Source organism: Oenanthe melanoleuca, chromosome 1 (assembly GCF_029582105.1).
Source record: "Oenanthe melanoleuca isolate GR-GAL-2019-014 chromosome 1, OMel1.0, whole genome shotgun sequence".
NCBI lineage: Eukaryota > Metazoa > Chordata > Aves > Passeriformes > Muscicapidae > Oenanthe > Oenanthe melanoleuca.
The window spans coordinates 39,346,203-39,418,291 of NC_079333.1; the positions used below are offsets into that span (position 1 = coordinate 39,346,203).

At 37.1% G+C, this 72,089-nt stretch overlaps 2 protein-coding genes across 2 annotated transcripts in view; one reads left to right on the forward strand and one right to left on the reverse strand.

Moving 5' to 3' along the window:
• ANGPTL5 (angiopoietin like 5) overlaps positions 1-10,101 on the reverse strand; it is a 12,283-nt gene extending 2,182 nt beyond the window's left edge. Inside the window, exons 1-7 of the mRNA XM_056482234.1 lie at positions 9,967-10,101; positions 8,120-8,267; positions 7,004-7,107; positions 6,550-6,643; positions 5,681-5,781; positions 1,347-1,467; positions 143-328 (exon numbers count right to left, since the gene is read on the reverse strand). Coding sequence (XP_056338209.1) covers positions 143-328; positions 1,347-1,467; positions 5,681-5,781; positions 6,550-6,643; positions 7,004-7,107; positions 8,120-8,267; positions 9,967-10,068 — 856 coding nt within the window. The 5' untranslated portion in view covers positions 10,069-10,101. The remainder of the gene's footprint in view (positions 1-142; positions 329-1,346; positions 1,468-5,680; positions 5,782-6,549; positions 6,644-7,003; positions 7,108-8,119; positions 8,268-9,966) is intronic.
• A 3,120-nt stretch (positions 10,102-13,221) lies between these two features.
• Positions 13,222-46,962, forward strand: CEP126 (centrosomal protein 126). The gene is given in 10 exon segments (XM_056491622.1): positions 13,222-13,540; positions 14,272-14,397; positions 23,128-23,273; positions 24,621-24,726; positions 27,944-28,142; positions 38,097-40,203; positions 43,287-43,411; positions 43,710-43,797; positions 44,323-44,532; positions 46,883-46,962. Coding segments are annotated over 10 exon segments (3,282 nt in total). The 5' UTR covers positions 13,222-13,445.
• The last annotated feature ends 25,127 nt before the right edge of the window (positions 46,963-72,089 follow it).

The window sequence follows — 72,089 nt, forward strand, 5'->3', positions numbered from 1 at the left end:
TGCAGAAGTGTTAATTATATACCAGAGAGAAACACATAAGAAACAAAATTTTTGAAGTTAATTATTATTGTTTTGAATGCATTTTTTTGTATTAAGAAAGGGAACAACTACTTTTAAATACTTCAAAGAAGGAAGTTCTTACCAGCATTTCCTGAATAATGCCCCAAATGGATTTTAAAAGAACAAGTTTCATCCTCAATCCAAAATCCATCATATGATGCATAGGCATGCTTATCATTTTCTGACTCCAAATCCACATAAAGATTGAAATGAGTGGCTTTTTGATTTACTATGTAAAAAATCTTCCTCAGTCCAAGCCAAAATTCTCCTTAAAGAGAAATACAATATATAGACAAGAAATGGAAACTGTAAACGAAAAAGTGATTGCTCTGGATTTTTACTTTCCTTCCTGAACTAAATGCAATAGAAGTTGCATGACAGGCTTATATTACTTTGAAAAACTAATGAAGGAACAGAGTAATCTTCCTACTTCCTTAGGAAATCCCTAAGAATTCCCATGTGTGCATCATCTTTTTTCTTTCTGTGATATTTTTTAGAAAACCGTCCAGATGATGGATTTCAAATATTTGTCTGCAATATACCTTAGAAGACCACAAAAACTGGATGTGCTAAAGATCCACTTGCATGAACAGAACTCAGTAGCACTCCTAAGGGCAATACTGAGAAATGATAAATGTTAGCATTCTATGAAATGAAAAAAAAAATGCAAACCCTATCCTCAAAATTTAAACCTTGTTCTTGAGATTTGCTGCCTCCATAAATCACATTTGTAACTTCATATGAGCTGCACTTCTTTGTACAGAAAAGCTCTGTGCTTCCATTGCAATTCCAGATAAACTTCTGAAAAAGCAAATGGGTTTAGGCTTGAAGGATTAAAGGTGGCAATAAAAAATTAATATCACAGTTGTATAAACTACTGAAATATTTCCATTGTTTATAATTTTGCAAGCCCTATGGTGAAATATTATTGATTTTTCTCTCTGCTCTAAGGAAATATTTTGCAGAAGTGACTCAAACCAACAAAGGCACTTTTTTTTAATCTGAAAAGAGAGGAAATACAATCTGTAAATTATTTCAAGCAGAAAATATATATTTAAACAGTCTTGTGAGACTGCAATAGGAAAAGACTCAAGTAGAGTAATGGTCATTTTTGGGAAGATCACACAACAGATTCAATGAAAAGAAATCCTTAAGTAAAAATAAGACTTTTAAGAAACAAGGACTTCATACTACAAAAACTACCATGCAATTTAGTGGAATGTAGCTCACATAAAAGCAGGAGAAATGTGGGATCCAAAGCACTTTAGAGTATTTAAAATTAATACCATTAAGGTCACCAAATCCATCCAGATATTCAGACCATGTTCTCTGGAACTGAACGATTCCATCAGTTCTTTTCTGAACCACAGTCCATCCACCTCCTCGAAAATCCATGTCACACAAAACCTAAAATAGGCATAGACATGACTAAGCATTCTCAAAGCACATTTTTAAAAAACACATTTTAATTAAATAAAGGTCGACTATTCAAAGTTTTGCTAAGTAACTTTTCAAACATCTTTAAGAAAAGTTCTATGAAAATAAGAAAAAGAAGCTGCATTATTTTCTTATAGGTTCTTGTTGAACTGTTTCATTTGGATATAATAAATAAGCTTTGATAAATGTCACTGTAACATTTATAGCATGAAAGGGAAGCAACTTGCAATGTCATGTATTAATCAGGTAAAGTATGATTGATACAGGTAGCAACACTGAATAAACTTTTATTTCAGCAAAGCAAAACAGACACAATTTCTTATATGTTCTCCATCACCATCATGCCTTCTTCCATAGAATACTGTGTTTGTGGGGCCTGGAAATTTAGAGCCTTTAATAAGGGTGAGGAAATGGAAAACAGTGATAGTAATAACCCAGCATATAACAATAATTTGCAGCAGCAAAAACCTCTGAACAAGAAATGGCCCCGATCCAGGGAAGTCCCAATGTGAACATATAACTGCCTGCAACTGAGTGGTACCACTGAATACATAAGATCAGCTCTCAAATTTATGAGTCTTTATGAGTCTTTGCTAAAATTTGTGCCCAGCAGTATGTCAAATGGCAGTGGTCCAGCTGCCATCTGCTCTGCTTTAGAATATCACATTATGGGGCACGTTTTCTCCTCAGCCCAACAAACTTAAGATATGTAATTGAGTTTCCCAAGAATATCCACAGTGCCAAATGTTGATCAGTCTAACTGGGATTATAAAGTCTGGGATTTTAATGTAGAAAGGTCATATTGCACATTTATACATTGCAGTACCTAAGATATTCAAAGTAGTTCTAAGGGATAGTGTCCATAATTAGTGTTTAAAAACAGGGGCTCATTTTTGTCTCCAAATGTGACTAATATCAGGAGACTTCGCCTGGAAAATGCTTATATGTAGCGAGCCAGTAAGCTTCTTGAGTTAACAAAAGTAAGTTCAGAACCTAATGTTAGCTATGATAACATTAAGCCGATGAACAAATGATGGAGTAAAGTAAAAAAATTCTTTGACACTACAGGAAATGTGCAAAATGAAATATGTTTCAGAAAAGAGAGATTTGCAGTCTTAGCCAGCTGATAAAAGTGGAAACTCGGTGTAAGTCAGTTTAACCCTCAAAAAAGTTTGTGGCAGACTGAGCATTATATGTTGCACCTTCATTGCTGGTAGTAGCCAGATATTTTTCAGGAAACAAGACTTGCTTCTTAGCAGGAAAACATCAGCATCATAGTCAGAGCCCTTGTGATTTAACAATTAATTTTCTTCTCAATTAATAACAAGAAATCAACATGACAGAGCTGCAAGTTGATCTAATAAAACCTAAGGGATCTTGGATCTTCAAGTAAGATACTTTGGGCAATTCTTGAAAAACAAATACTAAATGAATCATAGTAAAGTTTATGTGCATGAAAAAAAATTGTGACCTTTATTCCCTGGAGAATCACATGCTTATTTCAGTCACCCAAGGAGGATAGAACTGGAATAAAAAGAAATATAGAAGATTCCAAAACTAATATTTGGATGCAAATGCCTAAACCTCATTCAAAATTACCCCATTGCCTCATCCACTGTCTTGAGAAGATTATTGCATGCTTGGCTACTCCTCTTACTGTGACTCAGAAATACTATGAGGAGCCCTCTTGGTCCAACACAAATCAGTGGGAGTGTTGATAATTCACAGAAGGAGCAGATATGGTTCTACATCAGAGGTCATCAGCCAGTTAGATACAGCACCAATACATACACCAGCTAAATAAAAATATTAGATAGATACTGACAAATACAGCTACAACTGTAATCCCTTATGGAAATTTTGCAATTGTAAAGCCTTATAATAGCTAATCTATTATAGCACTAGCAATCTTTACAGGTTGCTCTATGTCTCATATCATGAAAGGTATGAAAGGCATGATTGTGCCAGGTACAACCCAAATTAAATGAGGACACTTCTACTAAATATTTCTTCCCTTTCCAGCCGCAGCATGTATAAGAGGTATATTCTAAAGAAATGTTTAGTTTGCCTGATCCAGCTGAGAATATCATTGATTTAAACTTACTGATTGAAAAATGTATCAGAAATTGATCATGGTTCATTTTTCCAAAAGTGAAACTGGTTTTAATCACCTCATGACTAAATGCTCAGGCAAAAGCCTATTTGAGAGTAACCTCCCAAGGTGACAGAAACCTGCACTACCACTCAAGCTAGATATTCTTATTGCTCCTGGAATTTGGAGTTCAATTAGCCCAAGTTAAGCATCAAAATCTATACTCACTTTTGGATACATGAGGTATTAAACATGTAAAACAAGAATGTGATCACGTTGTCTAAATAGTTTTCATTTAACTGATATTTTTATGCATATAATTCTAAACCCACTTCCATTTAGGTTACATTGCATAAAAAGGTATCTTATTCCTGCAAAAGTCCTCATTGATATAAATTGTTTCCTGTTGGGTTTGTTTCCTGTTTTTTAGTTTCTTACTATGTTTTTTCTGCCTCTGTATTTTTTCTTATTTTGCTGGTCTGCAGAACATTTAGAACTCTTAGCTATTAGCCTCTAAAGGTGCTTTATAATTTCTTGTTAATATTTTAATGTCTTGATATTTTGTCTGTCTATCATTTCTCTTGTACTCCTTTTATGCTTCAACATATGAAAGAATTCACATTAAATAGTTTTCCTTAAAATAACATTCTTTATGGAACACATATTTTAGATATTTTTCTCTGAGAGCTTTTTGGCTGTCTTTTAAGTTTTGTGCAATATTTACCAGACAAGAAGTGAGACACTCATGACTGCAAACATCCTTCTCATTATTTTTTGTTACCTTGTTCTTTTAATCAAATTGCTGTGATTTTTCTTTTGTATTTCTGGAATCACCTTAGAAATTCTGAAACAGATGCATTTTTTGCCATGGTAGCATTTTGTTCATACTACAAATATGGTTGTTCTGTGAACACTGCAACGTCTTTGCCTTTCTTTTACATGGAAGGGACTCATTGATGAGTAACAGATCTTTTTCCTGAGCTCACTGCATTGTATGGAGAGAATTTTTATATCAAAGGTTGCAGAATCAAGTTCATTTTTCCTTTTGAGATGCCAACATAATTCTGAAAACTTTTCTTAACCAGTTTAAGCTCCTTTTTGTAGCATTTTGAAAGGCTCCACTTGGCTAGAGAAAAAGGGATTCATCCTGCCTTTGTTACATATAAAGAAACACTATAAATTTAGATATTAAATTTAGCTAGTTATTAGTTGGCTTAAATTCCTCAGTTTTTCTTCAAAAAATAATAACCTCAACCTCTATGGCAAAGTTGAAGGTTTGAAAGTGCCATATTTGCCTTTCCACTATGCATAAGGCCTTCTCTAAATAGAACTGCCTGAAATGGAAATAAACACATAAAACAAAATATTCCTTGTGTTTGCAAGGATCTTAATATTCTGAGCCTGAGGAAATTAACCCAAAATTCCCTTCTTCTGGATGAGAACTATTAATCTGAGCAATTACATAAAGTGCAGGCAGTGATAAGAAGCATGATTGCTGCAGTTTGTTTTAGGGATATATATCCTTGTTTTAGGAATATAAATCCTGCAAACTGGATAGGAAAGCCACAATTTCAGATTCCTCTGTGCCTCAAGACTGGATTATAATGATACTCAGAGTTAAGCACCTGTTCCTCAAACCAAGGCACATCTGCACCCACACTTGGATGACTGCATCAGCAGAGCCCCATCACAGAAGGCAATGTTATACAGCAGAATCACTCAAAATCTAAAAGTCCCACCTTAAAACCAAATGGATCACTCAATTGCTCTTCAGTTTTCCATCTCTAAAACAGAAAAGAACAGGTCTTCTCCATATCCAAAAGAGGTGCTGGAAAACACCTTGGGTTTTCCTCTTTGGTATTTTTCACTGCATATGGAAACTGACAATGGGCTCTTATGACAGAGATTAAATTTCTTTGTAGAAAATATGAAACTTGTCAAAAGTATCGTAATAGCAGACATGTGCAGATGATTTAATACATTTTTCATTAATCTGTTGAGAAATTGTCATGGAAAACACTTTAAGTCTATTAAAAGTATTCTAAATGCATATTCTCAAGCAAATTGTGACTATAATAATAAATATATTACCTCAAAAGGATAATTTGATCCTTCTGGATGGATAATGTACAGACCACTTGGAGTTTTTGAAACTGAACCAACAGTATCTTTAATATGAGTGCAGTCCAAACCTAGAGACAAAAGGTATTCAAGAAAGTTGAATATGTTCATGTTTTTAAATAAATGTTTTTAAAAATACAGATTAATACCACAATATTACTTATCTTGGTGGTATGAATTATTTAAAATATAATTTTCTTTTCATACAAAATTTAAAATCATGCTTTGTCATGAAAATATCTTGTGAATTAAAATTGTCTAAACACCATTCAGCTTCTAACTAAGTACAAATGACACTGTATAGACAAAGTTCTTTCTAATCTTAATAGATATGATACATACTTATATGAAATTAAAGATTATGTATCTGGGTCAATTTACAGATTATTGTTTTCATTTTATTTATAACACCTATACTGAGAAATTAAGTCTTTTTCCTACAGATTTTTGTATTTATACTTGTAAAAGCCTTTTTGTCATAAAGTATATATGAAAAACATTCCATTTGAATAAGGATACTGCAGATCACACTTTATTTCATTGCAAAAGAACATGCCATTCAGCAGCCTCAGATCACTTAGTAGCTGATAATCATACTTGGTATTTTACCTAAAAATCAGTGTGCTAATAGGATGCCCAGAGCTGTTAATTTGCAAAGGACTTAAAACAGTATTTATGATAACACTTTTAAGCAGTTCATTAAGTTTACAGAGTTTATATGATAATAACACAGGATAATTGTCAATGTTACAATTGTTTACCTTTATTTTAATTAGCTCCTATTCAAGATACAAAGATAAAAGAAGAAGGTGTCAAGACTACATCTGAAAAATACTTACCATGAGATTGAACTGCTTTATAAGGAAGTGGATCCAGTTGTTTTCTCAAAATTACTGTGTTCAAAAGAACAAGTTTGTTCATGAGTTCATTTACCTGCAAATTCAAATGAAAGATCTTTAATTAAGTTGCAATGAAAAATATTACTTTCTAAAGATTTTTTCTGACTCCTAGTCAGCATAATCTGAAGCTAATTTTTGTGATGTGTAGTAATGTGTACCAATGTGAAGGAATGGTCCTCCACTTTCCCTACTGCAATGTATGACACTAAGTTGTGAAACTCCTCATAGAAATGGAACTCACACCCTACCAGAGGTACAAGGACTGGTGATAACACACTCTAATCCTATTGGCTTAATGACAATTTAATGGTTTAATGCCCTTTTTTTCCTCAGAAAGACAATATCTGCTGTGAGAAATAACAAATGCAAATATTTATAATAAAAATGAAATTACCTGATTAGAAAGGTAGTCCAGTGAAGACTGTTGATCATCCATCATGTCTCTTACCAGTTTTTTTGTACTTCTGGCATATTCAGCAAGAGAGTTCTGCAAATTTCCTTCAAAAGAAATATGTCCATCCACTTTGTTTTCAGAACTCTATAAATATTCTTGACTAAATGACAACATACCTATTTATGACATCTAAGTGAATACTGAAGGTGTTTTACCTTACAGCACCTAAAAGTGAAATGAAAGTAATAGAGACACCACAAAATAAAGCCAAAGGTGCTAAAAACTTCAGACTTTTTGATTGCAGTAAAGACATCTTAAGAAGTGATGGCTCTTCTCATGTTTTGAAGAAGAAATTAATCTTATCCTTGGGTAAACTGGACAACCAGTTAATGGATCACAGAAATATAAATGCATTTGATAAAAGACAGATACATATTAAGGTTTCTTGTCACCTTACATTTGCTTATTAATTGTACTACTCCTGATTGTTGCCCTGATGCTAAAAATCACGATCATCATCATCACCATGGCATATAATTAGTAATATATATTTTAAAATCATATGTGAAAACCAATAATTTACACAATTATTTTTGGAGGCTGATTGTATAATTTGCTGTGTAGTTTTTAGATTTTAGATTAGTTTTTATTCAAGGTAGTGAATAGAGAATATCCTGTCTAAGCCTCTATAAAAGGTGAGGTGAAGTACACATTTATGCCCGTGTAACTGATTAACTAACTAACTAATTAACTACCTCCCACTTACACCCCCACATTCAGCTATGACATTTCAATGAGGAACAGATCTCCTCCTCTTCCTCTCTAATTGAGAGAGATCCTAACATTCAGAGGGTAACAGATCTAGGTGGGTTGTGCAGCTGCTTGGATTTGCCTTTCTTCATCAATGATTATACTTTCACACCAGCTGCACCCCAAAAACAGGGTACCCCAGATTTTCTGGGCAATACACAGTTTGGGCAGCAGGGTCACAGGGCTGTCACGTGTGCTCAAGAAGATTAAAAAATAAATTTGCAAAGCATAGCATAGCAGAGGAGAGGATTGCATAGCATGGCACTGCACAGCTCATCATTAAAAGTATTCTTCATGAATACATACTGCACATGTAATGTTTGTCCTCTCGTAAAATTTTAGCTTGAGCATCACATGGTACAAGGCATTGTTCTTTTTGATTTGAAATATCTGCAGATTTATTTTTCTCTTCTGCCTGGAGTGGTTCCTCCACAGCTCCAACATTCCTTGTGTCCTGTTGTACCAAACAATGGAGGGGGAAATAAATTGAACATAAAGCACACATAAAATAGCTCAGCCTGTCAAAATGAAATAGATTGCTTCACGGGACTTCTTTCAACACCTGTTTTTTAAATGCTTTATCAAGTGATAATTGACAGAGCTGAGACCAAAATTGATTAGATGTTCTCTGCTTAGCCATATCTCACAAGAAAAAAGCAGTGTCAGAGGTAAAGAATAGGCTCTGTAAATTAAAAAAATACCACCACCATTTCTGGTGAGGTATTCTACTTGGCAGCACTCTAAGTGGGAGGTAACAACTTGCAAATCCTGCATTTTAGGAATCACCATACCCAATAGACATCTCAAATGCTAGGCAACTTATTTTCACTGGAAAGGAGCAGGCTTTTGGATTTACCAGATATTAGCAAAATACTTTTACTCTTGAAAATTCAGTATTTAAATGCTGATCAGGGAAGTACTTGCATAAGTTTTTAGCTTATGCACACAAGCAGTCATGAGAAGATTTGCAGACCAATTCAGCATTAAAAAAAAATTTAAATGTTCTTATAGGGGAAAGAGTAAAGGTACAGTATTCATGGGCACACAATTGTCTGAAATAGTAACAATAATAGCATTAGTAAAAGTAGTTACACCTATTACTGTTATTTTAAAATTATATTTTCATATTTCATAGTTTTTCTTCCATGGTGCGATATGACATAAAATAAGGGAATGCCTCTGAATCATCATTAAAAGAAATTGCTAAAAGTAATTCCCAAAATATGTGTCATTGTCAAAAGACTAAGCAACATATTTTCATATGAGTCTTTGTTTGATGATTTCATAATCTCAGCAAATCATTTCTAGTATGTTCACATACTGTGTTTTCAAATGTAAATAGGATCCTCAGAAATGTCAGCATTTTAATGAAAAACAAAACTTATTTAGACTTGAATACATCTTCAACATAGCTGTTCTTTCCTGTTCCAGTTTTCTTTTTCTGGAATTAGTACTACACTAGCAAGCAATGAACAGGGTTTTTTCCCTGATGTTTTGCTCTTATAAAGTGAAAGTAAAAACTGTTAACAAAGGAATTTAACAAAAAAGAGGTTTCTGAATTACTAGCATAATTGCATTTTGTACCTGGAGTATGGTAGAGAAGTAAAAGAATATGTTTCTTTAATTTTGAAATAAACACAAAATAAAGAAAGAAAAATTATGTAAGAGTTATAAACAGATCTCTAGAAACTTATAAATAGAACACTTGAAAGCATGGCTTGTTCCAGGGCTATCACAGCTATTCACCAGATGTTCAATTAAACACTGTTAAGCAAATATTTTTAATCAATATTTATCTTTAGCAAAAGCCAACATGAAACAAGCAATTAAGTCTGATCTCAGCAATTCAAGCAAAAAAAGACTCTGCCAAAAACAATAGTTACTCTGCATTTAAAGTCATGCAGATGAGATTAAAAATATGACATAACAACTGAGCTGTGATACAGGGCATTAACACAAAAATGTTCTAATATAATGAGTTCCTAGAATTTCAATGTAGTTTCTTTTATCTATCTGAAAATACATGATTCTTTTGTATTTTTATATCTATCTTGAACAAGGCAATCCTTATTTTTAAAACATCTGTCACTTTTCTGCAAAATCACTCAGTTACATTCATTATCTTATCCAAACAAAGAAATAGAAAATCTTACCTTAGGCAAACAAGATTCGCCGTTATTTATGGCAGTCTCTCCTAAACCAAACAAAAAAATATTAAGACAAATAAATGAAGTTAACCTAAAGTACTGGTTCATCTTTTACTTGGAGAAATGCAAATGTTTTGATGAGTTTCAAATTTCTGTGGAAAGAACTGTACACTATGAAGGCCTGATCTAACTATTTGGGAATGTCTACAGCACAAAGGGCAGCCAACACATCACTCCTTTACTGCCTGGATTTAATAAACTAAATTTCAATTGCACAGTAGATTTCATATATTACTATTTGCACCCTGAGGAAAATTACTACTTATCACCTCTACATGACACATCAAACATATATATTTTCATTGTGATAAACTGACAGATTTTATTATATGCTGTTTTGAGCATTTGTTTATATTTGACATGAGTGTTCTGTTCTACTTGAAAGAAAAACTAGTATTACTTGATGCTTTCAAATTTTTACCAAGTTTTTTATCATTAAAATTAAGGAGTCTGTATTGTTGTGGTGCTAGTGCACTAGAACAGGCTGTGGAGGCAATTTTGAAATAGGTCATCAAAGTAAAATAGAAAACTGAAAAAACATTATTTTAAATTAGTACTTTGTATTGCATAGAAAATCTTTTACCAGGAGAATAATAGCAGTATTTTGGTCTCAATGGTAGCCCACATTGTCACACTGAGACTATCATTCAATACAACGATTTTTATCCCTGAAAAAAGTCAAAGAGAATGGCATGAATAAGAAGAAAATTAAATGTAGTCCATAGAAGTTTAATTAAACTATGAGGCACTTACAGATTTCACTCAATTCCGCTACTTTGCATCTTAAAACTGGATCTGATAGTCAAACCCAAAAAAAAGGTCCAACATACTTAGAGAATTTAGACACATTAGAGAATTTAAATTGCTTGTGATCTGGCTGAATAAATGAAATCTCAGCTTCCAATGTACCACTGGGAAATACATTGTCTAAAGCCTCTTCAGAATACACTGTGCATTTGAACTTTACACTGGTACAGCAAGACAATGTTCCAAATTTGTCTTCATAATGTGGCTCATCTCCACCTCTATCTAAAGCTGGAATACGCTGGAAATAGCTTTTGCTTCTGAGATTTGTTGGGAGCAACCAATATTTTTTGGGAGTGTGGACTAATACACTTTTTAATCCAATGTTTTCTTTAAAAATGAATACCTAACGGTACTAAGAACCTGTAATTGAGAGTATATTCAACTGCCTGTGAAATCCTGAACAACTTGGCTCTTCCATATCTCTCAGAATCAAATTTTTAATTTTTTCTGAAGTACCACATGGCACATAATAGTTTTTCAGTATGAAACTTACTAGGGTTTAATTAGTGCATCAGTTGATGCTTTCTTAAGAAGATGCAGGTTGCATTAGTTCAGTCTCAGGAAGAAGGTGAAAAGATTTCCATGGCTCTCTGTATATCACATTAAGGGCAAACAAATAAATAGGCAGAGTGACAAATTTCAGATAGGAATGGTTAAAATAGTCAGAACATTAACTTCTCCCATGCAGTTGCCTACACAGCTTGGAGAAAAAAGACAGGACATCAGCAGAATAATCCTTTACTGGAACAAGAAGCAAAGAAAAGTGTGTTTCTACAGCAGCACAGCAATGCTTCAGCCTTCAAATAAGACGTAATAAATTAAGAATCCATCTCACAAAATTTTAAGAGATGATCCTTATCCTTCACTCGAATATCACTGTCCAACTTGAAGTAAAATTTATGAAACTTCTTTCAAACCAGCTGCCAGAGCAGGACCTTCTATTTTGTAACTATTTAAGATCAGGTTTCTTGCTGCCCCAGAATAGTCATACACTTTTAAATTACACGACCCTCAGCTTGTCACCTTCTTGTCCCATAGTCTGAAAGATGTGAGGTTACCCATGAGGAGAAATTATCCAATAACCATAAAAGGGGACTATGAAGACTTAATAAAAAAGTAAACAAGAGAAAGAGAGAAATATATATAAACACCATATTTAGTTCTGAATCCCAGAAGGTACCTTAAAGTGAAGCTGCAAGTTGTGCTGTGTTAGATCAAAATTTTCAGTCCATCTAAGGAAGCTCAAATTCTGTCAGTGGCATGCATTGACCACAACCTTCAATCTTCCTACGTGTGACATGGGCCCAAATTCTGCTGTTTCCCAGCTCTGCCTCAGTCCTGTGACTCAGTTCTCCATCCTCACAAAGCCTTCTAGTGCATCCTAAATGAAACAGCACATTTTATCAGGCAAACTGGGATTTTAGATGTGTGTGTGTGGCTTGAAAAGCACACAGTGGTAAATTGACAACAACTTTTCCCTCTTCTGCAACACAACAGAGCAGATGGGGCAATGAAGTGGTGAATTTGGGGTTGGTTTTCTGAACTAGAGGTGAAAGACTTCCATTTTAGGGTCATTTTTTCAACTGCAGTAACTGGGATACTATAAATATTAAACACATTTGGCAACCTGACCACCACTGATCTTGACTGTAAAATGTTAACAGCAACACCCACTTCCTAAACTGCACTACAAATGTGGGGAAGGGGGTCTGTGGAGAGAAGCATTTTACAAATTCAGTGTACTATTTTTACTTTCCTAGTCAAAGACATAGAACAGCTGCACACTGAGGGAAAAAAAAAAAAAAAAAAAAAAAAGGAAGAATTGGTTTAAGCTCAAATACACCAGCCAAGAAATGTCTCGCCAGGAAATCACCAAGGCATTTAGCCTGTTGCTGACAGCTCATCCAAAGCAGGGCAATATCCCAAGACAACACACCCTGCTTTGCTTAAATAAAATGTAAAAAAAAAAAAAAAAAAAAAAAAAAAAAAAAAAAAAAAAAAGTTTTGCAGTCTTAAGAACACACTGGGGGGGTTTTTTTTGTTTCTTTTGTTTTCTCTTTGTGCTACTATACTTAGGAACTTTTTAATATGTTTCTATAATATCCATCATTTTGTGCATCAAAAAATGCACAAAAAAATCCTTCGGGGGTTGTTGTTATTGTAATTTCCGCACCCCGCAGAGCTCCGCAAACCCGCAGGCGGGGCCGGGGCGGTGTTTGCCCACGAGACCGCGTTCGCTCGGCCCCGTGTGTGTGTGGAGCTTTTAAAGGTCATTCCCCGATAAAGCACAGCGCTGCAGAGGATGGAAAGCCCTGTCACGGTGTCCGGCCCCGCCGTCCCGGACGGGACGGGACGCGGGGAGGGCGCGGATTCCCAAGCGTGGCTCCCGCCCCGGCACGGGCAGGGACACGGCCCTGCCGGGCGAGGCGGGTCCCGGCCCGCCTGTCCCCGGGCCCGCCTGGAACCCAGCAAATTCCATCCAGCCAAGCCCTCTCTCCCCGCACGCCGCCCGGCGCCGCGCCCCCGCCCCGTTGCGAAGGAAGCGGCGTCGTTGGTTGCTACGAGGCCGGGCCGAGGCGCAGAGCGGCGCGGCGGGCCCGGCGCTGACCCGGCGCTGGATGGAGCTCGGCGGGAAGGCCGGCGAGGCGGCGAGGGGACAGCTCCTGGCCGGGGCCCCGCAGGAGCGTGCGGGAGGGCGGCCGAGCGTCCCTGGGTATCCTTGCCGGGCCGGCGGCTCTCGGGGCCGGGCTGCGTGGGGGCGGCGGGGCCGCCATGGCCCAGCCCAGCCCTGCCCCGCGGCCAGGACCGCCTCACGGCTCTGTTCGCATTAAACTTGTGCACTGAGGGTTTTAACTGCCGGGGGAAAGCTGACTTCTCAAACAAGTTCGGCGTTTTCTTTTTTCCCCTATCCTAGGAGATGATGCCAGTAGGAATAGTGTTTTCCATCCTAACTTGTAGGTTCTTGAGTTTTGAATTTTAGTGGTAAGAGCTACTGACACAAACTCTTAAGGTCGGCCTGCACAGTGCTACTTAAATAACTACTGGTGCAGGACTGATCTGGCTCTGTGGGAAGCTTTCATTTAGTGATGTTAATCAATTTTAGTGTAATCCTTTAGGGGTGGGGGGGGTTTACTATTTAGCATTTTACCTGTCATACCAGCATCCTTATATTACAGGTTTAGATAACTACACAAAAAATCCCTTCAAATGAACATAATAAAGGTGGGGTTTTTCAGCTGGTGGTATGAAAGATGAGTGCAAAGCCTCTCCTAAAATCCCTTTAAAAAGTAATATGCAATTACGTTTTTTGTCTGGATGAGCATAATTAGTTATGACTGTAACATATAATTATGGGACCTGCTCTATACAAGATCAATCACACGGGCTATTCTGTCTTTAATGAGCTGTTCTATCCAGTTTCTATTGTCCTTAACACACTCTTAGGGATAGGGATTTAATATTTCATTTTGAACAGGATTTACAAGAGGAACGTCGAGTATTGAAAGAGGATCAAAAAATACATCGGAGCAAGGCAATGAAATATTTGATGGAGACAAACAGAAGAAGAAGGTAAGTAACTAGGGTTCCTTTAATAAATGGAGAATTGTAAAAGAAAAGAGAAAAGCAAAGCAAAAAGAGTGAAAACCTTGAGACAGATCTATATATCTCTACTATTTTCATGTTTACTTTGATAAATAGCTCACTGCTTTGGCCTAGACAAATGTAAGCTGAAAAGTTTCACCAACCCAGTTTCTTGCTGTAGGACAAATAAAGTCTAAAAAGAGCAATATTCTATTTACTCCCTAATTTTTGGAAACTCACCGTAGTCACATCTCATATAAACTAAAGGTAAGTAGCACTTTTGTCTTGTGGCTCTGATCTGCATTTCTAGTGTTTTATTAGCTTTGATGGATGTATGAAAAATGCACTCAGCTGTACAGCGTGGGCCAGCAGAAGGCAGTTGTTGCCTTCTGAAGTGTGTGCTTTTCTGTCTGCATGGCATAACAGCTGCACAGCCTCCCCTTGGTGGCGAGGCTTTGTGCTCCCACTTCCCAATAAACACAAAGCAACATTTTTCTTGTACAAGATTATACTTATAATAAAGTTATTTTGCACTGACATTTTAAACAGAGCTTTGCATAGTTTGTCATCTGCGTACATGAGAATGCAAAGCCATGACATATTCTGTGACAAACGGATTAAGTAAATTATGCACTGAAATGTCTCAGTGAAGTGCTGTAAGTAGTTTAATGGGCATAGAGGTCTTTTCCCTCGTACTGAGGTGGTGCTCACACATACAGGGGGCTCAGCTGAGTGTACTGGAGAGGCAGATGGGTTCCTCCTTGCAAGCCCCCAGCCTCAGACCAGGTTCCTCTGCCTCTTTTTGACTCATTAATGCTTCTGCCCCACAGTTCCCCTATCAGATGACTTCTGTTGTATGATGTTTACTTATTGGCATATGTTCATAACTCATAGGAGAGGTGGTATATGTTGTTTATATTACCATTTTAGCCTAACAGCATGTGCTATCAACATACTTTTTGAAATGTAAAGAAAAATGGAAGAGGAGATACAATCACCTGTGAGCAATTAAAGACAGAGTGCAACCCACAACCTTTGCAGATAATAAACTGAGTCTCAGTTGAACAATTAAATACCTAATTTCATTTTCTGGAACAGAACCACTGTAATGCTACACATCTCAGATGAACACTGTTTATTGTATTACTGGTCTTGAAATATTATACTCTAAAGTAAAAGCAAATACCAGACAGCCTGCATATTTTTGACAGACTGGTGTAGTTAAAGTAATACTCATGGATACATAAATACATTTCCATATGTATTTCATTGCATCCTTAAGAAACACAGTATAAATCCAAGTTCCTCAGGTGAGCCTCTTAAAAATTTAGGTACGGTATTCATAAAATGAAGTCGTTTCAATTTGTGATAATTGAGAATGGCATCATTATTAGCACAATAAGCAGTTCAAATGGAAATCTGTGGTAACAAGTTTTCTCCTAATAACTGAAAAGGAGTGAGTTGTTTAATGTTAGAAAGGTAGAAATGTTAGAAAGGTAGAAATGTTAGCAAAGTACATACAATGTTATAAGCTGTGACATATATCATTAAAAATTAAGGGTCACTGCATATGTGCAAGAAAGTAATTTGAAAATAAAGTTTCTTGAATGTAAATATTTTTTTTCCTGGCAGTTATGCAGGTAGGAATTGATTGATCAACCCTCAGGTCATGTCTCAAGTCTATATGAACCAAGTTCCATTAGCATTCTTACACATGTAAAGGTGTTAGATACAATGATGGTTCTCAAGGGTAGCATGACCTTCTTAAGCTCCACCTGAAATTGTCCCTGCCAGGGCTTACAGGCGTGTACCAGGAGTTATTCTTGGCACTAGTGTATGATTTCAAAAGAGAATTTGTATCTTTTGCATTTTTTATATGGAGAGTGTGAAGTGTGACAGTCATATTCTACTTGTAACCTTTGCATAGAATGGTTGAGGTTGAAAGTGACCTCTTGAAGTTACCTGGTTGAACACCTCCAGTCAGAAAGGGCAACCTAGAGCTGGTTGGACAGGAATAGCTTTTGAGCTTCTCCAAAAATGGAGCCACAACCTCTCAGGGCAATATGTCAGTGCTGTCATCCTTACCAAAAAAAAAAAGTGTTTCCTGATATTCCAAAGGAAACATCTGTGTCTCAGTTTGGTCCTGTCAGCAGGCATCACTGAAGACACCCTGGCTTTCTACTCTTTGCACCTTCCTTTCAGGTGTTTAAAGACATTAATAAGATTCCTTTGAGCCTTCTCCAGGCTGAACAGTCCCAGATCTTTCAGCCTTTCCTCCTAGAGAGATTCCCCCGTCCCTTCATCACCTCTGTGGCCCTTTATTGGACTGTCTCCAGTGTGTCCATTTCTCTTGTACTGAGGAGCCCAGAGCTGGACACAGTCCCTCTGCTGTGGCCTGGCTAGAGCTCAGCTTTGCCTAGTGCAGTTCAGGAGACCACTGACCTTTGCAGTAAGGTTGGTCCCTTCTCTCAAATTACAAGTGCTACAGCATGAGAGGAAATGGCCTCACATTGTACCAGGGGAGGTTTAGTTTGGATACTAGGAAAATTTTCTTCATGAAAAGGGTTGACAAGCATTGGAAAAGGCTACCCATTGGAGTGGTTGCATGTGGTATACTTCAAGACATGGTTTAGTGGTGGACTTGGCTGAGTTTGTTGTTGGGGTTGATGATCCTAGAGGTCTTTTCTAACCCAAATTATTCTATTTTTCTGTGTTTAATGAAGATGTTAGAGGGTTTGGCCCAGTACTGACTTCTAGGGTTCACCACTCTGCACCAGCCTCAGGACTTTGTGTCAGTAATCACCACCCTCTGGGCCTGACCGTTCAGACCATTCACATTCCACCTCACTCTACTAATTCAGCCTGTACAGCAGCATCTCATTTATGAGGATTGTAGGGGAGACAGTACCAGCAGCCTTAGTAATGTCCAAATAGACAATACTTACTGCTCTCCTCTCATCTACAGGACTGTCATTTCTTTGTAGAGTTTTATGAAGTTGATCAAGCTTAACCAAATTTAGTGTCAACCTTAAGTTTATAAACTTTCTACTAAGAAAGTAAAAACACTGAATTCCCTTTAGGAAGAAGCACTAGTAAAGATATAGGAGAGTTTCTGCTCTCTCCTTGATCTTGTGTCATTTGGGTTCATTTTCTTCATATTACTTTATGGAGGAAAACTTTTTTGTGGGTTTTTCTTTGTGGTTTTTTTTTCAGGACCCACCACCAGACCTCCTCTAAACAAGGTTGTACCAATGCACTTTTTGAGCTAATCAGTCCTGCATATGTATGTGCAAGATTCTTGCAGGTTGAGGTCTGTTTTGAACCTTTTCTATATGTACTTGTAATGAAATTTTCCCTGACAGTCTACTTTTGATTTGTTGTAAATACTTCTAAAATACATTGAAAATACTCATCTTCTAGAAGCTGTTAATTGGTTTAGTAGTAAAAGACAAAAACATTACTTGCTCACAAAGAGCAAGAATAGCTTTGGAAGTAAAAGTCTCAGTCAGTTAAATCACAGATGTTTTTTCAACCCCCCTGATGTCATCTGTGTTTTGGCATCTCTTGTACTGACCAAGCTCCTTAGTTTTGTGTTAACAGCAATAATTCAACACAGCAAAAAGATCCTAGCCTACAGTTTATAGAGGTTGCCTGAGTATCAAGAAAGTAATTTCTTTATTGTCTCACTGATACATGAAGTTGCAATTTCAAGATCAGATTAAGAATCAGATATTCTCTGGGGCAGTAGCTGGCAGATATTTTGTTTAAATAACAGTATTCTGGAAATAAGAGCAACTGACTAAGTACATACTTGTTGTAAATGAACAGGATATCATATTTTATGTTTCTATAACACACTGCTGTCAGTTTTGTTGGGGACTGTAGACTTCATGCTGTTACTGCTCAGTGCAAAATGTGCATCCCATTTTACTCTGATGTTGCTGTATACCAGTAGCTGGTTCATTCTGGAAATGCAATTGTCTGTGTGCATTTTAAAATAAACCTTACAGTTATCTTGGTTCAGCATTTTGAATTACCTTGAAATAGCTAATCCATCTGTTGAAATTGGGGAAGGAAATCCATATCGGTTTCCAATTTAATCCCAATCTATTGTTCTTTCTGTAATACTTTATTTTCAACATATGCACAAGCTCTGTGCTCCACCTACTGGCTGATTAACATTGATTATTTAATAAAAGCTCTTTAAATCATTCATCAGTTTTGTTGTTAGAGAATGAAAAGCAACCTATAGCTAGAAATACAAGAACAATGTCAGCACTTGGTAAACAGAGAGAGCAGAGGGTTAAGAATTTTGTATTCCTTTCTACATTAGAATGGAACTGTGAAAAGTGGGTGATCACTGTAACCATGTGGACTTGAAATGCAGTATTGCCATTTCTGATAATGGGCTACAGGATTGTGCTGAATTTGCAAGGCCTTGGAAAAGATGCTTGCCAAGCTTGCTCTCTTTGAACTTTTCTTGACCTGACAGCAGCTTTGTTTTTCTTGGTTTAGCTGTAACAGCAATTTCTCTGAAAGACCAGGTGTCTGTGGCTAATTTATTTTGCCTTTGTTTATCTTTTTATTGTATGACCATATTTTTATATAGATAGCAGTAAGAAGCAGTTATTCTATGCAGAGAATGAGATATTTTTGACTCTGAAACAATGAAGCAGTATAGAGAAATAAAGGCCTGTTACAGTAGCGTAGGCTTTGAAGACTGGAGGTGCAGGACGTGGCATGGAGGAAGGAGTACAGGCAGGGGATGGTAAGAGATGGCACACAGGCTTGGCACTGGATATCCCTTGGCTATAGTCACCAATAGTCAGCTAAGGAAATGCAGAATTAGGTCTGACAAACCTAGCTTGAGAGGAGAGGAGAGGAGAGGAGAGGAGAGGAGAGGAGAGGAGAGGAGAGGAGAGGAGAGGAGAGGAGAGGAGAGGAGAGGAGAGGAGAGGAGAGGAGAGGAGAGGAGAGGAGAGGAGAGGAGAGGAGAGGAGAGGAGAGGAGAGGAGAGGAGAGGAGAGGAGAGGAGAGGAGAGGAGAGGAGAGGAGAGGAGAGGAGAGGAATAGTATGTAACATGTAAGGGCACCATGTATGGAATATTTGGAGGTACTGTGGAGATACAGATTGACAATGATAGAGCAGAGGTTTAAAAGTGTATTAGCAAATATAAAAATTACTCCAAGTAGATCCTAAGATAAGGGAGAAGAAAGCATTTACATGAAGATGCTGTTGGTCCTGCTGAAGGGACTCCAGATGCTGCCAGTTCACCCTAACACTCCAGCACAACCAGAATGAAACTGCAAGGGATAGAAACTCAGTGCAAGAATAACAGTTCAAACTGGTTTATCACTATTATTGAGCCTTTTTCTGTATAGATATATTCTGAGAGTATTATTATTTTTCATAACAATTCTGGATTGATAATACTTGGACTCTTAAGATTTGAATTATGCTAACAAAAAAAAAAAAAAAAAAAAAAAGCTTGACTATATGAAGTGTTCTTGGGTTTTGCCTATGAACAAGACTTGGATTGTGACAACTGATACATAGTGCAGGCATCCCTCCTGTGGATCTTTGGGGCATTTTGCAGGACAGCCTCTGTGAACCCGTACAGTACTGTAAGGGTTCATCATTCAGAAGTTCTTGAACCAGTTTTGGGCTGTCTTTTTGTATTCACAATGCAATAATCAAAGAAGATGGACAAATACATTTAATATGTGTTCCTGGTCTTGGTAAGTGTCTCAGATAAAAAGTTGTTTTTTGGGTAATGCCCACAGATCTTTTTGAGGACATAAGATTGCTTCCTGCTTGCCCATGAAGGGAATTTTGAGTGTGAAACTGCATTCTAGCCTTTTCTCAATCCTACTTTAGTCTTTAACAGTACAAATATCTCCCTACCTCAATTTTAAAATTAGTTTGCACTGTTTTGCAACATGATATAGCAATGAAAGAATAATAACAACTCAGTATCAAAGGTTCATTTCATAGCATTCCATACACACTGTATATATTCCTTTTTTAAGTATCATTTTCATCCAAGGCAGTAGTAAGAATTTAGTCCACCTGGGAATGTAGCATCTATCACTTCACTGTGAAGACAATTTAATAAAATTATCCAGGAAGTAGTTCCACCATCTAGTCATACTGTTTTTAACATAAAAATGCCTTCCACATAATGTCTGTATATGTGAGACAGCTAAGTATTTTAAGTTTCGTATTCCAAATTCTCCATAAATATTTTGGCAGCCATTTCAAAAATTGCTGCTCCACTGGTTTGTTTATAGTAGACAGAAAAATTGGGTTAAAAAAACACCAGTCAGGAAATTCTTCTGCTAACTATCCATCTTAAAGCCATACTATTTTGCCAATGTTACATCTGTGATATGAACTTAAGTTGGTGGCTTAAGGAGTGTGCATGAGCAAACATTTGCTTTAACTGTTTTTCTGTGAGATGTAAATGTGTACTTTTGAAATTATTTATTTTACATAATGCACCTGGGTGTTACAATTTACATTCTGCCAGGTCAAGAAGTTAATAAGGCTTCGCTGAATAACTTTAATGCATTTCCTTACATTCAAATAAGATCCTTTTTTCTCCTTCTTGTCTTAATCCAAACCAATTGTGATCATGATGAGCTGTTCTGAAAAAGACCTCTTGCATCAGCATTTGGACTTGCTCATTCCCAGCTATATGGAACAACAGTCCTCTCTTTAATACTCCTTATTAGAAATGTGGAAGAATGCAGCTAAGTCATATTCAAAATAATACAAAAAAAAAAATACTCTGTTGAAATTGACTTTTTTTCCTTTTTGGAGTTATTCACTGGAATTACTCCAGGTGTAAAGTTGTAGAATTTCCCACATGTCTGAATTTAACTACGGTTCAACTAAAGGCTTCTTGTCCAGCTTCTAGAGATATTAAAGGGCACCAAGAAGAATGTGTTTAAGTACTTAGGAGGATAAGCAAGTCTGTTTCCTCTCTTGTGATTCTCATTTAGTCAAGATAAAATTGCAGAATTCTGTATTAGATTTTAATGTGAATGAAATTCAGGAATACTGAAAGTGGACAATGAACTATAGTTCTTTTCAGTTCTAGCATGTTTTGACAGCTATGTATGTATGAGTTTTCAAAATAGTGAAAGTTCTTTGTCTCTGTCTGCTATGCTTTGGCTTCCAAGTGGATTAAAGTGGATATTCCTGTATAAGTGTGTACTTGGGAATTAGTTGGCAGTTTTTCTGTTTTTTTACTATTGTGCAATTACAGCCTTTAAGCTTTCTAAAATAAAAAGTACCTATTTAAAAAAATTTTTTGTGCTTGTTTTCACAGAAGATCAGTCAGTCATCACTTTGAAGAGACACTAGAGAGGGTCAAGTTGAATATTCCAGTTTTAACTTTTTCCCTGAAAAGCAAAGGGAAGAATAAATTTAAATAGCTTGAGTTAAGGAGTAGCTCTGTGACGTAGCAGCTTTGCTCCATTAAGCAAGAACTATGAAGCAACTCCTAGTGATTAGATTATGGGGAGGTATCTTATTGTGATGAGAGAAACAAAGAACATGTGGCTAAACATTTCTTTCCACTAATGCTGGCTAGAGGGAGATCCTACTTAGTGTACTAGTGACCTGTTCAATCACATTTCTAATACACAGATGGGAAGCTCCCAGCTGTAGTGGTCTTTGCATGGCAGGCTTTTGAAATTTCACGTGAAGACCATTACTTTTATAGTATTACTGCTTTTAGAATAGAATGTTTCCAGGGATGTGGCATCTACAACCTCTCTGGGTGCCCTGCTCCAGTGTTTCATCACCCTCACTGTAAAAAATTCATTCCTCATATCTAGTCTGAATCTACCCTCTTTTAGTTAAAAACCATTAAATATGACTTGCCTACACAGGCACAGTGCCAGTAAATATTCTGGGTATATTTCACTCAGGGAGCTGGTTTGTAAGTAAAACTTGATGATTCTGTCAGCAGGAGAAAAGGTTCCACATAGCTTCATGAAGCTCATGCCCACTGAAGGAAACTTTTGTGATGATGGTTGTTTTTGACTACAGCCTGCTTTGTTTTCCATCCAGTGAGAGGATACATTTAACATATTTTTTAATAATAACAGATATTGTCAGTTAGAGTTTCATGTTACTTACTGTCTTATCCCATTTTGTGCTGCAAAACTGATTGTCTTTCAGGAAGATTCTTAACAGCTATGACTTGATACCTACTTTTGCATATTTATAGATAAAAGCTGTAGTCGTTTGTGTTATTTTAAAATAACTTTTAAACTGTTAATTTCCCCAAAAACTTATGAAAAGCATGCAAAGAGCATTTATAATTAACCTTCCTACTGATCTGCTCACTGTGATACACTTACACTTACACTTTACATTACACTGGTAATGTAAAGGCTGTTGTAAAAGTCACATTGGTGACAAGAACTGGTCGAGTCTGCATGTTAATTCACATATAAAAAACAATCAAATCCCTGGTTGAGGCTAAAAAATAAAAATAATTTCTTCACCACTCTCTGTCCTATTTACATTCCACAAATTCTAAAAATCTGGGTGTGCTGAAGTTAATAGCATTTAATTTATGGACAAGCAAGCTTTTGTACTAAAATGGTAAGTTTGGTAAAAATGATAAGCAAGTAAATTACTAATATTTTGGTAAATGTAATTCATAAACATAGGAATGATCTACTTTTGCTTCTTAAATACAGAGCCTTTGAAGAAAGACAGAAGGAAGAAGAAGCGAAAGAACAAAGATTTAGAGAACAAGTTCTGCAGCAGAGGAAAATTAAATTTCAGGAGGCAACTGCTAAGTTTCAGCATGCTCATCAGTCCTTGTCTCCACACAAACAAACGGGTTTGTCAATTAAAAATTAACTATTATTCACAATACAAGTGTTTTTATATTCACAGGATCAGAGAATAGTTAAAATTGGAGGGGACCTCTGGAGGCCATTAGTCTTTTCTATTAGTAAACAGAACAATTAACTTCATTCAAATAACTGAATTCACAAAAGCAAGACCACTAACAAGAAGCTCAGATCTGATACATAGGACAATTGGGTATGGGAAATAAAAACTGTATTGTGAGATATTTCACCATATTCCAGTCACAGTAAGTACATGACCTCTTTGAGGTATTGTGACTTCCTGGGTTTTCCCCACTTTTTTGACTGCAGTGTCCTTATTGGTTGCAGTACAGTGCTTTCACAGCTGGGTGAGAGGTGTTACAAGGCCACTGACAGTTACTAGGAAAGCTAATGATCCCCTCTTTGAACCTTTGATTACAAAATATTAAAAAATGTGCATTTTTTTTATCATTAAGTAAATGCACTCCTAAGCTATATTAATGTGGTACATAACTTTTTTTCTGAATTAGTCCACTTTCTAAGCTGTTCACTTGCTGGGAAGCAATGATCACTTCAGCTCAGTTCCTGCTTTCTTGGAATCAGTGCAGATTGGCAGGAGTTTGTAACGGCATTGGCCAAGTCTGATTTCCCGTCAACTTTCCAGTGTTCAAATGCTTAAGATATGGTCTATTACTTAGGTATACTTTAGCAGATTTACTCTCCCAACTGCAGTTGTGCCAGCTGTGAGGTAATGTCTCTGACTTCAAGATCAAATGTCAGATTAAAATTACAAAATAGAACAGTACTGGCTGAGGGCTTCTTCATAGCTCTACTGACAGCCCAGACTGTGTAGCAATACAAGGAATCACAAATTTTTCTCTTGGTTTTGGTTTATAGAAATTGTGCCTCTGCTACTCTCTACCCTACTTCTAGTCACTTGAAAGTGGCAATACATTGAGCCTGTCTGGACTTCTTCTTTCCCCACTGGTTCAATTATTAAATTACAATTTGGCCTCTGTAAAATATCTGCAAGCCATAACATTGGCTTAGTGCGTGAGTGGAATAATCATGATGTGAAAGCGAAGTTAGATTTTTTTAATCTTGTATTATTTCAATAGTGCAGTTTAAAAGCAAATAGCAAAACTGTTGAACACATGTGTGACTCTAAATACGTAAATAGTCTGGGATTTTGTTTCAGAGGAACTTGAGGTGCTCTTGCATGTCTAATAATGCTAAACTGCTGTGTTTATTGTAACTGTCTGGATTTAGGCTCCCAAACTTCAGCAACTTAACCAAACCATTTATGGTAAAATATTCCAATTTAAAAAAATTTTTCCCCCATTGTGTCTTCTTAGCTCTGATCTCTCCAGTCCAGACAAAAGCAGCTTTTCAGTTAGAAGAAGCTCTTGAAAAAATTAAAGGATCAGTTTTAAGACCAAACATAAACAAAATGAACTTCAGGTAAGCTTTCCTGTTTACTCTGATGATCAAAGGAAATAATTTTCCTACTGTATTCAATAAACAGCAGACATTTGCCTTTAAGAAATTGTAGGGCATTTCTTTCGTGGCAAAAAAAACATTTCTGTGAACTTTTCCAATGAAACATTATGCAATTTCCTAGAGTTGTTTGTGTCCAGTTGGTAAAACAGCATAGGAGATGACACAAACCTTTTCCCCTCAGTGGAATTCTGGGAATAGTCAAGACTAACTCAGTCTCCAGTCAGTTATAGCCCAACTCAGATTGCCATGGTTATCAAACCATTTACTATTCTCAGAATTCTTCTGTCTAAGTGGTTTCTTACCCAGTTTTTTTTTCCTTTTGACATTCAAGGATACTCTAGTTTATATGTTCACCCAAGGATCTTCTTTCCAGCTGTCATTCATTTATATTTCTCATTCTTTATGTGAATCAAGATCATCCTGGTAAAAATTTGACCTGTAATTTCATTTTGTATCACATAAAATTTTATATGCATACTTTTCATTCTACCCGAGCACTGTTTCTAAGATACCTTGACTTATAACAAAGTGTTCCTTCATACTACTAGTTCCTGGTTATCCCTTTCCTAATCTCTCATTTCTTTCACATTTCTGTTGTTGCTTCTTTTGTTATTCCTTTCTGCATTTCAGTTATTTTCTGTATGATACAAATTGTGCAGATGCTCAGAATAGAGATAAATTCTGCCTGAAAGAAGTCTCCCTACTTTTGGGCTTCAGTGTGTGCTTTATTGTGATGTTAATACTCAATTTGTTTGCATATCTCTTCTGATTAACATATTTTCAGGTGATAAACTGGTCAGTTAAGAAAATATTTTATAACACATAGAGCTTAATGCTCATGCTACTTTCTAGTCAACATTTATAGGAAGATTGCAGCAACAAAAACAAACAAGAAATCAACATGTTATAGCTAAATTTAATTTATGGCAAAAAATGTAGATGTTTCTGAACCCTGCTCCAGGTTTCCTGATCATTTGTCTCATTCCATTCCTAGGCTTGATTAAGGACAGCATTTCAGTGCCTTTATAATTTCTTTCTTTATTTTTCATCTTTTTTTCAAGCTGCTTCTTGTGCAACACATTGGTGTCTCAGGACTCGTTCAAACCACTTACCATTTTTTCCAGTGCTATCACTCCATTTTTATTTGTAGAATTCTGAAAATTCACTATCCTTTAATAGTGATAGTGTGTTCTTTTTCCAGTTTTCATTTTCTTAACCTGATTTCCTAAGGAAATTAAATTTATATGTTCATACTCTTTTACAGTTTGTTTTCCCCTAGTAACCAAATTTAAGAGAGAACTAAGAATCCCAAAGTGAATTATATTTTTGTAAGTTTGAAATTAGAAATTTCTCAAGGGAAAAACATGAAAATAAGTGACCTCAGCATCAAAAAGGTTTAAAAGTTGAGTCCACTATGATCTATTAGGAGGTCATAAGACAGATCATACAGGTAAAATAGATGAGTATTTTGAGAAGGTTCTGAACAGTGAAGATTCTTCAAAACTCACCAGTTCTGAGCTGTAAAGCTTTAAATATTTCTTATAATCCCTTTAATTGGAAATTTTGGGATGGGTAATAACTAACTCATGTGAAGTAGTAGATATCTTTCTATTTTTCTTTTGCTTCTTACAATTCTGTAAATGCTGAAGCCAAAAGTATTGTGTCATCTTAGAATTTACCTTTCCTCAGAAAGAGAATACATAGAGTTCATTGACAGTCTCCTCTTGAAGAAATGAATACTGTATTAAGTATGCAAGATAAATATAACTTCAGACCCAACTGAATATCTGTGAATTTTAAAAGATTCTAGAATTCATGTCTGTGTTTTAAAAGGTGCAAAAAGATAAATTAAGCAATGGAGACATATTAACTCCTCTTGGAGAAAGCAAAAGTCCCAAAACATAATAAGTGTATTCCATGCTGCAGTAGAGCCATTTTGCTTCTAGTAGGGTTTAGTTATTATATGCCAAAGCAAAGATTTTTGAGAACTGATTAGCCAGCAGACACTGGGATGTTTGTACATTAGATGTGTAAATGGCATGCTGCTCTTTTTACAGGAGATATTTCCCTGTTGGTGTTTTAAATTCCTGTGTTTGATGAAGTTCAGTCTTGCAATATAAACTTTGATATGACAAATCAAAAATGGTCTATGGAAAAGTTGGAATGTGGAAACTTTTATAAATGTAAATGATCCAAGCATGTAGAAATTTTCATAAATATGAATTGTTCAAGTACTCAAATAAATATAAAGAAAGTTGTGTGAGCCCAAAAAACCAACATACCAGATTTTTGGGGGCCAGATGTCAGTCAGTCTAGTTCACAACAACAAAAAAGTTTGGGGATAAGGAGGATATCTGCCATTCAATAGAAAACAGCATACTGTTTTCTGAGTTCAGTAAATAAATATGTGATTTTGTTCTCCCTTTTTGCTGTCAGCCATCTCATCAGAAATAATAGATTCCATTTTAGGCTCTCCTTAGGTCACTGCAGTTAAGCCAAGGATTTTGTAGTCTTGTATAAAAGCTCCTGAAAAATAACAATAATATTAATGGTTTGAGTTTCCATTTTCCATTGCTCTAAAATTATAAGTATTGTGATAAATACAGAGCAAAAACCTTATTATTTACCAACTTGAAACAGATCCACTAAAAAGAAAAGGGATAATTTTAAGTGCAGGAAGAGAAGGCTTGGAAGAAAGACCTTAAGCTGCCTTAAGCAGGCTGACATTACCCATTGTTAGTAGATTTGGGCTCTCTGGATACTAGAAAGCCTTCTTGCTCTTCCTAGTAAGGGAATACCTGACAGCATCAATATAGTTACACTCTGCAGAAGCCAACTTAAAGAAAGATAAAGCCTATTTTCCTGTTAGTTTTTTTTCTTTTTTGAAAAAAACAACCCTCCGTGTTCCGTTTCTGTAAATTACCAAACTGTTGGCTGACATTTTCCATATTAATGCACCCTGAGGCAGTCACCCAACAACCCAATCAGAATATTCTATTTATAAATAACAGAAGGTTTAAAATGGAAAGCATTGGACACTTTCAGATAGTACTCACAGCATTTGTTGGGCTTTTCATCTTGTATTAATGGTTCATACTTTTGGTAAAAAACACATTTAAAAATGTACAGTTGATGCATAGAAATAAGACAAAGTAATAATTTGCTTGTTTGTATCAAGAACCACAGATGACACTTCATCCTCATCAGCATCTAGAAGTGATTCTTTCCATCAGAAGCAGAGTTCAGCAATGTTTGGCTGTGATGAAACCATACAGGAGAGCAGTAGAACAGGCATAGATAGTCACCAACTTCTTATCCAGAAAAATCTGAAAGAAATACAAGAGCTCCTTGAAAAGCAGCATCTCAACAAATTGGAGGTATGATATTTTCATTTTCATGTGATTTGTTGCAAGATGCTTGTAAGTGTGACAGAAAGTTTCTTGAATGTGATAAAAATGAAAGTTCTGTTCAGCTGTCTTAATCAATTAGGCAACATGGGAGCGCACACTGTGCTATTGCTTATCAACAGATTATTTTTAGTAAAATTTTATATATTTTCCAGTAAGAAGTCAGAGATCATTAAAAATATTTATAAGAGTGTTTTCACAGATTCATCCAAGATACTTGCTATGTTGTTCTTTTTTACCTGTTAATGTAAGATTTGTATGTCAGACTTTTTGTCTCTGACACTGATAACCAATAGTCAATCACAGGAGCCTTGTGCTACCTCTGAATTTAAAATGGTGGTTTTCAGTGCACACCCAAGTTTCTGCTGTGCTGATTGTGACAGATCAGCACAAAATGCTGTAGCAGTATAATGATGGCATGTCAAATGTTGGGGGATTTTTTTGTTTGGTTGGTTTTTTTCCCAGAATGTGGTGGTATGTTAGAGATTGACTTCAGGTCTCCCGAGATCCCTTTTTGTCATCTTTGAAATGGCTGCTTCCAGCAATGAGATTTTTCTGCCTAAAGCAATTTTTAGACCAAAAATCAATTTTAAAAGTCACCTTAGAATCAGTGAAAGTCGAGAACTGAGCTCTAAAGTGATTTTTGGTTGTGCATCTTTGAGTGTGATTTTATGTCTCAGTGTTGTTTTTTGTTTTGGAAATACTATCTTCAACATTACATTTTCTGGAAAAAAAGAGGGCATACTTTGGGGCTCATTCTTTGATTTTATAATATGTATTGTTATCCAGAGTCATGGTATCTGAAATGGCCTGGATTCCATGAAGCCCATCTCTCTATTTTGGTCATGGCTGGAGGATGGAATCATTGGTGGCCATTGAGCAAGGGCTTTTCCTTTTAATACAAGTGTATGGATAACTTGTGAAAGACTTTAGAGAGTTCAGATATGGTTTGATATTGATGTTTCTAGGAGCATTCATCTCTGCCTTTGTATCTACTTTGTTATGATGGTTATGCATGAAAACCTTGAGCAACTGATGTCTAACACAGAAAATCTCAGTCAACTGGCGTGAGGTTCAAAACAGTTGAATGGAGAGAAAGTATGATTTGTACTGGCAGTGTTCTTTCTTATTTCTAAACATAAAAGAAGGAAGAGAAGGTGAAAATTTATGGAAGAAAGCAGATAAAACTGAATTATAGATAACCACTTTGGAAAAATACAAAAAGTTCTAAGCTTTTTTCTTTCAATAGTATCACATTTGCATTGGTAGAGAGTTTGCAAATCCCTTCCTAAATGATGATGCTGAATTTGGCTGTAGCTGCATTAGAGTATCTTAGAATTAGAAAACAAAACACATTCTCTTTGAGAAAAATACATAAAAAGATTCTTCTCCATGCATTTTAATTGGAGTGTTTTATCAAACAGATTTATCACTTCTTAAGCAAATTTTGGGGGGAAATAGCTATATGCATATATGTATAATTATGCATATATAGTGCATAATTTTTTGCTTTCAGTTTTTTCCAAACGTTATCATCAACTTTGGACACTGCATATAATATAGGAATTTGTGTTTACAAATTAATGTATTTTTGGAAATACCTGTAAAAAATTTTCCTTTTTTTCCAGAAGGTATTTTTTTGCTACCACTAGGGGTTGCTCAGCTTCTTTCCTCTGATGAATAGTTTCAAAATGTAAATATTTATACTTCAGACATTTGGACTTGCTTTCTTGAAATTGCATGTGTTGGACTCTGATTAGAAAAATAGTCAAGAAAGTTACTGGCCTTGCTATAAGGCCTGAGTTTTGGAATTTTAATCCTTGGATTGTGCTGGTGGCTGGTGTGCATGTGCATTGTGACTTCCTGTTTTGTGAAATAGTATTTATAATACTAATAAAATTTATGATTTATAGTGATTTAGAATACTCTTAGACATCAGTAATCTTGATACTACCTGTTGCCCAAAGTAATTTCTGAAATTAAAGTATTTCACTGTGCACATGCTTTGCAACCTTGCCATCCATTGAGATCCTTTGACCTCTCTTTGTTTCTGTTTTTACAGGCCCAACAGGATTATAAAGATTCCTAAAATTCTTTACTTTCCTACAGGGCAATAAAGTTCTATGTGAACCTTTTACCAGTACATTTGTTGTCTTCTGTGCTTTTCATCTTTAAATATTTCTACAGATTCATCAGTAAGCCAAGGGTTTTAGTGGCTGCTACCATTTTCCAAAATTATTTTGTGTAAAGTATTAAGAGTAGTAGATTTTATTTTGTGCAATAGTTGCATCCAAGCCACTACATCAAATTTACTGTTTTATGTTCATGAATATGTTCCATTTTGAAGAATTTAATATTGATAACTTCATTCACAATAAAAGTTTTGTCTCTCCACCTTTTCCTGGTTTTATTGTATGTATAAATAAAATCTTTAAGGTGGAGCTGGTAGCGTGGTCTTTAGCTAAAGCTGCATACAGCTTTTCACCAAATGGCATTAGTCCCAAGTGCTTAACATTTTTTTGAACTGATAACTCATTATGTTGAAATTTTCCATTTCTGGTACCTGCCTGGAACTGAATAATATAGAAAATTTCCACTAAAGTGCTCAAATGAGACAAGAAAGAGTATTGTTCAGGTATTTTTTCTCTTTTTGTTTTTGTCACTTCTTCAGTTTCATCGCCATGCAACATTATTTTGGACAGTACAATATTTCTAGTCTCTACCAGAAAAATACATTATGCCTGAATTAAATTGATAGCATAACATTTTATGTCTATGGTTTCATTTTTTAACAAAATACTGGGAAGTAAGAGCTAATTCAAGACAAAATAGGTGTAGATTATCACATGAAAATTGTATTTTCCTCTTCCCCCTTTATATGACCATAATTAGGTTACTCAAGTGGTATCTGTGAAATCCAAATTTAAATCCCTTTCTGACTGATTTGAAGCAGGGTTTTCACCTTGGTTCACTGTTCTTTCTCAGCATATTGTGCAGCCATTGAAGTACTCAGTACCATTCTTTCTATGGATACCATTCCCCTTGGAAGAAAACATTTTAATATTTATTGAAATAGGAATGTAACACCGGTATCATTTCTCAGATGTTGCAACCCAAACCCTAAGCTCAGCAGGTTATTCCTATATTGTGTCTAATACAGGAAAAATTTGTATCTTACTGTACTGTGTGTGTTTATACATGTTGCATGTAAAATCACATAAGTCTGAGAGAAACAGTGAAGAATATTTTCCACTGAATGGCATGGACATCACCTGCCTTACAGGAGTTCACTTGTAAGACTGTTAGCTGTTTGTGTTACTGTGCTTTTGAGTTTCAGTGTCTGTGAAATGAAGATGTTTCAGGTAACTGGTGGAAAAACTGTAGTATGACTGGAATGAGTTACCCAAAAGTTCCTTCTGCAAGAGGTATTGTGTCAGTCTAGTTCATCAGAGCCATAGGCAAGACCAGCACGGAAAAAAGAAGTGCAGTCTACAGAGTCTCTCCCAAGCATCAAGAACTTTTAGAATGCTCAAGGCTAGTCAGTGGGAAAACAGACTCTGTGGGGAGGCTTAGGATAAAATGGCATTGAAGCAGAATTTAAACTTGATTTTGTAGAGACCATTCAACAACTTGAAATAGGTTTCTACAGTCACCTTAAATCTAGAAATGTTGGCCATTTTTTTACTTGTAAATGTGAGTGTTAACATTTTTATGTTGATCATTTAAATTATATGACAGGCCTGAGTGATTTCCTTATTTTCCTCTTGGCAAGAGGAGAGGTGTTCAGTTTTCATTGGCTTTCAACCAATATTGTGACTAAAAGCTATCTTCCACATTATTTCAGTAATCCAAAATTCACATGTGCTATAAAGACAAATTGGAATGTATCTCCAGACTAAATTATTTTACCCAAATACTCCAACTTGTTTTGATTGTGTATTCCTCAAGAGTAGGTTTTGAGGTTTTGGGAGAGGTTTTTCATAAAATAACTTATTCTAAACTTGTGCTGTATAAAATCACATGACAACCTTCATACCTGACCATCTGGAGTTCATTCAACAGTGTCTTTCCTGAGTTCGAAGCCCTGCTTGAACAGGTAACAATGTAGGACTGAAGCTGAAACCACTTTTAAGTACAAAAGAGATTGTTTCAGAGTTGTACTAATACATGGATAAGGTTTTGTTTGTGGATAAGTTATGACTGTTATACATACAGCATAGCTCACAAACCACAGGAACAAGGAAATTGATAGTGCCCTTTAATTTATGCTTCTTTTTTTTAAGCAGGTAGTTTTTTCATAAGAATTGCCATACATATTAGCATGAGTCCATTTTTGGGTTTACATTCATATGGATGTATCCATGTACATATATGAGTGTGTGTGTGTGTGTGTGTGTGTGTGTGTGTGTGTGAAATGCTTCTGTATAGCTAAGTATTTTTACCATATCTCATGACTGGTTTTGTTTTATTGCAACAGAGTAAGATGTTAATAAATGTAGCTGAAAGAAAGGAAGAGAGTAAAAAATAGCAATGTCAAATCTTTAGTGTACTGCAGTTACAGTAAGATGTTTGCTTATGGGAATGGACTGGAAGATGTAAAGTTTGTGCATATGAGTCTACCAGGATTATACTAGTGTGGTATTATCAGTGATAGCATATACTGGTGTCTCAAGGGGATGTTGGAAAATCTGTTGATGTCTCATGAAGATTAAAGTATCAATCTCCAAAGTAATTTTGCCCCTTTGAAGATGGCAGGGCTGTGTTTCAGCTTTTTTTTTTTTTTAAAGATAAGACTTTTGTGAATTGTAACGCAACACAGAATTCAGCTACTTTTTTCTATCCTAGTATTCTGTTTATATCCTAGTAATCTAATGGGGGCCTGGATACCCAGGAGCCTAGTCAACATTATTTCTAATATTAATAATTATAAACTTGCAGCAGCACTTCTGTGGTATCTGGTAGCTTTGAGCTTTGCTGGGCAGTTTATGCCAAATACTTCCATATCTCCATAAGGAAGTATGGTTCACAGTAAATAAAGTACAAAATAAAGCATCAAACGAAACACCCAAAATTCAGAGGACAAGGATAAGCAGAGAGTAACTGGGACCTATTTCAGAAAACTGAAAGTTCGTGTAATAAACAAAGAATTGCATTATTTCAAACAGTGACAAGATTTTTTAAAATTAACCTTCAAATATGGTTGGCTGTTTAGGGGAAGGTAGATGCTGAAAGCTTGTGCAAGTTCTTATAAATCAAATCTGTGAAGTTCTTAGGAAGAATGTATGTCTTGAAATGTATCTGATTGAGAAAAGTTGATTTTGTAAACAGCTAACATGTAAGTCAAAGAATTTTTTTTTCTAGATAAGTGATTATGTCAATGAAGCATGTGGTGAATGTTGGAAACTGCCTTATTAGGTAAATTTATTTCTAGAATGATACAAATATAAGTATTAGAAAATGCTCTAAGATATATCATTTAGACTTCAGGTTGCCCTGTATGGAGTCAGGCTTTGTACCCAGTGATCCTTATCAACACAGGATGTGCCATGATTCTAAAAGTATTTCTGTATCTGACCTCTAGGATTTTCTTACATAAATCCACCTTCTGCCCTGGCTGTTGCTGTGCAGTGCACAAGAGTGGGACCACGTTAAAAACTCTTCCATCTTTACAAAGTATACTGCTCAAAGAAAAAACAATCCTTTTTCATTGACTACAAAAATGTATACTATTTTTTTAGAAAGTAAAGAGCTCTGGTAGGGTAGTTCCTCAGCTGAATGAGAGATTATTTTAAAGATTGTATTCATACACTGATTCATTCAGAAACTGTGTACTGGTCGAATAGAATTAATCTACTCTTTTTTACTGATGTTATGGCTCCAGTTCATTCAAATCTGTTAACTGTAATCATTCAAATGATTATTAGTTAAACTCTAAAGAACTTCTAAAATTCATAGTTCATATCCATGCCTAGTATTTCTCTATGACTATCTGCCTTATCTCGGTTTTTAATTATGCAATCTCATGATATTGTTACATGACAAATTTGTGGGGTAGACAATGCCTGCTCAAACAGAATTTATTAATTAGTTAGAAACAAAACAACACAAAAAAAAAAGAAACAATGTATTATGGTGCACACTGCCTCAGCATTTAATAATTTGAAAATTTTAATAGTATTTATACCTAGCATTATAAACTGCACTGCTGGAACTGAATGACTAGATTAGCATGTGAGTCAGACACCTGGGACAGGGTACCTGAGAAACAGTATTCAGTACTGAGATGCTAAAGCAACAGAGAGACAAGTTCAGGTGAAAATCTGTTTCCTACACAATTATGCACATTTACCTCAGGGCTTATTAGGACTGAAAATCAGAATGAAACATTGGTATTCAGCGTTCAAATCATTTGTTTTAAAATCTTCTGATAGCATGGCTTACTGATATTGTCCACATGCCTGTGAAATTAGAAACAATTATTTTTATCCTGAGAAGTTTGAACCTGCATTTCTGGCATCCAGTGATGATTTTCCAAACAAGTAAATCAGGTTCTTTCAAAAATTCATAAATTCATAGATAGGTAGTTTCTATATCCTTAGGCTGGGAGGAGATCAGGCACCTAGGCATCAGACTGGGAAAGACAGAGGTGTTGTTAGCAAGCGTTTCTCTGGTCATCCTATACTTTCATAGTTTCTTTGGTGGATTTGGCACAATAGAATTGATCTCTTGTGTAAGGTAAGCACAAAAATCCTTTCACAGTGTAACTTGCTCTCTTGAGTCTGCCTGGATCTTCTGAGGAATAAGTATTGTGCAGTGATATGTTTCTGATGTTTTCCAAACTCATATAGAAATGAGATTTAATTTTGAATGGACTTTCCCATTCCATAGTTGGTAAATTCGAATCAAATTGCTTGGGTACCTCACTGGCTTTGAAAATTAGTTTTGCATCTAAGTAAGTTCAGTGGTGTGTTTTACTTCATAGTCAATGTCAAATGCAACATGATAAATATACACATATAAAAGGCAAAGAGTTTCTGTAAAGAAACCAGTTGAAATTATCAAAAATAGCAAGTAGTGTGAAAGGTGTGAGAACCCTCAGTTTTCAGAACAGGTAGCATTTTTTTAGGACTTTATCTTCAGAAGAGTGTTCCCATTCATCCCTTGGAATTACGAACAGTCTGCACTTCTTTTGTGGAAAATGTAGAATTCACATGTAGCGGCTCTTTAGTGTAGTAGCATTCTGACAAAGTCCTTTGGTAGAAAATTCACTTGTCAGGTTCACTAAAAATTTTACTTTTTACTATGTTGTTCTTTCATTTGCCTTATGAAAGATCTCTTAGGCTCATGTTTTCCCTTTGTTTTAGTGCTTTACTAAAATGACATTGCTTGACAGCTGTTCTAAGTCCTAAGACATACAAGTGACCTCTTTAACTCCTCAGAAGTATTCATTTCCTAGGGATGTGGATATGTGTGGGTGTTAGATTTCATGCAAAATAACACAAGATAATGCAGGCTATAGGCAATACAATAAATTGTGCTTATATAACAGGAAAAATGCAAATCCAGTAAATAACAATATAGTACTCTATGAACATTTTGGTTTTTTATCATCCTATAATATTCTCACAGATTAAATAAAATTAAGTTATTAGGATTTCCTAGTTTATTTCCCTGCACTTATTGATCACTTAAAAAGATAATTGTTGAATGTTTTTTTATTTCCGCAGAAGTTCTCCTGATTACATATTTTTACAAGGAAATGGGACATTCATTTGCATTTCATAGCAGTCTAAAATGAGAAATATGTAAATATTATAATGGGAATGTTAAGCATCTTTAATGTGTGAAAGGATGAAATTATACGATGCAACAAAATAAATGTAAATTAACTAAATTTGCATGAACTAAGTAAGAGTGAGTGTGTGTTTAAATGAGAACTCCTTCTTTGTTCTTTTGTTCCTAACATTTCTGGATGTTACCTCAGCTGAGATTTTGTTTTCCATGGGGTTTTGCTTTCTAAGGAGCATACTTTTTTATAAAGTGTAGGAACAAGTCTATTTTCAAGCTCTGGAGCGCAACTGCGTAAAATTTTTTTATCTTAATTTTTAAAAGTTGGAATTTTTCTTGCACCTTCCAGATTTATCAGCCTAAACTAACCTGCTATCAAGTGGTTTTTTAAAATTGATTATTACAAATGTTTTTCCTCCCTGTCATTTGAGAAACACATGTTTTGCTATACAGGTGCAATTTCCAAATTAGACAAGTAAGCCTGACAGCTGTAATTTCTTTTCACTGCTTTTTTCTCCTTCTGAAACTTTCAAAGTTAGTTCTTAAACTTGCCCTTACACAGAAAACTCTGAGTATATGTCTTTTCCTTTTTTTGAGGAAGTTCAAGTAGAGTTTAACTGTATAATTTACTAAAAAATAAAGGTTAATAAATAACTAACAAAGTGCTACTTATTCTTTTCTATTAGAAGGACACCGGTTTTAGTTTGAAAATGTTCCCTAAAGGGATCTCTCCCTACACTTCCTTCTTTGATCTTCTATTTAGTATTTTTGTCTCAGATCATAATTATAATGGAAGACTGCACCAACCTCTAAACATTTAATGGAAGATAAAATTTAATTCAATCATAAAAAATCTTTCAGGACTTACTAAGCTTTTTCTTCTGCAATTTAATATATTTGCACAGCAATGAAATATACAATATTTGCATATAACAATTTTATTGGAATAAAAAATATTTGCTACAAAAACATGTTATTATTCGCTAAAGAATTCTATGTTTGGTGAGTTTTCAAAATGTTAATTCTATGTCTTTGCTAGGGGATGTATAGTCACTCACCTAGGTTAAGAGATCTTGCTACCTGAAACATTTTCCATTTGAAGTCACTAATAAAAAAATATTTATTGAATAAGATTGCATATGTAATTCAATTTCTCTTAATTTTTTACACCAATTTTGTCAAACATAAGGTTTAAAATTACTCTGCTGCTGAGCTGTGTGAAAGTGAACTTCCAGGAAAGAGTGTATGAGACTGTGAAAATTGTTGACACGTTTGTATTTCTTTATGTTCATGTGTATTTTGAAGTCTTGTACTTAACAAAGTATGTATTTTCAACCATGTCAGCATCTGAGTGCTTGGAAAGAGGAGTAATGGTGAAGAAAACATTTGTATAGTACATGCACACAGTTGTCCCACTGGTGTTTCAGGTGGTGCCATTTGCTGGTTTTCATCACTCCATTAAAATGTAGTGAAAAGGCTGGGGAACTGGATGACAATCCCTTATGCCCTGGGACTTCATCTGTCCTTACAGAACAGGAGTTATCTTCCTTCTGAAAGACTTGAAGGCGTTTCACTGGGGGGAGTTGTTAATCACTGTGATTATGATAACCAAGAGACTTTTCTGTGTTAGCCATGACAGGGCTTAACTCCTCATCACTTGTGGCACTTTGTATGGAAAGGTATATGCTCAATCTAGTATTATGGAAAAATTGCAGTTTGGGGTAGATCCCCTGTCAAACCTTCATTTTAACAGATTCTCTCTCAGTTTATAACTCAAGTACCTTTACAGATGATGAAAACCACCCAGTCTCACAGGGAAATTCAGAAACAGTACTGTTGTTCCGGTAAATCAGTTCCTTTTTTAATATTGCAGAATTGATATGTAATTTAAGATTAAATTTGCTGAACCATGCTGCTCTGTCCTCTGGATTTCTTCCCAAAGTACATCATTTTCTTTTGCAATTTAACACAGGTAAATTTGGACTTGATGGAAACACTCATGGAGATATGAGCCCAAGTCATAAAAACACTAGGCTCAATATTGATTTGGTCTAAGCTCTCATTAATGAAAAATTATTATCAGCAAAACCACATTTCTTATAAATCTGAGAGTTGGGTTTTATGCCTGTATTTCAGAATTTTCATCAAGAAGTCGAAGAAACAGATGATTCAGAAAGCCTGATGAGCCTTGACAGTCTTGAGGCTGGAGAACAAAATGGAAATTGCACAACACAGAGTGAATCATCTTTTACCACACAGTGTGACTGTGCCCTGTACGATCCAGAAAAATGCCAGACTAGGAATAATGGTTTACTTCACACAGATCAAAGTACTTCTAAAAATGCACATCTAAATAATTGTCTGAGAAATGTAGATTTGCTACACTACCACAACATACCTATTCATGATCTTTTAGCTAAACATAATGTTCTAACTCCTGCTGAACATGCAAACACTTCAGAAGAGGAATCATCTGCTTCTCACAGATCTAGAAAACAACCTGCAGAATTTTCTGCCTCTGGTAAGCAAAAGAGCTCTGTAAGTAATGCATTTAGTTTTCTGCAAAATATCAAAGACAGAAGCAAGCCATCCTCTGGAACAGCTAGCACATTTGCCACTGGTCATCCTATTTTCAATTGTAGCAGAGCCTGGGACAGCCCTGATTCTATTCCAGGAGAAAGAATTCAGGATCTGACGCAAGATCAGAGTTTTAAAATGACCCCACAGGAGAGAACTAAATCTATGCAAGCATCCAGTCAACCTATTGCAACATCTGTAATCTTATTTCCTAATCGGGGATGTTCCACTGGTATTCCCAGCACAGCTGATGTATTACCAAAGGACAAAAACATCAGTACAGGCTTTTTAAAAAATACCTCAGGAAAAATGACTGAAACAAAAGAAGAAAACATTAAATGCGTGAATGACATTATTTCAGAGGCATCTTTATTTCAGGACATACCAAATGTTGTGTTGGAAGTTAAGAAACAGAATAGTAAAGGAGGAAAAGGAAATATAATTGAAACAATGTCACTTTTACCTGATATAGAGTTTAATTCTGACAGTCCTGCACAGGACAAAATTCTAAAAAATAATATTCTTGAAAGAAAAAGAGTGAAGTTACTCAGTATCTTAAAGAAGGATTCTAAATATGAACCTAGTAATTTTAAAGCTGTGATTGCAGACCATGGGATCAGTTTTGAAACTCAACTTATGTCATCTATCAGAGACAGTTTAGAACTGGCAAAAATAAAAAAGAAAAGTGCAGAAAATGAAAAATATAATAGGAAGCTAAAATGGTGTGATCAAATTGACCAGATAATTATAGAAAATAATGAAAAATACTATGAAAAAAGCATAGGTGGAATATCATCTTCACAGCTGCAATGCGTTCAAACTGCAAATAATGCTACTAAGAATAATTTAAGTACTGTTGCTCAGCCTTCAAATCCCATGTTCGTAAAAGATCATCAGGAAAATTCTCATATATCAAAACCAAATGTTAATACTGAAAAATCAAATAAAGAATACCCATCTCAGGATATATTTACATCTGCAGGATCCTTTTCTACTAAGAAAGCTTGGATGGTATCAAAAGATGAAGCAAGTAAGCCCCCAATATGTAGCAATAATGCTAAAATTAAAGAAGGTGGTCAGCTCAAAAATAAGGCAAAAATAGCCAGAAGAGCAACATCTGTAAGAGTCCAGTCATGTTTTATGCCCAAGAAGAGAAGAGGCACTATGATCCAACTGCAGTCAGCCACTGAAGCCAACAAAACTCAAAAAGCTCCAGGGAAGTATTTCACACCTCACCCACCTTCCACACCTCTGCCGGGAAGCAGAAGTGTTGAAAACAAAGCCAGCCCTGGGTGTCAGTCACTGCCGCCTGCCAGCCTGCAAGCTACCAGTGATTTCACTGACAGGCATGTAGTGCTAGCAAGTCAGGTTTTAAATAGGAGCAGTGCAGAAAACAGGGAGAATACTGCTGGTTGTGCTGGCTTGGTCACTGCCATCTCTACACCTGACTGCAACACGGCCAAATACGAACCTTGGGCAAAAAATACTTGTTCTGTAAATAAAGTTCAGGCAAGTGCCTGCCAAGATCATTCAGTAACTTGCTCTGAAAGAAGACCTGTTAACACAGAAAATGGATTACATCTCTATCATATCCCAGCAGCTGGAAAAACAAGCACCTTCTGGCATGAAGCACATTCTACCCAAGCTCCAAAAGGCTCTGCTACTGGTAAGAGTCATATTTCTGGGTCTGGGGTGGGGGGATGTTCAGACAAAAGTCTTCTTCAAATACATCACAGATTTGTTTTCAGTTAAAACATCCAACCTGTCATCCATTCACACAACACAGCCAGTTTTAACAAGCTTTCACCATTTGTCATTCTCATTTCTATTCTAGTGGTGCCCAGAGGCCTCTCAAACACCAATCCTCATTCCTAATAGCTCTCTGCAATATTAAATGAAAAGAAAGTATTTCCCTGAGATTATATCCATGACTAATGAGCAGGTGTGACAGGTGGTCTAAATAATGATATAGGAGGAAGTGACTACGTTTATACAAGTGAGTTTTACAAGGTAACTGAGAGTGATAGCTTGTTTTCCAACAGTCACTTCCACAGAAGAGTGAAAGAAGTTTAGTTCTACTGTGTTTTTAAAATGCCTACAACTACTGAGACGTAGTCCAAATAACGCTATTAAAAGCTGAGCAAAAAATAAAGATAAGTTAAAATAAAGACCTTCTGCCAGGCAAACTTTGCTCTACTGCAAGGTATGTTTGATTTATAAAGAATTTTAAGAAATTTAAGGAACAATCCTGCATTTTATTAAAAATTAACCTTGGAACAATATGAGACGCAGATTGATTAGTAAGATACAGGAAAGATGGATAAGAAATTTTTGGGAGAATAAACTTTAATCTCTTGGGGTTTACATTTCAATTTACATTTCATGCTCTTTGATTCGCCTTGTTTGTCCTGTGCAGCCTTGTTATATTTTGTGCCTTGGGCACTGATGACATCCTTGTACTTGTAATTTCTGTGTAGTATGCTGGTTTGCTTCCTACTGAGGTCTACAGCTCCTGAAACTGTAATCCCTGCTTCAGGTACAAGCAGTACTCCAAACTGCTTCACATACTGGGATCACCCCAAAGATTGGCCGTGCAACTCAAAGATACTTTCTAGCAAAAAAGTGAATACCCATAACTTTAAAACCCCCACATTTCTAGTTTTGTCTACATAGTTTTAGCTGTGGAGTGATTCAGAACAACTCTGTTGTGTAAGAGCAGATGCAGGCAGGTGAATATTCTTGGCCTAAAGCAGGGGTGGGAAGAGAAAATATTATCTGCTTGTCTGTTCCAGTTCAAAGTCAAACAGATGAGTTTAAGATCTGTGTGACTTAACCTATTTGATTTTACATTGGAAATGAATGAAGACTTGCATTACCACACCTTGCCTCCAGCAGAGATTTTTTTCTCTTGATGTCCTTATCTGCACATCAGATCAATGATTCAGGAAATGTCCTGGGTCCAAGTTTTGCACTACTGACAGTGTCTGCACTGCAACTTTAAATGCTATACTCTAGATAACTCTTACTGACTTGCTGTTATTTGTTCAATTGCCTGCAAATGCACATAGACACCATAGTCTTGTCCTAAAGTGCTTGCAGTCAGACTGAATACTGCAGTGCTTTCTATTAAAATATCTGCAGAGTTCCATGAGATCTGTGAAGACACATGTAGAAAATGTGATCTGTTGTAATGCTTTTCATTCCCTTAAAGATACTATATTATTTTGTCTTTTATGTCCCAAAGGAATCTTCTCCTTGGCATTGATCTAGTCTTGCAAATTAATTAAGTATTGATGCATACACATAGAGCAGCTTTGAATTCTATTTTTTTCAAAAAAACATTGTGATTACTAATATAACAAGGGAGTTCTTAATTTTTCTTTTTCTTTTTCTTTTTTTTTTTTTTATTTTCTCTCATATTCAGTATAACATGATCACATTTCCTTTCCTTTTCAGGTGCTATAAAGCACCATGTATCATGTTACAATAACTTGCATATAACTAAATGGCAGTGTTTCAAAGCTAATGTCTCCAATGTTACTATTGATGGTAGCAGCCAGATGACTAGCTTCAAATATGTTTCTAGGATCAATTCTTTTCTTTTTCTGTGAGTGATAAGAATTGTGCTTTAATGTCAGTGTGATAACCAGAAAAGAAACAAAATTATGTTAGAATCAGTAATGCAACTCTTGGTCAAATTATGAACTGCATCTTAAACTGCACGTGTAAATATTTATTGTGTAAATAAATACGTAATTTGTTTTCCCAAGCTTAAATCAAGTAACTCCATTTACAAATCTAGTAATTGTGTTTACAAATAAGAATACAGTATCTTCTTGGTATGTAGATTCCTGAATTGAACATGAAAATACTAATTTGCATCTCCAGTCTGTATGCATGAAAGTTTAATTAAGAACATAATTTTAATTTTGAAACTTGCCACTTCAATTTTGAAAATGTGTTGCTACACCAGACAAAACTGACATAAATTTGAGGTACAGTGTCTAGATTAGACCTCTCTGGCTGAGAGAAAATGCTGTACAGCAGTACACCTTTTAAAAATTAGCACAAAGATGTATGAATTAATAAGATTAACTATAAAACGCCAAGCTCTAGAAATGAGGTTTAAATCCATGACTTTTAAACCTTACAACACCTGTGGGGCCACATCTGGAATACTGTATTCAATTCTGGGCTCCTCAGTACAAGAGAGACATGGCCCTGCTTGACTGGGGACACTGGACCAGATGGCCTAAGAAGGTCCTTCCCATCTCTACCATTCTGTGATTTTGTGAATCAAATAAACTTTGATTTGGTTTGAGCTACTACATGTTATCTGCACACTGTTATGTAATCTTGAAAAGTTGAAATAAATTAATACATAGACAATTTATCAGCAGTGATTTACTGTGTTGGACAGTTAGACTTTAGGATTATTCTCCAAATGCAATTTATTTTCTAAAACATTAGTTATTTGATATTTTTTATATCACAGCCCACCTTTCATTCTCCTTTTTACTTAGTAAGACCACCTTGTATCTCTGTACAAACCATTTTTATTATCTGGGACTCAATGTGGGGCTTCACTTAAGCTGCTTATGTTCACGTCCAAGACAATTTAAGGAGATCAGATGTAAACATCTAAATGTGGACAGAGATTTTTACTTACCATTATTAGTTTTGCTACTACTATATTTATCATATTGTTCACACATTTTTTGGTTTACTTTTGTCTGCATGTCATTTAAGGTGGTGCTCCTGTTACAAGACAAAATCAGGCTTTTGACGACTATGAAAATAAACACCGAGCTTTTTCAGAATGCAGAAGACAAAGTGTTGTCTCTAAAATGTGGAAGCCTCCTCATCATACACAGGTTAATATAAAATACTATAAAAATAAAAATGTTATTTATCTTCACAATCAAAAGAGTTTCAGGAATATCACAGATTTGTTCATTGTCACATGATTTTCGAAAAATGTGCTTAGTCAGCTTGCCATCACTGCTAATGAAAAGAATAAAAACAACTAGGATGCATCTCTATATTTGTGTACAGTAATATTTTTTTCACTTGAAAACATTTGGTAATATGAAATAATAAGCAAAACATGTTCAGAAGGTAAAATAGTTGCCTTAAATTATACTTAAAATACTCTTACAATATTTTTAATAGAATTCATTATGTGCTGTCCAGCTCAATCCCATTCAATCTGCATTGGATCCAGTACAAAAGATGAAAAACCTCTCTGACTCTGAGAAAGGTATAGTAACACAACTCACTTTGCCTCTTTGTTATACATAAAGTATGACAGAATATACCCTCTATTTAACATGACTTGTGTCTTTTGGCAGGAGTGATTTTAAATAAGAAGGGGTAATTCTATACAGCAATTCTTTTTCTCTGTAAATGTAACAATCGCATCATATAGCATGATATTAATGGTTTTATAAATGCATTGCAACATATATTCAATTTTCATTTCATTCCTGTTTGTTTTTAACTGTATGTGTCACATATAACTGTGTGATGTGGACAGGTATTGCTTGCTATCCTTACATATTTCCAAACTCATTAGGACTTGCTCTGGTGCTATTTGTAAGATGCATTAGTGTTTTAAATTATTTCATTTTCTAACATATCATGTTTCTTGATTTTGCCACCTTTTTCTTCTTTTAACATCAATTTTGTGTATTTCACAACCTACAGTCATGAAAATGAGCAGTTTATTTAAATGTTTATTCAAATGAGCCCTTCTCATTTGAAGTTCCACCTGTAATCTCTTCAGTTTCAGAAAGCACTGCTCAGTTTCTAGTGGCAGAAAAACTAGCAAGTACACCCATTGCAGAGTGTGAAATCCTGGCAGCCATGGACCATGTGAAGACAGCCACCCAGCCCTCACTGCTTAAAAGGGCTCTGTGTCCAGGCAGGAGTGCTCTTTCCATAGAAGAACAGAAGATTTTCCAGTCTCTGGATAGTCTGAATCAAAAGCTACAAAGTAAGTAGGATAATAAATAGAATACTACATCAATTGATTAAATAACTTTATATTTTGTTGCCATTGATATTTTTTAATTAAAAAACAAAAAAAAATCCTGTTATAAAAATATTGTTGTTGTTGTTGTTGTTGTTATTATTGTAATAATAATAATAATAATAATAATAATAATAATAACTAAGTGTAGCAAGCAGTGTATCAAATTAGGAAGCCCTTCTTTAACTTAACTTAAAGTAATTAACTTACTTTGTCTCTAAATAAATAACTCTAAATGTGATGGGAGGACACCTTCAGAAACTTGCTCAGTGTAACTGTAGATGTGGTTGTAAGAGATGTTTGTCAAAATTGTTCCTTCAAGGTGCATCAGATGCATCAGCCCCACCAGGAAATCTGTTCCAAAACATCAATCTTAAATTTTTTGCAATTCTTTTTGCAAATTATTGCCCTCTATGTCATATAGTTTTGCCAATGTAGCCCTTTATAATGAATATAGGCTTTTCTTACTTATATTTTAGAATGTTCCTTTTGTCCATGAATTCTGAAAGGCTAGAAATAATGAGTTCTGTCATTGCTGCAGACAAATGTTTATGTGAATATTACTTGTGCAACCATTTTAAAAATGTCAGACTTACCTAAGTGTTCTCTAACTTGTTGTTCCTTTGTGCCAGATGGATTTCTTACCTGCTTTATACTGGTGCTCTTTATATGAACTTCCTAATTACATCTTCCTGGCTGTGAAGAATGTGGGGAAAAATTCTGTACTTGCCCTTGATAATTTTTTTCCCCAGTGATTAATTAGCTATGAAAACTATTACTTTTGAAGAACAAACTTACTTCTTGAGTTTCTTGCTACTTTAGGATTTGCTTTGACTGATGTGATCATACAGGTCTTCCATTAAAACTTCACATTAGTTTGGCACAGTTTTGGTATTTTGTGTGCTCCATTCTGTACTTGAAATCAGTGGGGACCAGTGTCTTCACTGGTCTGCTTAGCTTTTTATATGATTGGAATAACTGCTTGTCATTTGCACTCTGCATGCAATTTCCAGCTCTCCTGAATTTCACATTTTCCTTGGACTTTTATCATATAAAATTTTCCATGCCAATTATTTGAGTTTATTAGATTGTTCTTTCTTAAAATCTATTGATTTCACTTTGCTGTTCCTTCTAAACTGCACCATTTTATGGTCAGATTATCCAAGTTTCCCCCTTATTGACTGGAATCAAACTAAACCAGGGCTTATTAAACTTCTGCACACTATCCATATATTTCTATATTGCATAGTGAATAGTCTGACTTTGAGGAAAAAGGCTTCAGTTTCCTATAAACTGCAGCAGCAGAATAAAAGATCTTTACAATTGTTTGGAAACTTTCTTCAACTGTAGCTTTCAACTGTTGCTTTGTCAAATAGTGGTTCAGAATTTCATTTTATCATAACCAGTGGTTATTGTTTCCAGGCAAATGAAATGAAAAAAATACATTTTTATACCAGAGAAATGTTTCAGTATGATTTGCTCAGGTTAAGAAAATAGATATGACAAAAGAAATGTGAGCATATAAAACTTAATTTCTGTATAAGTAACAGAGAAATGACAAAGAACGGAAAGGTAAATTCAGCAAAAGAATTAGGAGCAATAATGCTGAAGTTTTCTAAGTATGAAAAGGAAAACTGCAAGAAAAGTACATAGCAATATGGAAGAAACAGGGAAAGAATCATAGTTAACAGATTGCAAATGAAGTAACTGTGAAAGTTAGTGTAATACATACAAGTACATATGTATCTCAGAAGTTTAATTAGCTTGCCTAATTATTTGGGGATTAAAATTGGTTAATAGCAAGCTGGGAAATTTTACAGGTAGACTTATATGTAAGTACTTGTAAGTAAGTAAGTGTTGTAGGTATTTACATATCATACAAGTACATTGCTTTTCTAAGCTGTTACCTTTTTGCATCCCTTCTTTTGGCTTTGTTTTCACTTGTTACCAAATTAAAAAACTGTGTAGCTTATACTGGTGTTTTTAATGAAAAGCAGTCAATCACTGGCCAGCCTACATCCAGAATATTTGTTGTCAGAGGGTAGGTATCATTCTTTTCTCTAGCTTTAGATGTTTTTATTGATACTAAATTTTTTATTCATAAACTACTTAGGTGCAAATTTTAAAAATAGAGGTAAGGCCTATACTTCAGCAGCTGTTGATAGAGGAAACAAAACCAGTGCAAATAAATTCCATTTTCACAATCTTCATTTTCACAAGAAAGTTTTGAGTTGAATATTTGACTGTGAATCTTGTTTTTATTTAAGTATTTTGTTTATATAATATTCATTATATACTTTCATGCTTTTTTCAGATGTTCAAGAAGCCATTATCAGAAACCCATTTGCTTCACATGTTTTGCAATAAACAACCCTTTGTAAGTCTTTAATTTAAATGTGTTCAGCTTTAATATCTACAAAGTATCATTGTGGCTTATTTTGTTGTAAAAATATAATTGAAAATACTGATATGAATCAGTTCAGCTGGCTTGCCCTATTTTCTGTTTATGTAAAAGAGACCCAACAAACATGAACTTTATATTCCTGTAAACAGATTTTAACACTTTATATCAGACTGCCTCAGCCTGTGGCTTCATTTTCATTTTCATTTTCTGAAGACACTTGCTAAGTACAGAAAGTTCCGAGAACTTCTAAGAAACAGTATTTTAGCAGGGTCCATTTGAAGGATATATAACTCATAAATAATTTTTATTTCTTAACAACATAGAGAGAAAAGGGGTAATAATGCATGGCAGTGCATAAAATAATTGTTAATGTAATAAATTCCTACTTTGACCTGAAGATATACCATTTTCTGTAAATAATAGGTATTACCTTTCTTCAATACATATTTGTATTTTGTTTTGTATATTCTAGATCTTGTCAGTTGGAAACAAAATATAATACCTGGAATGTAAAGAAATGAATAGGTATATGAGTGTCTGAAGTACAAAATTTGCTTTTCAAAAGTCCAGTGTATGATGCAGGAGTTAGTATTTATAGTTCTATATCATCAATTTTCTCCTATGCTAAATTTACACAGAAGAAAAATTATAGATATGACCATATACTTAGAAACATAGGCTCATATAATTGTAAGTTCTCTCAATCATCAAGTCCAACCATTAACCCAGAATGCCCAGTCCATCCCTAGGATACCTCTTTAAGTGCCACATCTACATGTCTTTTAAATACCTCCAGGGATGTGGACACCACCACTACCCTCTGGAGCATGTTTCAATGACTGACAACCTTTTCCATGATGAAAATCATTATAATATCCAATCTAAACCTCCTCTGACACAATTGGAGGCTGTTTCGTCTTCTCTTGTCACTTGTTACCTGGGAGAAGAGACCATTCCCCACCTGCCTGCACCCTCCTTTCAGGCAGTTGTAGAGAGCAGTAAGGTCTCCCCTGAGCCTCCTTTTCTCCAGGCTAAACACCCCCAGCTCCCTCAGCTGCTCCTCACAGCACTTGTGCTCCAGAGCCTTCCCCAGCTCCGTGTCCCTTCTCTGGACACGCTCCAGCCCCTCAATGTCTTTCTTGCAGTGAGGGGCCCAGAACTGAGCACAGGATTGGAGCTGTGGCCTCAGCAGTGCCCAGTGCAGGGGGACGGTCACTGCCCTGCTCCTGCTGCCACAGCACTGCTGCTCCAGGCCAGGATGCCATCGGCCTTCTTGGCCACCTGGGCACACCTGGATCACATTTTACCACTGTCAAGAGGCAACCCAAGGTCCTTTTCCACCTCACAGCTTTCCAGACACTGCCCCCAGTCTGTAGCATTGCCTGTAATTTCTTTAACAAAAATGTTAAAGAAAATATTCTTTATTCATAAGGCTTTTGGAACTTTTTGAATTTGAGACCAAAATACCCCAGGAAGCATCCCATCTCCTCAATTCAATTGCCTGGTTTTGAAGTGGGTCTGTGAAAAGACCATAGTGCATCAGTACCTTTCGTCTTGTGAATCTCAGTAATATGTGTGACTTGGAACCTCAGCTTCCTTTCTTCTGCATCCTATCTTATAAATGTAGTTGTTTATGGCTAAACAACAGTTGCATTTATTGGATCTAAGTGTGTTTTAATAATGCATTTTTGAGCTTTTTCTCATGCTCCTTCATGGGTGTCCTACATTAAAAAGAAAAAAAAAAGGAAACAAAGCTGTTGTCCTCACCAATGTATTTCCCTGGCTTTCAGTAGACCGAATTCTTTCTTGGAGGACTGATCCATGGAAAAGCTTTCTCCCACTAATTCATCTACAAGATTTCTTTTTCATGAATAAGATAGAAATGCTAGATATTGCTCAGGCTGTCCAGTCTCTGGAACTGTAAGTTTTCTGGTGGACATTTATGACCCTTCTTTCACAAGTATATACTTAAACATTGAAACAGGTGTCCAGCTATAGCTATACATTCAAATCTCAGCCACTGGTTTGGAATTCATCTTAATGATAAGAATGAACTGTCATACAAGTACATAGTTGCAGAAAAAGTACAGATGAATGAGATTTCATCAAATTTGCTAGGAGAAACAATGGGGTTTAAAATTTTTACTTCATCAAGTGAACAACCTGTTTCAGCTCTCCTTGTTTCAGAGCATCCAAATAAAATATGGATATTTACTCAGTAATTTCTGTGAAGGACATTGTACTCTATAATACCAACCTCTAAATTCAGATGAAGGATGCAGTTGTTTATAGAATGGAAAACATCAAATGATGTTTCTTGAATATTATACATAATCACATTTCTGTTTATATACATGCATATCTCATTATTTTCTGTTTTATTATAGAGTATTCAGCAATGCTTGTCCTCCCCTTGGGTGAGCCCTGCAATAGCCTCACAGCAGTACCAGAGTACCTCCAGCTGGCAACCCACTGTAGTGGTACAGGAGACACTGACATTATCTGCTACAGGATCTTGTGTCTTTATGTACTTTATTTGCAGTGTGTATACTTTTTGACACTAGAAAATTAGCAACAAAATTAAGAAAGCAGAAACTCAGATAATGAATGTCAATGACTGGTAAGCATTTTTAGGATAATTAAGTATATTTTACTCTGCATTTTATCGTAAAATCAATTTTTAGAAAGCTATCTGAATTGTTATGCCAGTTCTGGATTAAAGGCCTTTGGCTAACCAGCATGATACCTAAATCCGTTAAGTTAGTTAATTGCTAAGAAATGATGACTTTTTAACTTCTATTTCACTTCTTCTGCTGTTCTGATAAAAAGTAGATAAGCATTCATAGAATCATAAAATCACAGAATCATTTCAGTTGGAAGATCATTGAGTTCAACCTGACACCACCGTGTTTACTACTAAACCAAGTACACAGGTGCACATCCACATCTCTTCTTTTTAAAAATGAGCAGAATCAGTCAACAAATTTAGGCTGTAATTATCTGCAAGCAGCAATAAAAACAATTTACAAAATCTCTTGGTTTATAACTCTGTATTAGAGGCCTGATTTTCTGTTCATACCTACACAATAACAATTGTAGAGTTTGTCTGGGTGGTTAAGCACTCCCATACTTCCACTAGAGCTGTGCCTCATCCCCACACAGTGTTACTGCTAGTCCTTGAAATAAAGTGTATGGAAGCTTAGGAGAGCCTTATTTCAAGAATGGACTCAGTGCTATAACAGTGAAACCATGGGAACATGTCCCCCCATGACCAATTTTGGTATTCTATAAATGGAATGCATTTTCCCAAAAGAAGCTCTTAAATGATCATTTGGCAAAAGTATTTTAAAAACTTTGTTGTTACCCATCATACCAAGATCATCGTATCATTGTCATTAAAAAGTGCTGCCATTGCTTAGGAAGGAACCAGACTGTAAAAAAAAAGAGGAAAATGTGCCCATTGTAACAATGGACAGTTTATCTGGGTTTAGAGCTACCTGCTGGTGCATTTATCAGCCAAGACTAAGGTTAACTACATATAGCAAATAGCAGCCTAAATTTTACAAAGAAGGTTTAGGGAAAGATTGTTTCTTTTCAATAAAATATTTTGAAGAATGGAATAATAAATAATAAATAACCTTTCTCCTCTAGCTAGCCATTATAACATCTTTGGAGGAAAAAGCTGGCTTAAAGGGGCTGACTTCTGTCTGGAGCCTATAAACTGGCTTTAAACATCAAAATTGCAGAAACTTGGTTTCTTATGACCATTGTTGCCATCTGTTCTGACAGTTCTGCCAGAAAAGGGAAACTATAGCTGAAGTCCACATACCTAAAGGATTTTGTTGTGTGTCGGTACATACTTGGTCTTTGGTGCACAAATGAATGTAGAATTCCCAGCAAAAGGCATGAAACAAGCTAACAAGGAGCATTTTGAGCTGGAACTGAAACACTGAGCTCTCACAGCTCTGTTTGTCAGCAGTCCCCTGTGACATTCCAGTATGGTGAGGATTTCACATTTAAATAGCGGGGGAAGGTTTCCTCACAGAGATTAAGACAGGGAAAAGCAAATAATCCAAATACCAGAGGCCATGGTAGTGGCTAGTCAGCAAGCCAGAGCAGCAGCTTAACCAGGTTTCTACTCCTGTTAATCAGTTTAGGTGGCAAAAGTAAAGCCTATGAGTCAACTTCCTCAATTACATGAAGACATTCTTTCAAAAGCAGGTGCCTGTATCTACATAATTTAGAATTAGCATTTTGACTTAGACTTACTTAGACTTGATTTAGGCTTCAACTCAAAGGTAATAACCTTGTTTCTGAGGTCACTTTGGCTCTTATGACAATAGTGAAGTATAATTTTTGTTTAGGTGTCTAAACAGGCTGACTGTTGGGTATCAGGAATGTGCACTATGAGAGCGGGCCCAGGGGCAGCAGCTGAATTCTGAGCACTTGTGAAAAGCCAGAGCAGAGCCTCATGAGGGTGTCACTGACAAGGACACCCTTGTGCTGTGTCCTGAGCACAAACATGGCCAGGAGAAGGACAGGGTTAGAAAAAATGAGCTGATGTTAACACAACCTTTATGCCCCATCAGGGCTTTACAGCATGAGAGCATCTCTACCCTACCAAGGTCCACCTTTTCCTCCATCATCTGTGTAGCAGCCTCCAATGCTGCCAGGAAAAAAATTACCTACTTCTATATCTGGGAGGGCACTACAGCCAACAGCCACCATCCACTCCAGCACCTGCAGCTAGGCTTTAGGATGGCAGAAGCCAATGTACCTGAGGCCTGCCATTGGCATTGGAGGCAGAAGTGACAGGCTTGGCAGTGCTGTGGATGTGAGAGATAGGTGCAGCCACAGACACATGGGGACTATGACAAGTCCTCAGTGCTGACAGGGACAGGCAGCGAGATAGGGACTGGCAGCTGGAGCTGCCACAGTGGCCTGGGAGTTCTGCACAAGGCTCTGGTTCTCCTTTCTCTTCTGGAACTTTGTTCCAGCCAGAGTCATTAGACAGCAGGGTTCCTTCCCTATGCTCATTGATAAGGTCTTGGTGGTGGCAAGAGCTGCAGCAGTAGTGGGTGGGAAGAGGGGGACTGGGAGAAGTCAGAGACCCTCCTCCTCCAGCCACTGCTCCTGGTCAATTTGCTTTCATGGGGAAAAAAGTATTTTCTTTAGCTACCAGATTCACAGGCTAAAAGAACTTCAGCCCTGTGACAGGGAAAGGCTTTTGCAGACCCACTACTGACATCTGTAAATGACATTTCAGGCACTTTGAACACTCTGTTTTCCAGGCAAAACAGGCATAACTAAACCCTTATGACAATGGGGCAGCCAAGGTACGTGTAAAATCGTATCAGTGCTGTACAACCACAGGCTGCTAGGAGGCTGCATCAAAGCATTTGAGACCAAAGGGGTACTTCAAAATATGCTTTTGCCTGTGTTATGTAATATAGTACACAAGTCTTGAGTTGTGTGGCAGCATCTTTGGTAAAGCCCCTGCTGGGAGGAGAACCTGACTGATACTGTCAAATTCTGCAGACACAACAGGAATAACAGTGCACAGTACAAAAGAAACTGGAAATGCACCGGCAGAGTCCCATCCAAAACATGGCTATTTCTGACCAAATACACTAAAATACATCCACTCCATCAAGTAGACAGGAGGTGTCATACCCTTTTTTCCTCATTTTAATATTCATAATCATCTGGCACAGGATGATTCCTTCTCTAATACTATTGATTTCATAAGAGAGAATTCACCCAAAATGAATTTGACCCCCTATAGCTAGAGATGACTCCACAATATTTTTAGAATTGTACTTCAAATCATACCCACGTGGTTCCTTTAATATGGAATATAAATCCCAAACCAGCAACAATGGAGGCAGTGATCCAGGATGACCGAAGTGTCTGTATGTGACACAAATCTACATATAAAGTTTCTATTATTGTATATATTAATTTTATTCTTTTTTTGAGAAGGAAGCAATGGTTTAACATTTTAATTTCATTTCTATCTAGTAGTTTGTGCTCTTTCAGAGAAACAAAAAAAAAGAAAAAAAAGGAAAGAAAAATGGAAAGAAGAAAAAGAAATTTTAAAGAAGGGGAAGGGGAAGGGGAAGGGGAAGGGGAAGGGGAAGGGGAAGGGGAAGGGGAAGGGGAAGGGGAAGGGGAAGGGGAAGGGGAAGGGGAAGGGGAAGGGGAAGGGGAAGGGGAAGGGGAAGGGATCACTTCCCTATGCTTTTTATTCAATTTTCAGCAATGTTTGACTTTTCACGTCAAGATAAGGTTTTGATACTAGCTTAATAAGATTAGCCAGAAGCTATGTGAAATGTTTTGTTTCAGGTCCACTTAAATATTTGGTAATTTCTTGCCCATGGAAATGAATTCCCTTTCTGATTTCTCAGTTTTGCCATCTAATAAAAAGCAAAACTTACACAATCTGCTGAAGGGGTCTGAACTCTGTTCTCAGCTGTAGGTAAAGGGTTTGGCACTGGGGAACATGGCCTTCAGAGTTTGGTCAGAGTACTGCTGTTATTCTCTCATGGTTATTGACACTGCAGCACTGATTTCTGTGTTGTCCAGTCAGCCCATGCCCATGGTCTCCCTTTGGAGAACAGAGCTATGTGGGGATATGGGTGGCAGGATGATATTTACACAGACACTTCATGATGTCGCTCTTAACAGCAGGCAGAACTAGGGACACAGAACACAGGGTGCTAAGGGTGAACTTCTTTCGTTTCCTGTAGAGCAAGTCCTACCAAAGACAAGAGGTGACTTGGCTGACAGGTTGTGCATTTAAGTTAAATTTTTTATAACCTACATTCGATGGAGCTGATGAGCTGGGATTTCCTAGACAGCTCCTAAGCCAGTAATAAATTAGTAAGCCTTTCCCCATTTTCTTGGATTGTTAGAAAGCTGGATGAAAATGTGAAAGCAATTATGTCCTTCAGAGCTCTTCAGATGACTCAGGGTGTACCATCCACACCCTGTGACTAAGTGCCTCTCTCTCTCTGTCTGAGATTGTCAGAGGGGATCGTTCTTTCTGAAGCAGAATGTGCTGTAAGGTCTCCTGGGATGGCAGAGGTTTCATGCACACAGTGCACCTTTGCAGACAGAACTAAACCTTCCAACTCAATGATCTTATTACACATATGTGTGTTTGTTTTATAGAGGGATACAGATATACAGGGTATGCATAAGCAAATTTGTTTTCCTTAGTAATGAGCACTGCTTCTGACAGTGCTTTTTTCTTTTGTTTTCAGACTCCACTATAATACATGCTTCTGTATTGTTACTGCAAAAATACCCTGCTGCAAGCGGGGGCATTTGTCTTCTTTTGAGGGGGGTTGTAGACCAAATATGGCCCAGGCCTGTTTGATAGTTCTCTCGTAAATGAAATGATGACAATCCTCTTATGACTAGGAAACATTCCAGAGCTGGAGTGTAGGGTTACACAATGGTACAGTGTCTTGCCCCTGATTTATAATTTGAGAAGCAGATTGTGTTCAGACAGAATGTGAGTTGAACAATGAGGTTTCTAGTCCTGATCTCATTAACAGAGATTTATACCAAGAGGCTATTGTATCTTGTTCTTTTGCTTTGCCATGCCAGCAAACATTCATAAGGTTATTTAAAAAAGAAAGCTTCTGTCTCACACTTAGGTCAGAAAGTTCTCAGGAAAATCGCTAGTCACATAAAGAGTGGCCTAAATCTGCACTTAGCTAAGGCTTATGTTTCTGGCCTTAATAAGTCTTAGAATGATTACTTGATGAAATTTCATACTCAAACTTATTACATGTAAAGATTTCTGGAGACATGGCTTAAAATGCCTTTTCCCATATTTATGTTTGTTCATGGTTGAGTCACTCTAAAATAGCTTAATATTTGCAAATCATCCATAATCACCAAAAGAAAGTTCTTCCTGTACAGAAGAACCAACAGAAGGTGAAATAACAATGACATCTTTAGAGCTTTCCCTCCTGCTGCCCCAGAGCCTCTGTGCTGGGAGCTCTTTGTCGACAGCCGAGCAGTCATTGTGCATCCAGAAGACGTACAGCACATTAATTAATATTTCAGTAATGCTGCCAGGCAATTTGGCCTGATCACCAGTAGAAAGAAAATGGAGGTTCTTTTCCACACTCACCATGCTAGAAAATAACTGGCCTTTCCATATGTGTTCACAACGCAACTCTGAAGCCTGCAGACCAATTCTGCTCAGAGAACCGCAGCAGGAGCCTGCCTCAGAGTGTCACAGCAAGACATGAAGTCATGAAGAGCACAGCAAAATCCAGCATGGCTCTTAGGAGATTAAAGGGCACTGTATCTGGAATACAGGAGGCATCTGGCTTCAAAGTGCCACACAGCTGTCATCACCACTTTCTCAAACTCATGTGAAACATGGACAGCTTATCATTATCATGGCATGTGACTTCCCAATTTCACCTGCACTGACTACTGTGCTGTTGCTGGGATAAATAAGCACACAGCACTATTAGCCTGTTATTCAAGGTCCTGTCAAATATCAAGTGCTGTAGTAGTACTCTCGTGAGCTGTGTTCTCCCAGACAGCAGATGAATGTCAGATGAGAGGCCCCTCAACCCCAAATTTGATGGCTAGTTTCCAGATATTAAGCACCCAAGAGTAGGTGAGGAGACAGGGCAGCAGAAACATGTCAGACAAACCTTCAGATGGCATCCAGCTCCACATCACAGAAAACTGCTGCTAAATAGCATCTCCTGTTGCAAAGAGCATGGATTGGCCAGACTGCACATAGAGAAACACTCTGCAGTACAGGAGCATGGAGGACAGCAGATGTAGAGATTGACAGCACACCTTTGGTGTGTTCAGTTTGTGCTGTGACAATAAGAACATCAGTAAAGGTCAGCTGAGCATGTTGAATGAGCAGCAACAGTCATCCTTAAATCCCATGGTGGAACTATAGCTAGACCTTCCATTTGGTCTCATCTGCCTGAACTCCAGTAGAGTTTAAAAGAAATTAGACAACATCTTCTCATCAAGTCCTGGCCTCAGTGTTACAGAAGAGCTGCACAGAATTTTTTACCTTAGTTTTTCCAACACATTTTGAAATGGATTCAGGTTATCTTAGCTTCCTGTGCCTATCATGTTCCTTTGCTCTCTGGTAAGCCTGAGGAAATAGGAGCATGTTGCTCACTTTTTCTGTGCCCTTCAATGTTTTGCAAGTTTTTCCAGAGGAGTTTAGACTGTACTGCAATAGCAGCTTGTCTATCTTGCTAATGACTTGTCACTGAATGCCAGACAGGCCAAATATGGAATAATTAGGACAGGAATTAATAACATTTTCTAGGCAATATGTGAGTGATAAGCTTTAACTAACTTCGGCAGTCTTCTGCTTAATCCATACCTTTCTTCCTTTGGCTGAATGCTAGGTGTTAAGTGATAGAAAAAGATGAACTTTTCCTTCTTCTTTTTTCGTCCAAATGTTTTAACTATTCTTTATCTCCCACAAAAGCCACAGTCCCCATAAATCGTATTTTCTATTAAGAAGGTCCTCCTTTACAAGTTTCCTATCCAAGTGCAATTGATTTCTAGCATTTATGCTTGCTTTATTAAGAAGAGCTGGAGAGACAATCCAGACCATTTGTTTTATTCCAGTTATAAAGCCTTGTCAAAGAGCAATGATCTGACAAGGCAGAGATTAAAGCAATAATTCTATGTTAAATCTTCACCAAAAAAAAAAAAAAAAAAAAAAAAGTTTTCACTTGCCTTCTGTGTTTACCTTCTTGCTCTCATTGCCATTCACACCCTACTTACCGCAGGATCACCCAGCCTCCCCTCTGAAAACTGCCCTTTCCATGTTTCTGAGGACCTAGCCCCAGTGTAAGAAAAGCAAGGCTGAGATAAGCAGGAGAACTCTAGGAGGCTTTTGTCCTCAGCTTTGGGAACAAGCTCCACAATGTGTCTTCTTAGATCATATTTTTTATTCACACACAGTCAATAGGAAAAGAGCCACATTATTAGATCCCCATACTTTGATTTTGAAAGAAGGTAAACTTGACAGAAAGGATCTTACTGGTAGGAGCAAACCATTATGGCAAACTCACTGTCTGAGGCTTAGACCCCTACATGATAGGCTACCAGAGCCAACTCCTCCAGTGCCTACCTTGCTCTGAAGTGTATGTTCCACATTAGCTGCATTTGTTACATGTACTCTAAGGGTGCCTCATTTTTCAGAGCACTCAGGGACAGGTAGATTTGGAATCTCAAATGCCTTGGACCAATGACTGATGCCCAGGTGGTCTGTTAACTGAAGGGGGTAGTAGCATTTTTGTTCATGGGTGAGAACCAAACTTTGAGTGTGGATTAGGTACTGGACCTGTGTCCTGACATTATGTATCCTCTTAAGGTACATGCACGTCATTCTGAATCTTCCAGAGGCTAATACCCTTCGGAAAACTGAGTCATTCATCCTGGCTTCTAGTCACTCTAAGATAGATAGATTGACCAATAGTCATAGCAGTTGTGCTGCCTCATTATCTCAATGAATTAGGACAGAGAAGAGGAATATAAAACACTTATCCAACCCTGTTGAGGTTACTTTCTACCCTTATAAATGAATATCTGTGTCCTGAGCCTGTCTCCTGCTTTTGCAATGGTCCAACCACATGGTCTGACCTTAGTGCCATTGAACCCCTGTGAGGACCCTTGCTCATAAGCTTTGATAGCTCATGTTAAAATCACAGGGTCACTTGGGTTTAAAAACCCCCCTTAAGATTACTGAGTCAAATCCCTGAGCCACTTAAGGTGCCACAGACCCAATCTGTCCATCCTTCCCTTCTCTGTAGATTTGCATCCCCATGGCTCAGCTGTACTTCACAGCCCAAAACATGTTAATGAACAGCCAGGCTGGGACCTGAGACACCTCAGGGCTCTGACTCACAAGCCTTGTCATGGACAGCACTGGAAGTAAAACAAGTGTTTTCCATGCCATCCTCAAGGGCTGTTACTTAGGGGACATTCAAAGAAGGAATAATTGGTTAGAAAATACATACTTGCAAAAGAGAGACCCCCTGTATGCTCTCAGTACCCACCCATCTTCTCCTGTTTACAGGAATCTGGTAGATGCTCTTCTGGCCATGAGTACATGACAGGAAAGGAGAGGAAATGGCACTATAACAATAAACACTATAAAGGGACCATTTCCAACAAGGAAACTGCTCCTGGCACTGCATGTCAGACAGTGGCTACACAGATCCATAAATGATGGCTACACAGATTAATATCTCCAGGATTTATGATTGCAGCTAAAAATACTAGAATATTCCTGTTTTCTTCACAGTTTAGGCCTATTTTTAATTTTTTTTTCTCTGTTTGTGTTATTATATCCATATCAATACCTAAGGAAAATGTTTGCAGGGCCAGAAGCTTCTGGTCCAAACTATGGCAGGCTGCAAAGAAGAAGAGGAAAGGAAAAGGAGTTTCAAACTCAGCTAACTATGGCATTACCATTCCCAGGAGAACCTGCAGCAAGGTGCAAATCTTGGCAAAAGCCATTTGGGTGCATGGTAATTTGAACAGCAAGATCTACAGAACAGTCTCCAGCACAGCTGTGGTCTAAACATATTACTTTATATAGGTCCAATGCAACTGTCCTTTGTGCATATGAGTTGGAGAGAGCATATTTCCCTAGTTTTGTTTTACTTTTTATCAGCACTTGCAGCAGACTCTCTGATCTCTTCTTTCACTAAGAATGCTGTGGGATATGTGTGTCATTTGAGAGACTCTGTACAAATATCATAGAATCAAAGAATCATGGAATAGTTTGGATTGGAAAGAGCCTTAAAGATCACCTAGCTCCAAACCCCATTGCCATAGGCAGGAAACCTTCCCCTAGACCAGGTTACTCAGAGCTCCATCCCAAGTGGCATTTGACACTTCCAGGGGTGGGGAGTCCACAACCACTGTGGACAACCTATGCAAGTGCCTCACCACCATCACAGTAGAGAATATTTTATCCTAATGTTTAGTCTAAATATTGCACTACTTCATCTTAAGGCCATTTATTTTTCTCTTATGGCTGCCTCTGGCTGCATAGCCTTGTGGAAAATTCCTCTCCAGACAGCTTGTAAGTCTCCATAGCTTCACATTACAGCAACCCAAATGATGAGAACATCATCAGGACAAGTTTGACTAAATATACAGAAAACTGCTAAAATTGTTTTGAGACTGGCTCATTTCCATTCCTCATCCAATATAAAAAAATGTTGAGGCCAGTTCTAAGTTGTCCTGAATCTGCCATAATGGAAGAACAGACACAAAAGAAAAGCATACTTTCAACCCAGCACCAGCACATGAAGAAAGTCAGTGCCATCTTCTTGCAGAACACCTAAGGGCTCTATTTTCTGAGGTTCTGTCATCTGGGCTCCATTTTTCCAAGAGAAGTAAATACTAAAACTCTTTCATCTATCTTTTGAAGTGGCCTTTGTTGGCTAGTAGGATTTGCACAGGCAGCTCCAACAAACCATATTTCAAGTTTCCTACTGATCATACCAGGGATTGCTAAATGAAACTACATGCAAGACAAAATCTCTTGATTTAAATTTTGATGAAAGATATTATTATAAGACACTATATCTAATTTGTGTAAGTATGATTATATTCTAAAAGAGTCAAATGAAATAGGTCAGATACAGTTTGGGGAGTCAGATGTCCCTACTAATTCAGCATGCTGATAGCTCAGAATCTGTTTCTCATGGGTTTTTTAAATGTTGGGGGTGTGTACCACATGGAAGGGAACATTATAAAAGCTACTTTTCAATATTCTTATATTATTATATCAAAATATGTAATAAGTATTATAGTGTGTATATATACTAAATTGTACATATCTATTATATGTTGCTAAAAATATCATTGCACACTTATATGGGGTCTTCTGTAAAGTGGGAAGCCAAGGAAAAGCTTGAGTTTTGTGGCTTGCTGCATTGAGCTAGGAATATAGAAAACATATGAGGAGACTACTTTTCTTTAGAATGCAGAAGCAAGATGACTCTGAAAAGTGGCACTATTCTCTGCAAATTACTTTAATTTGGATTTTGTGCTATTGATAAAAATCCAAATTCAAAACAAATATGTTGCAATTAGATCCTAATCAGAAGTGCTTTTTTTATTCTATTTTTTCTTCATTTTGAAAGGAGAGAAGGTGAAATAAAGTATTCAATACACTGAGATGAATAATTATTTGTACAACATTATAACAGTCCAAGTTAGGACAGGGTTCAAAGTTCCCACATATTTTAATGGAAATTGTGTGTCCACATTTTTTGGAAATATTTTAAAATCTCAGGTATGATTTATTAATCAAGCACAAAAGCATTTGAACAGGACCCAGAAAGAGCAGTAAATGCACAGAGCACATTGCAGCAAATTGAGGTGACTCCAATAATCCAATAGCAATGCTTAGTTCAGTTCTTGAATACCAAAGTGTAAATCCTTTATAGAAAATTTGCAGATAACACTTTAAAAGAAAATATAACTCTAAAAATCATTCAAATTTTGTCAGTCAAAATTCTTGTTTGGTGATACATAGCTGTCAGCCACGTTACCCTTCTCCTGAAAGCTGACAATGAACACACAGCTTTGTGGCAGCCCTGAACAGTCCTATCAATTCAGCTTGGCCCTGCATACAACATCTGGCCCATAATTAATGCAGCATTTTAAAATCCTTCTAGTACTATAAAATGCAAGATATATTAAACCATATGAGTCTAAAAGCTACTGGGTTTTTTGTGTTTTGTTTTTGTTTCTTCTGAAGAAGAAAAATCTGAATGGTTAGAGAAGATGGAGTTATTAATATATTTTAAAAAGCCTGAGTACTAAATTTGACATCTCTGCCAATTCCTCAGATCTCTTTTGTCCTTAATAAGACAGTGCTCACATATTAGCCAGTGGGGTATCAGATGGCCCTTTTGTGCTTATTCATTTCCTATAAGGCCGCGACTCCTGTGTTTCCTTTGGCAGCTGCGAAGCCGGAGGTTTACCACGCTGTAAATCTGCAGCTGTAGCAGAGCCCAGGTCCCACAGGTCCATGGCCACTGTGTGTGCTGTGTGCTGAGGAGGGCCCCAAGCTGCCCCCCTTCCCTGGGCCACCCCGTGTCACCTACACCCCGCTGAGGTCTGTGCTTCTGCCCTTCACTGCCTGGCCGCCATGGGGGGGACTGCATGTGAGCAAAAGCTGTGCCTTATAGACTACTTCTGCTGCATATGGATTTATTCAGCAAGGGTGAAGAAAATGTAACAAATAATTGTATGGCACCATTGTAGACTGAGGAATTAGAATCTCCTGTCATACAGAGAAATTATGTTTAAGAACACTGCCAAGTGCTTCCTTTATAACAACTGGAGAGAAACATGCAATTTTAAGGTATGATCCACCTGTTCCTGTATACCAGAAATAGGTCAGATGAATCAGTCCCTAAAAATATTTATTTGTTTCTAATGACTTGAAAGAGTGGTTGCAGATTAGCTCAGCCATTACCACTGTGTAGTTATGTGACACACATGCCATTGGAGGCAGACTCGGAAGAGGTCTACTGACTACTTCACTTTCTCTCTTGGCATATTGTGCTGTTTTTTTAAAAACTAGATCTTAAACTGAGATGACCAAAGTTGGCTATAAAAGGACATATAACATACAAACACGATGATCATCAATGCATATGCGCCTGTGACATATCTCGGGCCAAACTGAACATCTTATTGTAGACAAAAATTTGTTTATTCTCCTTCATCCAAGTAACTTAAGAGTTGGAATTCCAAAAGTAAAATGAGAAATTGTGATGCCAAACCTAGAATAAGAAAATTTGAGATATATGAATCCTAATTCCTGATGTGTCCAGTGCAACTGGCACACTGGCTGTTCAAAGCTAAGCTGTCTCTGCATAGATCAGTTTGGCTTCATATTTGTCAGTAAATAAAATGGATCAGAGCCAATTCTCTGGCCCCAAAAGCAAGTGACCCACTATAGCTTGCAACCACACAGCTAAACTCTCACCTAGAGCAGGTGACTTTATTCCTGTTGCATTGGGTAAGAGTCCCAGGACTGTGCCACCAGTTAAAATGTACAGACCATTAGTAGGTCAGTGCCTAAACACGTTCCCTCTAATCCCACATGTTTCCAGTGTAGCTATAGAGGTGGTTTAAGAGTCTAATAAAATAATAGGCTCAGACATCTTCCCAGTGAATGTGGATTATGGTTTCCATCAGTCAGCCAGATCATATGTCTGTGTGCCTAGGACATGGTTAACCTCCACAAAGATAACCTGGCCATCAGTAAGGGACAATTGACTGTATTTTCAATATCATATCACTTTGTGAGCATATCAAAGGAAATCAATATATTGCAGTAGCATGTTCAATATTTACTGTTAGTGGAGTTTTAATATTACACCTTCCTATTCTCTAGACTCAAGCTCTCAAGGCAGAGTTTTCAATATTACCTAAATAATTTTTCCAATCCAATCTAACCAACTCCACTACAAAAGTTTGAGTTCTCCTAGATGGAAGATTTAACAAAAAGAGAAAATGTTATTTCAAATTTAGTAAACACAAAGAAAGTCTATACTATCTTGTTGGTATCTTCTGGATTTTTGTGCCTGTTATCTCCTGATTGTTCATGCTCCTTGAGTGTTAGTTCACCCTCAAGCTTAATTCTGGAGAAAGGCTAGTTGTTTATGGGCTGGGAAGAGCTAGGCAGAGAGTAGGAGATAGTGTGTGCCAGAGTCCCACCCCCTAGCAGCACAGATACAGTGGGAGTGTGACTCATGTTGGGCTTGGCTTCTCCCAGACTAACCAGTATTTCACATGGCCTCACGTCCTAAGCCACCCTTGGTGTTACACAACAAAAAGACATATCTGGCAGCCTGCAAAGCAGCTTCCCAACAGCAGCCCAGGGCAACATCTTAAAAGGACCACAGTCAAATCAATGTCTCCATTGTTGGGAAGACTTCTTAACAGCCTTTTAATATTATACTGAGTGTTTTATACAAACAGAAGTAGTGCTAGTTTTATTTCATAGATCTATCTGTATGTCCACTATATGCATATGAATTTTGTCTCCCATATTTGTGTGTATATACTTGCAGGAGGGGTTACCAGCCCTTGGGTGCAGGCAGGCACAGCTGCCTAGGCTATACCAAGGTACATGTGATCATTGTTAGCCCAGCTTTCAACAGAATTCTTTGTGATTCCTGATTGCTGTGACCGTGATCTTGAGAAGCAGGTCTCTGCTTTGCTTTGCTTGACATGAATATCCCTGAAAGTCTCCAGGAGGAGCCTTCTCTCTAGGCTGTGACATGTACCCCTATAGACTCACTGGAAGAGGCTCCCCAGGGTCACTGCATCAGCTGGCAGAGTCCAAGAAGTGTTTGGACAATGCTCTCAGGCACATGGTATGATTCCTGGGAATGGTCCTGTGCAGGACAAGGAGTTGGTCAGATGATGTATTATCACACAAGTGCTCCAGTCACTTGTTTATAAGTTTTCACAGCAACTGGATATTTTTTTCTTTAGGGACTATCTATACCACCAAACCAACAGGGACCAGGTAAGAGCTCAGGCATTCACACTTACTGTCACACTGCTTAATTCTTACTGCTCTCCTTGTATCTGTTTTGAAGCACTTCAGCTGTCACTGAGAGAAGCCAGTTTAGAGGGAGCTGACCCTGTGGAGTGTGGACACAAGCCAGTCAGTGCTATTCAGCTTCAAGGCTTGAATCAACTCAGCAGTATAAACACAGCCAAACAGTCTGTATGTTCAATGAGATGAAAAGGAGCAAACAATTCTGATTCCATTTAATGCCAATTTACGGCTCTTAACATTGCCTTTCCCACAAATCAAGCAGTTGTATTGTCTAGCTGAGGGCTTTTGTCCAATGACAGGATGAGAGTCTGAGAAATCTGTCTGTTCTGATAATGTTGCAGAGAGTGTTCACATTTACTATCAAGGCTTCACTAGGACATAGTCAACATGTTGATTTTGCTAAAATAAATGTCTGGAGTAAAGGAAGACACTAAAAATAAACATGATCCTAGGAAAGGCATTCACTTTATTTTTGCCCAAAGAGGAAGAGGTGTAGTTTGCCAGCTTTTTACGTTGGTTGCTAACCAAATAATGAACAGGAATAAGCTAATTCTGACTGTTTTCAATTACCTTGGGGAACTTGATGCCAATGAGTTTGAAGTTTTTCTGTTAACATCTGAATAACTCTAAGCAGGGGCCACCTCACATATATATGATGGCCTTCAGTGCTTCCAGTGTAATCAAAGTTCTTTTACAGATTCATAGAATAGTTTGGGTTGCAAATGACCTTTAAAGGTCATTGTGTTGGTTTTGGCTAAGATAGAATTTGTTTTTTTCATACTGGCTTGAATGGGGCTGTGCTTTGGATTTATGCTGAAAAGTCTGTTGATAATATAGAGATGTTTTCATTATAGCTGAGAAGGGCTTATGGAGTCAAGGCATTTTCTGCTCCTCACCCCATTCCACCAATGAGGATGCTTGAGATGCACAAGGGGTTGAGAGGGGACACAGTCAGAACAGGTGACTCCAACTGCCCCAAGAGTAGTTCCAGACCAAATGGCATCATGCTCAGCATGTAAAGTGGGGGGGAGAAGAAGGAAGGGGTGAATGTCAGAGTGATGTTGTTTGTTTTCCCAAGTAACTGTTACACACAATGAAGCACTGCTTTCCTAGAGATGACTGAACACCTGCCTGTCAATGGCAAATGGTGAATTAATTCCTTGTTTTTCTTTGCTTGTATGGCTTTTTCTTTTCATATGAAATTGCCTTTGTCTCAACCCATGAGTTTTCTCATTTGCATTCTTCTGATTCTCTCCCCAGCCCACCAGGAAGGGATGAGTGAGTGGTTGTGTGGTTCTCTGACTGATTTTGTGACCATTTTCTGGATCCACTCCAACTGCTGCACACCTTTCCTGTGCTGAGGACCACTAAGCTGGATGCAGCACTGCAGGTGGAGTTTCACAAGAGCAGAGTAGATGGGCAGAATCACCTCCCTCTCACCCTGCTGGCCACACTGCTTCGGATGCAGCCCAAGATATGATTTGCTCTTTTGGGTTCAAATGCACATTGCTGGGTCATTCCATGTGGCCTCATTGATCTTTGTGAGGTTCCTATGGGCCCACTTCTTGAGCTTGTTAAAGTCCCTCTGGACAAAGCCTCATCTCTTAGGCATGTCAACAATGCCACTCAGTTTGGTATCATCTGCAAACTTGCCGGGGGTGTACTTGATCCCACTGTCTATGTCACTGCCCCCAGCAGGACAAGAGCCTGTGTGATACCTCCTGCAGCTAGAGCAAGAAGGCTTCACCATGGGCTTTCCTTGATGAGGCAGGCTATAGGAGAGACCAGCCATGATGTTCCCTCTGTTGTCTCAGCATCTTGATTCTTACCCACAAGCTTTCTATCTGTTCATAGCTATTCTTCAGAGAGATCTCTTCCCACTCTATCACACACACACCTCTTGGTGTAGAGGGCAACCTCTTTGATCCTCCTTCCTTGCCTGTCTGTCCTACACAGCCCGCAGCCATCAAGCCACACTCCAGTCATGGGATTTGACCCACCAAGTTTCAGTAAAGGCAACAGTAATGGCACCTTAGAGCCAGATGATTTGCTAGAATTACAGTTCTCAGGATATTCAACATCAGAGATCTACTTGTCTGATGACAAAAAAAAAATATATCAGTATGAAAAATTGCTTCCTGAGATCCTTTGTTTATTCTTTGAATATTCTGCTATTCTCTCAATAACTCTCAATGTGCTCTACATCTAACTTTTAAAAGTATGTTCTGTAAAATTTTGTGTTAAGATTGTAAACCTAACTATCCACAAAAAGTGATAATTTTGCATTTCAAGATATTAATGTATGAAGTTCTCTTACAAGCCTTTTGGAAAAAATTGTGATATTTCTTTGTGCTTATGAAATAAGGAAATGTTTACAAGCTCTCTAGAAAATTAAGTAGCGCTTTCTGAAATGTATGGAGATCTTTAAATAGAATTGTGAAGTGTCAGATTGTTTATCATTCGGAGAGCATTTAATAGATTAAGCTGTGAGGAAGTTATGGGTATATTAAGGGCATGTTAACCTTTCCCTACTTGCTGTGTCTTGGATACAGCTTGAAAACCCTTTACACCTCTCCTTCAGATTACAAACCCTTTTATTGTATGCACATGTCTGACACAATTAGTCTATATTTTGGCAAGGACCTCTTGGTCTATTGTTATATAAATAATTTCTTTAAATGTTAGTTCTCTAAATGTTCTCTAAATGTCCCTTATGCATTTTTTTCTCCTAAAAGGGTCTTAATATCCAAACATTTACCACTCTAGTCTAAATATTCCTCAGCTGAACTACAACATGAATAGGAAGAGAATTGCAGCTTTAGAGAAAATGGCAATGATCCCATTGTTCCCTCTGTGAGCCAGATTGTGCACTGTAAATCATGCATCCTTCAGAAGAAAAACCTCACATCATTCTGCCAGAACTTCTGATTATAAAGTTTATAAGTTGAAAACTTTAGAAAATTGCTTCTTAACTTGAGCTCTAGCAAGGGGAATTTTAATTTAGACATTGAAATACAGAAAGTATTAAAATCAGAAGTAAAATGTTGCCATTTCTCTTTCAATCTAATTGCTAAAGAATAAAAGCAGATTATTCATTCTTCATTATGTCAATTGAACAGAAAGGACAATTCAGTGTCTTTTTCAGGGCATAGAATGGATTGGTTTCCATCAATTTCAGCTTGTGGCTTAGTTTGACTTCTTGCTATTCCAAGTAAAAGGTACATATTCTTGGAAACATTTCAGGAAAGCATTTACATATTATTTTATTAAAATGAAACAGTGCAGAATAAAACACAAGTGAGACTCTTCAGTTCTTATCTTAGATTGAGTTTGTCATTTCCTCATTGGGACAGCATTGTTTTAGTAACTGAGCCATACACACTCATTTGGAGAGCTAAGAGGATGCTCTTCTTATTCATCCTGATCCTTTCAGAATGGAGTTGAAGGGAAGCCAAGATTGATGCTGATGTCCTAACTACACAACATGATTTTTAAGACTCAAGTACTGAAAAGACACCCAAACACCCTGTGGGGAAGACAATATAAGGACAGATTCTAGAAGAATCTTCTGTGCTTGCAAGAATGCTATCCTGCTCTAGTCGCTGTGGATAGGTGACAGCCTTTTTGTTCAGTTTTCAGGTGCAAATTTATTCTCCCCAGATAAATTACAGAAGCAAACTAGTGTACATATCCTTTTATCTTCTGGCATCTGTAGACAAAGTGATGAGCTCTCTGATTTGGTTTCCTACCAGAGGACATGCACAAGATTTAGGCCACGCACTCAGGCCCATAAAAAAGAGTTCCACCTCTCCCTTCAGTCTTGAGCCTGCCTCTGGGGAGAGGAATTGCTTCCTTCAATGTGGATTCTGAAGCCTAATGCTGTCAGAAGATTTCTATTTAACACTATAAAGCAGCCACACAGAAGCTTAGAATAGAAAGTAGGGAAGAAAAACACCAGCTGATCCAGGAGGAGGAGTTTGCAAAGATAACGTAGCAAACACATTCACTGATATGTTATTTTACTCTGTTGTGTAACTGTAAGCTCTGGAGAAGCAGGCTTGCATTAGATAATCTCAATTTATATGAATCAAAGCCAAAAGTCTGAATTCTGAATAAAAACCCTCCTTGTTTCCTGTCACTAAAAAAACAATGCTCTGTAGAATAATAAGGAACTGGGTCTTTGCTGTCCTGTGAATTCAAGATACCTCTATTGTGCAGATAGATCTGGATCCCTAAACTCTCTATTATTGTTCTCAGAATCTAAAATTTCTAACTCTGATGAAAACTTCAGCCTGGCACTAAGGGAGAGGCCTGAACACATGGTGACCTCCATCATAAGCTGTGGAACCCAAGTTTTAGATTTTCAGCTCTGCCCTGGGAAACTACGTTGGTTTTTCCTGTCTCCTGGAAATCCTGTAGTCTTTTGCAACACTGAAGAAAAGTCTCAGAGTCACCAACAGATTTGAATTCACCACAAAGCTCCTGGAACTTAACCAAAAAGTTTACCTATTTCCTGTTTCTTCTGTAGAAAATGTAGAAATGTCAAGTTTTCATTCAAACTAAGTGACATTTTTGTTTTGATAACACCTGTTTTCCTAAACTGACCCTATGTTTGACTTCAGGCTGTGCTGCCTTAGTACTCTCAAAATAGACATCCTTGAAAGGCTACCCTTACTCTTCAATTAGTCCTGATTGCTACAGCCTGTCTCTTAGGTTAAGTAGAATAACAGGAACCTTTCGCTTCAGACATTTACATGGCTGCATTCTGTTCCCCTGTACTTATTATGCTTAGGTCCCTAGACATGTTTGTCTATCCTGGAGTTGAGTTTGTACAGGTTAATTAGGACAGTCATAGCACCTTATGCTCAGCAAAGAACCCATTATCACCAGGTCTCTGGAAGAATCTTTATCTCATATTGATCAAAACTGAGTCAAATTGCATAAAACATCACTGCCTTTTCATGGAAGAAGGTACTGGTATGATGTTGAGAAAAAGTCTTGACTGATAGTCTACTGGCTGCTGTGGAAATCATAATAGCAGAGGGAAACAGCAAGATAATTGGCCAGAAAACTTAAAAGAGAGAACAATTTCCCAAAAAAAACCTTTTCTTGGTATTTGCTGTATTTTTATGGACAAATCTACAGCAATCTCAAACTTGACCCCACAGAATATCTGTCCTAGACCTATCAGGATTCAAAGTGTGGACTTCCCTCTTTGATGTGACTTCCCAAGCTCAAGTCAGTAAGCATTCCCTGAGGTGTGCTGGTAGAGAGAGTCCTGCATAAAACAAGAGAGACAGTGGTTGTGTCACCCTTCTCCTTTCATCTGCATGGATTTTACCCATAGGGAAAATGTACCTTCATGTATTGCCTTTTATAACCACCAGATGAGAGGGCAGTATAGGACAGGTCTCCAATAGTCTCACTGCTGAAAGTGTCTGTTTGGGTAGAAGTGCCATACTTGTTGAGCTGAAGAGCATAAAAATGACCACAGAATTAGCAGCCAGAGTTTTTAATTGAAATCAGGGACACTTCAATTCAAGGGCATGCCTCAGCTCTCATCGTTCATATGGAAGTTGTCCTTTTGTCAGATCCTGTTTCCTGTTGGATGGTTTAGGCACCTTTCTGCTTAGACTGGGATTTTCCAAAGTGGCAGTTCAGACATGTAGCTAAGAGTCTGGATCTTGGTCACCTCAGCACAACAACATTGCCTTCTCTGCCCTTTGTGGTCCAGTGTTAAATCACTTGCTGAGATTCCAGTAGAAGCTTGTGATCACATTGGGAACTGACTTCAGTTCTGCAAAGCCCAGAAGAAGCAAATTCACAGTGGAACCCATCTTTTCCTCCCCTGTCTAGGACGAATAGGCTAGACTAGATTTCCCTATATGATTGAAAACAATAGCAAGAAAAAATTTGCATAGGAATTGAGACCAGTTTAATGGTTTAAAATAAGTTCACAAACAAATAAGGCATTTTATAAAGGTCAAAGAACAAATACTGCAGTTCAGCAAAAACCTCATAAATTTAATAAACAAATCCAAAACCAGAGCAGTTTCTCCACCCTTCCAGACTGGATCAGGGTTTAGATTGCCAGTCTCTCAGATGGCCTAGGTTAAGATCCATGATTATGCAATGAAGGATGCTTGTCAGACTGAATGGAAGATGACATTTGGGTACCTTATTTTATAATACTTCATAAGCTTTGTTCAAGCAGTATAAACAGCAGACAAAGGAAAAATTGATTTTGCAATAAAAGCTATTTTTATGGAAGCAGAAGTCACATGACCTCTTACCCAGCTTTTAAGAGAGCAACAGAACTTGCTTTGCCTGTCAGCCCTGAAAAAAGACTGAATTTAATGTCAAAAGCAGAGGACTTGATAGGCAACAGTGCTAAATTCTAAATCTTACATATTAACAGCTTTTCTCCTTGCCTTAACTTCAGATTCTGGATGAGAAAAAACCCCACACAGTAAGGCTTAACCCTTCATAGCTCCTGACTTCTACAGCAGCTGTGGACACCCTGATTTCAGGCAAGATTTTCAAAGAGAAATGCATTGATGGGTAGCTTACATACATGACACATGTTCATACACACGTGGGAGGGAATTCAAGGTCTCTGAGGGTCCTAAATATCTTAACTTCAAACTGTTTATGTCAAGCTGCATTTAGATCTGTCATGCTGCATCCCTCTCAATGTAAAATCAATATTGCAGGCAAAACTTTGCTTGCTCATTGCTAATTTTAACACCTCCAAAGTCACCTCAACAATATCATTGGTAAATATATCCTGCAGAATAACCACACACAGTTTCCTTCTGAAATTGAGCTTCCCTTTCCCCTCCCTGAAAACTTTAATAAACTCTTCAAATGCAGTATTACACCCTGTAAAACCCTCAGTTACTGACTGAATTTTGTGTTTGATGCCCCCAAAATGGAAACACTGTAAAGTCCCATTCAGTAAGAAGAGCCAAGAAATATCAAGGTGAATAATTAAAAGAATAAGAACTCAAGGAGTATACATTAGTGAACTGCTTAGAACCCATCTGTACTTCAGCAATTCAATACAAAATATGCAAAAAGAAGATGTTTAAATATGAGATTAATAGCGTGCCCCCTTTTCAGAGAAGAAAAAGTAGTGAAAAGATAGTGATATTTCTGGCCTCCCTTTGTATTGAAAATCAACAACTCCCCTGCTTTGGTACACAAAGTGAAGGTCGTGTGAGTGAGATCTGAAAGCCATGGCACAGAGAGCAGCAGAGGATGTGAAGAACCCTGAGGGTCAGTGTGGGTAAAAGGAATAAAGTAACCCAAAGCTGGGTACAATGTGAAGAGCTGGGAGAAAGGGAGGGAGGGAGAAAGATGGGATCTTCTAATAGCTGTAATTTGCTCATGGGGAGAGGGGCTAAACTGAGATGTATAAAATACTGGTGGGAAGGTAATAACCTTAGATGCTTCATTGAGAGTATCATTGGAGAATCAGGTATACAGAGCTAAGAGGGATAGTAAGGAATTTTACAACAGATTAGAAAGCTGTGCTTTTAAAGTTGTTGGTCAGTTATGGAGCTTAGTTTTGAGCTCACCTTATGGAGATTTATTCATCCCATCAACCGAATAAATCTGCTCACTCTAAGGACAGTACTGGCTTGGAACTTATCTCAGGTGTCTCCACACAGCCCCCCTAGTTCCATCTGAGACAAAGCAGGGTAGGGCCTTTCTGGAGCTGGCAGATACACCACTACTTAAGAGCAGAGTCAGCCTCTAGCTGCCATTCCAGAAAACCAGAAAAGAGGTATCTGGGGCAATCTGAAAACTACCTTGGGCATCTGAAATGCTTCTCTCTGCAATTAAATTGAGATCTTGATCTCCCTTGATGATAATGGAGGCTTATCTGATCTGTAAAGACCTACAAGTAGACACCTAAAATTATGTCTCTGAACCTGAAACATACCCCCAGGTCTCAGCTGTCACCTCTAAGTCTAGTGCCATTTAAAATTCCCACCTGGCCTCCAGCCACCAGTCTGGAGAAGCACAGGCCTCCTCTAGGTGTTGTGTCATATCTGACATGATGATGTTCCAGCCTCATTGGGTGGCAGACAAAAAGTTCAAGCAACTGAATCAAGCTTCCAGCACCTAGACCTTCACTCACTCCTATAAACACCCAGTCCAGAGAAACAACAACACAACCAGTAGCCTGGTTTGGCTGTGTCTAGGCACATAGAGGGAGATAAACTGTTACACTTCAAAGGAATTTGTAACAGAACACCTTGAAGTATGGCTACACAAAGAAAAAAAAATAGCCAGAATAAGTAAAAAACATTTAAAAATAGGATTTCCGAAGAATTTGCAGGTCTAAATCCAAGATAACTTCAGTATCTCCTATTAGCCAGGCAGTCACTAGATAAAAGTAATAAAGAGTCTTTTGGAACTCAAATAGGCCCCAGAGTTTTCCCCTGCTTCATAAAGTCCTTAATAAAAACTTATAGATACAAATTAATG